The sequence below is a fragment of the Pithys albifrons genome, chromosome 3, assembly GCF_047495875.1.
Source record: "Pithys albifrons albifrons isolate INPA30051 chromosome 3, PitAlb_v1, whole genome shotgun sequence".
Lineage (NCBI taxonomy): Eukaryota > Metazoa > Chordata > Aves > Passeriformes > Thamnophilidae > Pithys > Pithys albifrons.
In genome coordinates this window covers 40812401-40884072 of record NC_092460.1, presented here as the reverse complement: position 1 = coordinate 40884072, position 71672 = coordinate 40812401, and the positions used below count along the sequence as shown (strand labels likewise).

General features: G+C 44.5%; 1 protein-coding gene across 2 annotated transcripts; it reads left to right on the top strand.

Moving 5' to 3' along the window:
• The first annotated feature begins 22134 nt into the window (after positions 1-22134).
• LOC139670157 (potassium voltage-gated channel subfamily A member 6-like) lies at positions 22135-47999 on the top strand. Of its 2 annotated transcripts, XM_071551471.1 has the most exons (4): positions 22135-29013; positions 29323-29409; positions 37183-37493; positions 45807-47999. In XM_071551471.1, the coding sequence occupies exon 1, from the start codon at positions 22903-22905 to the stop codon at positions 24460-24462; it is 1560 nt and encodes a 519-aa protein (XP_071407572.1). In that variant the 5' UTR covers positions 22135-22902; the 3' UTR covers positions 24463-29013; positions 29323-29409; positions 37183-37493; positions 45807-47999. The 2 variants fall into 2 exon arrangements, with proteins under 2 accessions (XP_071407572.1, XP_071407571.1); XM_071551470.1 differs by lacking the exon at positions 37183-37493.
• The last annotated feature ends 23673 nt before the right edge of the window (positions 48000-71672 follow it).

Genomic DNA, 71672 nt, shown 5'->3' with positions numbered 1-71672 from the left:
GTTTCTGAGGAACTGCCTGAAGTCATGGGAATAATGCCAGAGGCAGGGGCTGAGACCGACAGTGGCCAGCTCAATCCTGAGATCCAGCTACAAGGTTTTAACTGCAGCAACTTGAAGATATGCTGTTGGAGCTGGAATTACTGTGGCTGCTGGCAATCACCCAGCGCTGTCTGCAGTCTAAACACACCCTGGAGATACTGACAGAGTACATTTTAGACAACTTTGGGACCTGGCTTTGGGATAGAGAAGGCTGAACTTCACCTAGGATGTGGAATTCTTGTGCCTGCAGTATCACCTCAAAACCAGGACAACCACTGCACTCACCAGCACCCTCCCAGGTAAAACAGATCTGCTGCAGAAGAGTTGCTAACAAAGACACCCTTTTAATTTAAGAGATTTTTCCTGTGGTTGAATGTGTTCTTGTTTAATCAGTTTAAACTGTCCTGGGACTGCTCTGCCTCAGCTGCTGCTTGTCTTCAGATTTATGAGGGATCATCAGTGAATTTTAGAGTGCTTTTTTATCCATGAGGTTTAAGGTACCTGGCTGGACTTGCTGACGCATTTTCTTAGTTGCTGCACTATGGTGTACTGTAGATACTGAAGAGATATTCTTGGTCAAGAAATGGTGAACTTTCATTTTTGTTGATGATATAGTTGCTTTCTTGTTTTATTTGTCCATGCAGAAGTGTCATTGCCCCCCCAGTTTTCCATGAAGTTTTGTGGGTGTTCGGTTTTTATTTTTTCTTTGTTAAAATTTTCCAAATCTCATGTGGACAACTTTACAATAAAGTAGGGCTCCCTCTCTTTTCCCTCCTTAAACAACATTTTTGATGAGAAACCAAGCCTTACTACCACATTAAAATTAAATTATTCAAGTGATATCCCTGTGCTTCAGGAGACATTCCTACAGCTTTGAAATCAATGTCTTCCTGTCTGTGGGGATTTCACCTTGTCTTTCACCTGTGGGACAAAATCTTTCTGAAGGCTTAGCTCTTTTCAGGTTGAGAAATGCAACTTCCACTTGTTCCTTGGAAGTACTTTTTGAAAATTATAGAGGAAGGCTACATAATTCATCAGAAAAGAGTTCTGTTTTCTAAATAGTTGAGCTGAGTCTCCTCCCTCCTCCCACTTCTGTCTGTATTCACCCACTGACTAAAGCCAGGAAAACACAGTGAGATAGACAGGCAGGGATTTAGCCCCAAATGTGTCTCCTTAGCTTTCATAAATGTTAACAGAGCACTTACACAAGCTCACAGCAGGCTTAAAATATGGCCATCCAGGAGGAAAAACCCTTCACGTTCTTAAACACAGATCAAAATGCAGGCTCTGTGTGCTGCTTCTTGTGCTCAGCAGCCACTGGTGTAACCCCTGCAAACCTCATATTTCCCTGAGGAATATGTGTGCAAACACCCCAGGACACACAGCAGGAGCAACTTGAGAGTTGGAATCGTTCCCATCTTATTGCTGTATCAGAGATTTTCTGCAGATCACAGACTATTCTGAGTTGGAAGGGTCACACAAGGATTATAGAGTCCAACTCTTAAATCAATGGCCCACATAGAGGAATTGAACCCATGACCTTGGCATTATTACAACCACGTTTTAACCAACTGAGCTAATTTATGTATTTCTGTTGCATTTTGCTGAAATTTGGCAGTGATGGCACTGCTGGAAAGACAAGGGTAGCTGTTTGGGCAGAGAGAAATCAGGTGGCACTTGAGCAGATCACAGATCTTGGACATTTTTAGCACAGGTCCTGCTCTGAGGCCATGTATTATGACCTGTTTGGAGATGTGCTGACATGGGAGCTGCCAGAAAATGAGCTGATGAGGGTTTCTCAGTCTGACTTTGGTCAGATGCTGTTCAAAGTCTGACAGAAGCCTTTTGTATGCCACTTTGGGAGTATCAGTGCTCCTGGGGAGACATTTTCATCTTACAGGTATGAGAAGCTGTTGGAGCTCAGCTGTAAATGGTTGATCCCTTTAGATCCTCAGACAAATGGTAGTGAATTTTGGAGATTGGTCTACAAATGCCAACATAGGCTCAATTATTTTGATATACAATTTATACTAACATAAAGCATGCCAGTTTGAAGGTTGGATCTGCCTTTTCCCAAATTAATGCTATTTAGAGTGAGCTTGAGGAATCTGTTTCTTATTGGATCATCTTCACTTTCCTCTTGCTGTGTAACTTCCAGGATTTCCCTATTCCAGTTACCAAATCCCTTGGAGGGCCTCTCAGTAGGCTGGAGTATGTTACTGTGTGTACAGGGTCATGACCCTGTCTGTGCATTAAGAGGTAGTTTTTGAAAGTTTTGGAAGCCAACATATAAGCAAGGCTATAGGATCACAGAGTGATATGTGTTAGAAGGGATATTAAAGATCGTGTTCTAAGCTTCAGCCATGGGCAGGGACACCTTCCACCAGCCCAGGTTGCTCAGAGCCCCATCCAGCCTGACCTTGGACACTTCCAGGGATGGGACAGCCACAGCTTCTCTGGGCAACCTGTGCCAGGGCCTCCCCACCCTCACAGGGAAGAATTTCTTCCCAATATCCAATCTAAACCTGCTCTCTGTCAGTGTGAAGCCATTCCCCTTTGTCCTGTCACTCCAGGCTCTCATAAATAGTCTCTCTCCTTAGCAGATCGTTATCAAAATAGTAAAAAACTGAGGAATAGATATTTGGATAACAAAACACATGTCTGAAACGTATTTCTTCCCCACCCCTAGTAATAAATTCACCTCCAAATGATAATGCTCAGACAAGGGTATGAGACTGGAAACTTGTACAGTTACCCTCTTTAAGGTGGGAAAAGTGACTAGAAACTTGTACAGTTCCCTTTCTTTTAGGTGGGAAAAGCACCAGGCATTGGCGGAGTAAAATTTCATAATAGATTTCTTAGCATAAATCTTTGGTCTTAAGGTTTTCTGTCTTGATTAGGAAAGTTCATTTAAGGTTGGCAATTGGTACAAAAATGTTGGTCTAACCTTAAGATTGAACTTTTCTTTTTAATACAGCTGATGGGAGCAAAGTTGGTTGTGCACTTCTCAGCGGCAAGCAAGTTTCAAAACAAGTCTGACGAACTTCAGCTGCATGAGATTTCAATCTGAGTGACTAGGTTGGGCAGGAAAAATCTCTGGCAGTATTTCTGTAGTAGCGGAGCATAATATGGCTTGGAGGTTGCCTTTGGGCTATGTTTTAATACAGGTTTGAAGTACCCACTCACTTCATTTTTGCAGATGTCATAGAATAATACATCTAATCCAACATATTTAATGATGATGGCTAAGACACTTCAGCTGGTCCTGCCTTCAGGAACTTATATGACTGCATGAAGGGGGAGAAGGTGTGAGGATGAGACTTTATGCCCCCATTAGTGGTCTTCATGTGAGACCTTATCCAAGGGTGCAAGCTGATTGCCCTCTCTCCTCTTCAGCCTGTCCTTGGCAGTGTCAGCCAGGCCCTCTCTAGTTAGATATAATAATCACACTGAAACGAGGAGAGCACAGTCATCCAGGTGAAGATCAGGACATAAATGCACCTTTTTCTTTTGGAGTAAAACTACTAAATCATGTCTTCCCAGCCTTGAGAACTCAGTGTTTGCACATGAAATTTGAAGAGAAGATGATATTTGCTTTATCTGATCCCTTTGGTTCCATACTTAAAGAGTGAAGAGCTTTGATCTGAAGTTAATAAAAAAGACGCATGGTCTGTTTTATACAGATGAACCCCAGAGAATTTTCAAACAGTGCTTTTTTTCTTTTACTTGTATTTTTTTGATTGAGGGACAGGTAAAAAAAGGACCTTATTTATTTTTTTAAGCTGAAATGCACAGTATTTTTTGTATTTGGCTCTTTGACAGGAGGAGATGTCAGTTCTTTGATTCTCCAGTTTACTCTTGTCCACATAGCTTTGATTTCTTAAATTGCTTTTGGAAAACTCATGTGTTGGAGGAAAGGACTTTTAGCATTCGGATGCTGAGTGGAGCACTTGCAGAATTTGTAAAGGTCCATTCTGTGTGACCAGTGAGTTACCAGTGTTGTGTTGAGGGGCTTTTGAAACCTCACACAAGTATTCTCTGGAAAGAACCTCTGGAAATCCCAGCCTGTCCTGCAAGGGCAAACTGCCAGCCAATACCAGGTCACATCAGTCCTGGCTTTGCCTGTCTGAATCTTGAAGACTTCTATAGATGAAGTTTCTGTGACACAGGAGCCCTTGAAAATGATACTCTGTTGTTTGTGTTAACTCATCACCCCACAAAAGGTAGGGAGAAGGTGCTTTGCAGGAATCCACTGCTCAAGAAGATTGTGTCTACAACTGCAGAAATGAAGATTAATTGCTTTGTTGCTTTTAAAATGAACTGGAGTATTATGTATATGTATGGCCAAACTTCACGAACGAAGATTTGGGAAGGGCTCTCCCCAGGTGGGGGTGTGCCCTTCGAGCCTGCGCAGTGGATTTTCGGTAGGCTCAGCATGCGCAAAACTGGCCCCACCGTTTTAAGTCCCAAGGTCCATCTGCCACAGCCGAGCGAGCTCGGACAGTGACAGTGAAGTCCTCAGGACTGTCTACAGCACCCGGTACTAACCCTGCTGAGCATCCGAGATCTGATGGGATCGGATGGCAGGGAGGCATTTAACTGCCCGATACGGTCTCCACTGAGACTTGAACTCACGACCTTGTGATCAGAGTCCGGAGTGCTTACCATTACACCACAGGACTGCCCTGGAGTATTATACTTAAATAGTTTAAGTCAGATCAATATTTAGCACCTACACTTCTAGAAAAGATTAAAAGGCTTTTGTTCCAGTGATCCTTAGGGTTTCAGGCCACACACTGGAGATCATGACATGCAGTATGGGTTAGGGGAGTTAATTATTTAGAAACTGAGTAGCTCACATTTTCCTCCTGTCTTTTGAAAGCCTTGAACCCCAAATGTTTTTCCCCAAAATGTGGATTTTCATAGAGTGGCTTGGATTGGGAAGGGACCTTAAAGATCACTTCATTTCAACCCCCTGCCATGGGCAGGGACACCTTCCACTAGCCCAGGTTGCTCAGAGCCCCATCCAGCCTGGCCTTGGACACTTCCAGGGATGGGGTAGCCACAGCTTCTCTGGGAAACCAGTGCCAGGGCCTGCCCACCCTCACAGGGAAGAATTTCTCCCTAATATCCTATCTAAACTTACTCTGTCAGTTTGAAGCCATTCCCCCTTGTCCTGTCCCTCCAGGCCCTTGGAAATAGTCTCTCTTCCATTATGGACAAGTTTTCTAGACCCTGGATAGCTTTGGTGCCCCTCCACTGAACTCATTCTATTTTATCAGTATCTCTCTTGCACTGAAGGATCCAAACCTGGAAAAATATTGAAGTAAATAATGATTTTCATCTACCTACTCTATTCTCCTTTTAGTACAGCTGTTAGTCTTCACCATGGTCAAGGGGCACTGCTGATACCTGCTTAGTCTATTGGTCACTAGTTCCTCTGGCTAATTTTCAAAGCCAGGCAACTCTCACCAGGTAGTTAGCTCAGTTCAGGTGCAAAAATATTTTCAGGATGACATTAATTTACTTCTAAAAGATTCCCTCTTTATGTTTTGAGTGTTTTTTAATGCTTCATCTAAAATGATGAATAATCATGGCTAAAGCATTTTTTACTGGCTTTCCTATTAACCTGTGTTCAAATACATGAGCAGACCACCTGTTTCCCTGACATCCTATCTGGGTCATATCTTTGATTTTGTGTTTCCCCCATGACACTCAGGAATCCTATTCTGTTCCCATGGAGTTTTTGCCTTGGACATAAATGAAGCAAAAAAAAAAAAAGATTGGGTTCTTTCAGTTTTTGTCTTATTCTTACTGCTTGTGTCATTAATTAGGCAAACCAGCAAGGAAATGCTTCTTAGAAATGTATGTCTGGTTTTTCAGGTAGAAAACGCTGAATAATGCTTGTCTATGTCTTATCATTAAGTGTTAAAAAGGGCAAGTAATTTATGTTAATAATGAGTTTTCCTGTCAATGCAGCTGAGCACATTATGTGGAAAGCCCTGATTGCCGCCCTGATTGCCACCCTGCCACGCCACTACAAAAGAATGTTCCTTCCCTCTTCAGACTTGGTCAAGAAAATGACTTCAGGAATAGAAATGAATTATGTAAGGCTGTACCCTGGCCATCTGACAATCTTATATCTTCCCAGTAGGCACAGTACTAACTTTATCCCAGCATAGTGCTCAGGCTAATATGAGTCATCTGATAACCTCTTCATTGTGCATTGACCTCAACCTTGGACCAAAATAAACATAAATTAAATTACAAACCTATACTTGGTGCTCTCACACTCGCTTCAGTGTCTCTGAAGCTCTGGGAAGTGTGGCAGACTTGGAGGCTTTGCTTTCCTTCCATCCAGTCATTGTGAAACAAGAGCTGAGTCCCAGAATATACTGGGTTTGTCCTTTGAAGGTCCTGAGGGCCTGATCCTGTTTTCAGGGAGCTCAGCACTTCTGCTCAGCTCACTGCAGGTGAATTGCTCCTGACTGATGCTGAGCAGGTGTTCTCTGTGATATGAGAAAAACATTGCTTCTTTCTCTGAAGGCAAAACCTTGATTCTAATATCTAATTTCTTTCCCTGATTGTGCTAATGGATGGGAAAGAGTTCTGTAATTTTACAGTATTTTGTAACTCTCCCTTCCTGAAAGGAAGATGCAAGTTGGGGATCTTCAGGAGGAGAATGGGGCATCTTGGATGCCCAAATTGGAGGGTTAGTAGGGAGCTGGATTGAGGCAAAGAGAACCTCAGCTCTGCCACTGATGTGCTTTGTGTCCCTGGGCACTTCTCATGTGCCTTTGCCCCATCTACAAAATGGGGCCTGTCCGTCAGGTTGGCCTGTTCCAAGGCTGTGTGCTTTTCAGGGAACAGTCTAGGGTTTAGTAGTTTGTCTGGAGAAGATTCCAATGGGACTAAGTTACGGAGAGTGCCAAGCACCAAAACTAAGGCTGTTCATCTTCTAAAGCCTTGATTTAAAGCTTGCAGAGCTATTTTCTGCAAGTAAATTGCAGAACAAATTTACCGCAGTCTCTGAAGCCATCCAGTTCTGATTTCTCTCAAAATAAATATTTGAAACTTTGCAGTGAAGTGAGCACATGTTATTTAACAGTGTCTCTGAACTGTTTTCTCTGAGGTATTAAGTCCCCTTCCCTGCTCTTGCTGTGGAGTCATTTGTTCTCCACAGTCTGAAATCACTAAATCAAGAAAATAATCCATGAAAAGAAATAGTGATGGCAACACTTTTTAAGGTGCATTTTCAGATGCTTTGTGCAAAAACTCCCTAAATGATTCAAGAACATTTTCATGCACAAATTTGCAAGGACATGTATTTGTACAACCAGTGAATAAGCCCAGACTTGCAACCAAACCTGCCATGTAAATGTGCCCACGTGCACCTAAAGATTTGTACAAAGCCTGCATTTGTTTGGCTTTAATAACTACACACATACCTGGGCAGAGTAAAGATGACTCTGGCAGCAAATCTAAAGGTTAGTCAAAAAGTTTGGATGGAAGGAATTACAAAAACATGGAATTATTATGTCTACAATGACCCTTAAAAATAGGGACTTGCACACAGTTCCAGTAAACTTTAAGTATTGAATCTGATGTGATTGAATATAATGTAAAAAGATGGTTCTTAGAAAGAGCCTACTCACTTAATTTGTACCCAAACTACCCTCGAATGAAAGGATTTTTCATCTGAACCGTTCAGGCTCAATACACCTTTTGTTTTAAATGAAGCCTGAGGTATTCACCTCCTGTCAATTAACTGGTGAAGTGTTTTACCTCCTTTATAACTTGATCAGATTATCTTTGTGCTCAGCACGATGTTTCCTTTAAAGGCAGTTAGGTTGGAAAGATTTGTGCACCTTTTTTTTCCTTTAAAAAGGAATTAATTATTCAGAGGAGCATTTGCTTTGTCCAAAGTCAGGCACCTTGTAGGTTGTGGTCCTGACTGGTGGCAAGAACCTGTTTGGAAAACCAGGCTTCCTTTTTTCAACCCATACCAAAAATAAATACAGCAGTTCCTTGTGGAAATGGAATAATGAGCTCAAGGTCATTAATTCCAAGCTTCTCTGGAAGCACCATTCTTGGTGTCTGGGATAAGAATTTGGACTTGAGACCAAGTGCAGTGCCTCTGTAATATGCATAGAAGGAAAAGAAGTGTATCTCTTAGGGTTTTTTTGTTTGGTTTTTTTTTCACTTGGTTTGGTTTTCTGGGGGCTTGTTTTCTTCTGGGGTTTTTTGTCCTGTTTTTTCCCCTGTGGAAATACTGCGATGTTTCCTAAAGAAAACATAGAATGGTTTGGGCTGGGAGGGATCCTTTATCAGCTTGTTCCAACTCCCTGCCATGGGCAGGGACACCTTCCATCAGCCCAGGTTGCTCAGAGCCCCATCCAGCCTGGCCTTGGACACTTCAGGGATGGGGCAGCCACAGCTTCTCTGACCAACCTGTGCCAGGGCCGCCCCACCCTCACAGGGAAGAATTTCTCCCTAATATCCAATTTAACCCTGCTCACTGTCAGTGTGAAGCCATTCCCCTTGTCCTGTCACTCCAGACCCTTGGAATTAGTCTCTCTCCATCTTCCCTGTAGGTTCCCTTCAGGCACTGGAAGGCCACAATGAGGTCACCCCAAAGCCTTCTCTTCTCCAGGCTGAACAATCCCAGCTCTCCCAGCCCTTCCTCCTAGCAGAGCTGCTCCATCCCTCTGATTATCTTGGTGGCCCAGGTTCAAATCAATGAGATGTTTTGGCAATGTGTAGTGTTTGAAACTCATAATGGAATTCCCTAGTGTGGTTCTGCTTTTGCAGGTAATGGCAACCACTTGGAACAGCAGAAAAAAACGCATTTTATGATGATCCATAATTTTTTGTTCCTCACCTAATTATCTGAATTGCAATATTGGTCTGTGTCTCCAATTTTATGGGGAGTGCACTCACTGTGATGATTTTGGGGCAAACAAATGCTGATCTTCAGAAGCATTAAGGTTTTCGGCAGCCTTGCCATGAATTGTACCTGTTGTAATACCCTTCAAATGAGCAGCTGTTGTGGCTGGGCTCTGGGGAAAGCCCCTGCCAGGTTTGAAATAACGATTAAGTTTTTATTTTAAATCTGTGTTAGAAAGCGCTAGTCCAGTCATTTTCCTTTCTGATTTAGGATTAAATTCTGCATGGAGTTGCCATTTAAGGGCTGAAAAATCACACCCAGCGTCCTGTTGGTCTCTTGGACCTCAGTTATCCTGATGTAATCCTGATGACTGCCAGCAAATTTCTGCATGTATATCCAGGGATAATCAATGACATTTTGGGTTCAGAAATGAAATGATTCTTTACTGGAGTCTCCTTCACTTGTCTTCCTGTGAATTAAAAATTGAGGATCAGAAAAAACCTTTCAAACAATGAACACAGTAGTCTTTATTTGCAAGGATTTGGGAATTCCATTTTAACCATGGCTGACTGAAAATCTTTGAGGACAGTTTGCTGAGGGAAATGCATGTTATGAGACACCAAGATCTTATGGGAAGATAGCTTTTTATTTCTCTCTCTCTCCCCTTGGATGAGTAGAGGGAGGAATCCTTGGTTATCTGTTCACAAGGTTCCAGCTTCAGAGAAACAGTAAATCTCAGAAGCAAATCTCAAGTGGGGATGAACAGCAACCACCTTCCTGCCTTTCAGCAGGAAAGTCCCTTTCAACAGCATCCTTGGAAACCAGGCACAGGGAAAGGGGAGAAGCAGACACACGTCTGTTGCCCGGCCTTTTGGTTCCTATAAAGAACTACTGTTGAATTCTCTTTCTTCTTAGAAGCAGACAGGGAAAATGCAGAAATAAATGCATAGGTAGGACTCCAAACCCCTTAAATTACAAACATCTAGAGTTTCCACTAGAAGTATTTCTGGTGCAGAGAACTAATAAAAAGTGGGAACTGGCTCATGATGTTCCTTCAGGTTATCATTTGCTTGGGTGTCATAGGTCAAGTGAATTCATCTGGCATGAGGCAGGAGTAGGCACAGAGTTGCAGAATGGCTTGGGATAGAAGAGACCTTAAAGATCCCCTATTTATATGAGCCGAGACACCTTCCACTAGCCCAGGTTGCTCAGAGCCCCATCCAGCCTGGCCTTGGACACTTCCAGGGATGGGACAGCCACAGCTTCTCTGGGCAATCTGTGCCAGGGCCTCACCACTCTCACAGGGAAGAATTTCTTCCTAATATCCAATCTCAACCTCCTCTCTGTCAGTTTGAAGCTGTTCCCCCTTGTCCTGTCACTCCAGCCCTTGGAATTAGTTTTCTTCATCTTTTTTGTGGGTTCCCTTCAGGAACTGGCAGGCCATGCAGTCTGACAGTGCTTCACTGCCCCAGTGTTCTGCCTCAGCTCAATCCAGCTGCAATTTTCAATGTAACTCAGAGACAAACAGCAGGTAAGACATCTCCTCATAGCAGGATATAGCATGGCCAAAAATATCTCTGAATCTATCAGTACAGGCTGGATAGGCTTACATGTAACTGAAGGAATGCTGGAAGCAAATCCACCAAATGGGTTTTCAAGTAGCACTGATGTTCTCCTAATAATTCAGGAAGAGGAATGACCCTCAGCTCAGTGTCACCCATAGAAGATGCCAGGGAGCCTGGAGGAGCAGCAGGGCTTTTTCAGAGCATCACTTTGCAGAAACATCTGCCAAATGGGCCCTGTGGAGTGGAAAGCAGCCTGATTCTTACAGTGCTCCTGTGGGATCCGTGTACCCCTGTTTGGGAAACAGCACTGGTTGGCTGCAGAAAAACTCATCTCTGCTAGAGCCCTTCGCAGAAGGCTTGGGAAATATTTTTGTTTAGCCTTCCTTGGACACTGTTTGGGTAGCTTTGCTGGGCTACAGTGGGCTCTACAGGTGCTGCAAAGACCTCAGCATTTGCAGAAATATCTCAGCATTATTGGTTTCTTTGATCTCACAAAAATAGATGGGATCTTTAAGGCTCCACTCCAATAGCCGGCTCTGATGACAGCTCAAAACGCCTCCCAAAATGAAATACAGTTAGTGCTATTTCTGTCCTGAGCTGATCTATGGGCTTTTAAAATTATTATTCTTAAATATTAATCACAGTGTCTCCAAAAGAGATGAAGTTCAGAATCCACATTTCCCAGTCATTCCTCACATTAGGTGCTAATTGTGCTAAAATGGCTAAAGAGCACTTCTCACCAGGGTAAAAAACGGCAGGATTGGGAGCACTATCCTTAGGTGAAATGATTCTCTTGGGAAAAATCTTAGAGAAGCTGTTCCCGAGAACCAACTGGAAATGAGAGGTGGTTTGTTTGCTTTTCAAAGCCCGGAATACTTCATTTATTTTTAGATGTCTGGCAATGAATCTGACTGCTTTAGGGATTCTTAAGCTCTTCATATAATCAAGTGAAGTTCCTTATTTTTCCTCCAACGTCAAGATGCCAACAATAGTTTTGATTACACAGACCTGTCAGTTTGGTTACGTTTGCTTAATTGACAGTGTTAGTCTGAAAAAGGCTTGTTTGCAAATACTTATTTCTCAGTGTTTGACTTGCCTATTGCACAGACAGGATATAAGAGAAAAAAGTTGGGAGAGTATATTTTTTCCAAAAAAACCTCTTTCCTAAAATCACGGACTACTCAAACCAGAGTTATAGAAGAGGTTAATATGATGATACGTACAAGCAGAAACTGTAATTCCTGTTTTTTCAGGGCTGTAAAACTGAAATGTGACAGTAGCATAATGGTAAAAATTCAAAACCAGTTTTTATGGGAAATTGGAGGTTCCTATTAATCTTTTAACAAATAATTTAGGTATTTTCCCACAGAGGTTTGTTGACTCCAGTGAGAGAAAAATCAGAAAGAAATTCTGTTCTGAACTGCAACAACTAGAGTTTGAAACCTTGCTATGGGAAAGACATTATGCATTTTTCATAGACAGCAATAAAATATTAATTCCTTTTAGTGACTTAGATGAGTACTATTAAAAAAAAGTATTAGAACTGGGGCAAAAGAATTGCATTATTCAACCACATCCTCTTCATTACATGTTATTAAAAAGATGTTTGATACTTTGAGAGGAAAAGTCTTTTATAGTTCTGGTTATCAGAGTAAAACGTTAGAATTTCTTCAGTTTTAGGAGAGAGAACAGAGGCTGAAGTAGATGCTCCCACTCCTGTCTTTGTAAAAAAGTAAGCATCAACATCATAATTAAGGAATTTTGTCTGACACCTTTATGGGCACATCCCCTGTGCTGGAACAGCATTTTACAAGGCTGTTCTTCAGAAAAGCCCTCAGCTGAGTTAGAGCCTGGCATGCCAGGCTGTCTCTAAGTGATCCCAAAAGAGGTTAGAGGGATTCCACTAGCCAAGCAAAGTTGTTCCCATGCTTGTGTCTCCAACAGTACCTAAGTTACTATATAAGGCTTCTCCTGAGTTCAAGATTGTGTGACATTTGTTCCTTACAATCATAATCCAGTGAGTGTTGACATCTTCACAGCAAGCTTTGACCTGGCAAGGCTACACAAGGTTAATTTTATGTATATCTCATTAAATTTTGAAGGCTCGTTAAGGAGGGTCCCTGGTTGATTTTACAGGCAGCTTGTGCATGTTCAGGGTTTGGCTTGATTTTTTTTTTCTTAACAAAAGAGTGCTGCTGTTGTTGTTCCTCCTCACAAAAGCTGGGGCCTGGTTTGGCAGCCATTAGGAAACTGTTGGATATAAGTGGATGGGACAGCTCTAATAGGAGAGATGTCATGGAAAGAGAATGATTCATTGCTTTGAACTGTGCACAGAGCTCCAATACTTGGTTTAATTTGGTGTTAGGTGCCAAACTACATATCTATAGCTTGATGCTATGAGAGAGTGCTTTTTTCCTTTGCTCTTGCTGATGCTGAAACTCTTCCTCCCCTTTTGAGGAGCCTTTCCTGCATGTCTCAGGTTGATCATATTCCAGTGAGGTAATTGCACAGCAGTGCTGTAGCTTGGAGAAAATACCCTTTCCTTGGAGCTCTTTACTGTCACAGTTGTTTCATAGCAGTTTTCTCAGAAGGCTTTAAGCTGTATCTAACACTTAAAGTTGTGACTGTGCCAAGCTCCAAATCTTGAAAAAGCCTAAAATTGGAGGATTTGTATCAAACAGATCTGCATTATAACTATTTCATTGCTGTTTAACATGTTTTTCAGAATTCATTAAGTTGTAGCACAGTGGTGGTGTGTACATAGGAAGGGAAGTGTAATGGCTTTTGTTTCCTATACAATGTACATTTAAGCACTAGGGGACACTGTATTGATGATAAAACAAAGCAGACAACACACACCCCTCCCGGCCCTTCCAGTGAACCAGTCTTTTCATCATAAAGAAGAATCAATCTGGTCAGACATGATTTATCTTTGATAAATTCATGCTAGCTTTTCCCAGTTACCTTCTTACCCTTCATGTGGCTGGAAACAGCTTTGAGCAGGATTAGATCTGTAGCCTCTTCAGTGGGACTGACTGGCCTGCAGCTGCTGAAATCTTTATTCTTGAAAATGGGGTTTAGATTGCCTCTCAGACAACAGGAACCTCTCCCTGCTCACCATGACCTGTGGAGATGATGGAAACTGGCCTTTGAATGGCATTTGTGGCTCCATCAGCACCATAAAAAGCATCTTGGCTGATCTCATAGCCGTGTGCATGTCCAGTTGACTTCCATGCTCCCTAACTCGATCCTCCTCTGTTGTGGATACTGCTTTGCTTCCACAGACTCTGCTATTTGGTTGTGTCCTGACATCCAGTTTTGCTGGGAACAACTAATAAAATCAAACCCCAAAAAACCCAGTGAACACTTCAGGCTTTTTCTTGTCCTTTGTCCCTACCTCCCCTGTCTCATTGAGCAATGGGCTCATTTATGTATTAGCTTTCTGTTTTCTGCCTGTTTATTTATGGAGCCTATTCTCAATGCCCTGAAATCTGACTCTGACTGAAAGAATCAGAACCTGTGCATCTCCATTGGTCTCCAGAAAGTACAGGAGAGAACACAGATGATTTTTGAACAGGTAATTCCTGCCAGACATTTTTCATCTTCACCTTATCAGTGATCCTCATGCTTTTTATTCACTTTCTCTGCAATGCCCCACTGATTTTCAGGAATTTTCATGCAGGGGAAGGGGCAGCTTGATTTATATCTGTTCCTTAGTGCTTCCTATTTGAAGATTGACTTATTGTTCCAGTGGTTAAGAAGAGAAGTTATTTCTGTCCTTTATAGCAATTAAGATGTGAGGACTGTGTGAATAGAATTAATCTGTGTACTGGTGTTTGTATGTCAGGTTCCTCTGTTGAGTATTGAGTTTAGTGTCTATTTGGTTTATGTTCAGTCCCAAAATACTGTCACTAAGCTCAGTGATCATTCTACTGTTATCCTCAAGGAGTCTGGTAAAGCCTTCTCTGCCTTATCTGGAAGGTTTCTTGTTGATCTTAAGACTGTTCAAAGAAGATTTTTTTCATGTTGCTTGTCTACCTCAGGGGTAATTTGTTTGTTTGTTTTTATTTGGAAAGCTTCTGCTAAAACAAACAAAGGGGAAAAATTATTTGTCTGTCTCTGAAACAAAGTTGGTGGAAAATGTTTTGCTTTGCCTGTCAGAAATTGTTACACTCATTTTGCTACAAAGCTTTACTACTTCTTGAGCAGACAGAAAATTTGGCAGAGAGGCTGCTCTGACGTCATGGTGTGCTTTTTGCCATCCTTGAAGAAATTTGCTCAATGCCTTCCTCCAAGATTTATTTCTTTAGAGACTTGTCAGAGATTTACTACCAAAATCCCTGAGGATTTCCAAGACCAGATGTTTCCACATCAGTGGGAGGGATCTTGGCTGGCCAAGACCTTGCTGCTTCTGTCTGTGCAGGATGGATGGAATAACAGAGCTCCCTTCACATCAAAGCACCACAAATCTCATTAGTGTCTTTTTTTATTGTTCTCTCTCAATCCTGATATGGCATAAAATAAAGGAGTTTTGTTACAATGTAGCCAACATCTCACCAGCTATAACTTGGAATAAGTAGCAAATTTCAACACAGCAAAGTTCCTCATATAGGGGGGTTTTTTTGTTTGTTTTGGTGCTGTTGGTTGGTTGTTTTTCTCCTGGGTTTTTGTTTGTTTTGGCTTTTTTGTTTGGTTGGTTTTAATAACCTTTAAACAGGCTTCCAAGTGCATGTGACTGCAGAGACGTCCACTTCCAGGGTGTCCCCAGCTGCTGGCACCTTGTCCCTACAGTTCTGACACACACAGGGCAGGGGGACTGAAGAAAGGTTTTAGTGAGAAGTCAGGAGAGACTGTGGTGATCAGGGGCAGGGCTGGGTCAAGCCACTGCTTACATACCATGAGCATCTGCTCTCATGACCTTGTTATACCTCTCCTTGCTGTTTATTCTCCTTCCCCTAAACTTTCCCCAACAAGCTTTGCATAGTTCCACAGGCCCCCCTCAAATGTTGCACCTCCTGTTCCTCTTGTTGACCCCTTCTTATCTGTTGCAATTAGTGACTGAAGACTTTTGGTGTTTGTCATTCCTTTATTATCCTCATCTATCAGATTTGTCTCTGTGTGGGTTTTTTTCCCATATTTCCCTTTATTGTCAACTTTAGTACAATCACAGAATTGTTTGGGTTGGAAAGGGCCTAAAAGATCATCTGGTTGCAACTCCCTGCCATGGGCAGGGACACCTTCCACTAGCCCAGGTTGCTCAGAGACCCATCCAGCCTGGCCTTGGACACTTCCAGGGATGGGGCAGCCACAGCCTCTCTGGGCAACCCGTGTCAGTGCCTCCACTTAAGAATTTCTTCCTACAATCCAATCTAAACCTCTATTTCAGCTTGAAGACATTCCCTCTTACCCTATCACTGCATGTTCTTTTAAATAGGCTCTCTTTGCATTGAAAGGGTCCTTGACTGGGTTACCTTAATTAAACAGATGCTTTCTCCTTCCACATACCCTTACACAGGATACAAGACACTGAGGTGGATCATTAAATGGACCACAAGTGAAATGTTATAGGATCTCTTCCAAGATAATGCCACTTCTCTTTCCCAACATATCTTCACTTTATTAATATTAGTTTGATACTGTCTGACTGATAGTGATGATTTTGTTATGACACTGCTCTCAAACCTCCATTGCATCAGATACCTGCAAACACAAGTCTACTATAAAATTTTCTGTTGGCAGCACCACCAGGTAAAATATTAGAGGTGCCACCAGGAGCATGTGCAGCCTGATCTTAGTCCAGGACTCCTGGCAAGGGCTTTCTGAACTTGGGCTAAAATGATTTTCCTCACTGTGCATTTGGAAGTACTAGGAGGCCTGTAATATCACTTGGGCACAAATGAAGATGGACCAAAAGCCACAGCAGAGTTTTCAATAGTTACTTGTCATTTTGGAAATAGAGCTCTTCTCTTGTATGGAAGTTGGGCTCTGTAGAAATATTTAGGGTGACCCAAAGTTAATTAAAAGGATTAGGAGCAGAAGGGAATGGAAAATGAGGAAGGACAGAACAATGAACTGAAAGGGCTGGGAGAAGATAGGAAATGGGAACAGTAGGATGGGACATGGGCAGAAGCCAAAGCACAGGATGGCGGGATAAACACTTGGGGCCAGCTCAAGGACTCTAGGATTGAAATAAATTAAAAGATGGGCATTGAATGACAGAGTGAAGGAGCAAAAGGGGTTGAATGGACCCAAAGGAGGACAAAGTCCAGCTGAAGGGTGAACAGGAATCTCAAAGAAGCTGCATCCGATACTGCAGGATCTGACACAGTGTTTGTACACCTCAGGAACTTTAAGCTGCTTAACAAGTAGTTGTCAAACTCTCCTTTTTCTCCTGGTCATAGGTCTGCATACTGTTGTTATTTTCTATCAGTCATTCCTTTGCTCACACAGCACACGGTTGTGCTGTGAACCTAAAAACTGTGGCTGTCTGGCAGGCCAGCAAGTTTCTCATATTGTAATAAATGAAATCTTGAAGTCCCTGACATATGTCTCTGGGGTCTCTCTATGAAAGACATCTGAAAATCCACCAGCATGTTTATATGGAAAATACTTAAGGGATTTAGAAACAGCAGTTAAAAAAGGGTTTAAATCTATAGATATAAGTTTGGGGAATTTATTTTAAATTTTATTTTTTTTGAAAACCCAAGACAGTGTTAAAGGCACTTTACAGAGGTAAAAAGCTAGGAAATGCTTGCATGAAAGTTTTCTAGTAAAACCTGCTTTCCCTTTCCCTTCTCCCTTTATTTCCAGTATTGTGACAAAATCTTTAGTTACACTGTGGTATGTTTTTGCCAGTACAAGAACCTGCACGGAAAAGACAGTGTTCCAGGAATAGTCTGGGGTGATACAATGAATGAGGCTGTCATCTCCAACTCATCATGGAAGAGCAGTCTTCTTCTATCAGTCAACAGTGGCACAAGCACCCTATTCGAAGTGTAGTAGAGGGACAGTGTTCCAGGCCAGGTTGGATAGGGCTCTGAGCAACCTGGGCTAGTGGAAGGTGTCCGTGCCCATGGCAGGGGGTTGGAATGAGATGATCTTCCCTTCCAATCCAGGCCATTCTATGATTTTATGACTGAGATGGATGGTTTCCTATCAAAGAATAATGAGGGGTGCTTCTATTTTCGGAAAACTGGGAATTTTTATCCCTGCCCATTGTGGCAGTGGTGGAAACTGCAGTGTGGTGGATACAAGAGTATTGTTAGATGCCCAAGCCCTACTCATCTGGTTGCCATCTGATGCTCTGAGCTCTGCAGTTCCACAAATGGTGTCATTTCTTCCCTCTTACAGTGTGATGGGAATGTGAAAGGCAATGTTTCATTTCCCACACTCAGTGAAATCTCTCCCCTTTCCTACCATTAAATGTGTCTGGCATTCTGAGAGATGAAGAGAAATATTTCAGACCTACGCCTTTGCTCACAGTAGAATAAAGAGGCTGAAGGCATGAAAGAATCTGGCCATTAACATCTGATGCCATAGCAGTTGACTGCTCTAATGCACGGAAGGATGTTAATAACCATCCCTCAGGTTTGCTCCTGTTTTCTGGTGAGCAGAGCAGGAGAGCTCCTGTTTCCAAGCGGTATTCCTAGCAGCTTCAGGACTTCAGCTAATTCTGCTTCCCTCCCTTGCTCAGCGCTCTCATTTATAGATTTATGACTGAGTAAGTGGGGAAGTATGAAGTTGGCTGTAATTGGTACTGTGCATAAGTGTAAATTACCATTTCAAATGGGGATGCTCTGCTAGCTATTACATTTTTTTTTTTTAATTTCCCCATCTATTGCTCTTTTTAGACCACGGGGATTTATTTTGTGTGTGGAATATTTTGGCTACTGGGAGATGAATTGTGCTTCAGGGGCCTCAGGGCTGTGGGAGGTTACCTTGTGCCTCTTAGGCTGCATGTTAAAGTGTTGATGGATGATTTCAGAGGTGCATTGATCACCCAAATATACACTGCAGGTGTGGAGAGCTGTTTGGTTTTCTTCTTGTTTCTTCATGTGATGTGGGTGAGTATTACAAGATGTCGCATGAGAAAAGCATCTCTAACTGTTTTCCTGGTTGCCCAGTGCCACCTTCTCTTGAGCCAGGTATCAGTCCACATCTTCAGTGCTTACTGGACAGGCTTCAGTCTCAACAGGATTTTTGGAAAAGGAATATGAACAGTATTTTGGTACTGGGAGCCACTGGCCTTCAAGGAAGTAAAGAGGCTAATAGGGTCCAAGGGAGGAGAAGCTCCATAACTGGGTGTGGGGTGATGAGCTGATAAGGCCTGATGGGTTGAGGGAGATGCCTCAGGCCCCTCTTGGGGGGGGTGCTCCCCGCAGAAGCAAACTGATAAGGTTAACAAAGGATGGAGTGTTAAGACATAGCACGGCCTTCTGGCCTTCTTTTTCGATATCTTCAAGGGCCCACCTCACCTCAGGGCATCTGCATCACCCCCCCCCCCCCAGACTGACTATTAGTCACACAAACACCTGGAGAAGAAAAAAAGTTATCAAAGAAGTGCAGTTAAACTGCAACTTGGGGAGAAAAACTTTCCACCTCTGGGAGGGCAACCTGAGAGCTACCCTGCCTCCCCTATTCCATCAATATTGCAGGGGTAAGCAACAGAATTCTTATTTTATTTTTCTTATACCTTATTAGTTGCAATTTGCTATAGCTCACTGGGTGTATGCGTGTTAATGGGAAGTGGCTATATTTTTCCTGTTGCTTTTCTTTTGGGTTATTGAGTGTGTTTACTGGTGGTGTTGAACTGTTGTGTTTCTGTTTAGTAATCTTCTGTTAGTTAAGTTTGCTATGGGAGTGATATACTGCTGGGGTGGCCCTTGAGATGTGTGTTGTGCCGATGTCTTTGGGGGGGTATTTTGTACAATCCTGCAGCTAAATGTTATCACCGACTAAGTAACCCTATATAGTTATTGTCACATATTTGTATTAATAAATGTTATTTCAGGAGCTATCGTGAGAAGGGTTCTTTTCTCTTGTTGCTATTAAGTGTGGTCCTCATAGGGGAGTCAATTACTCCAAGGACACTTATTGCTAATAATTTTCTCCCTGGCTGAAGTGTGGCTTCATATCAGAGGTCAGAAACCCTTCTAACCTGTGTGCTGTCAGTTAAAGGACAGGCAGTGTTGGGGTACATAAGGATTTGATTGTCTGGAAGTGCTTACAGCTAATAACTTTTAATTAATATAGGTAAGACTAGAAATCTTTGTATTTCTGTCTCCCTCCTCCCTTTCACGTGACACTGGGAAAAGTATCTGCAGGTGGGAATCAAGATAAAGGTAACACAGAAGCTATGGAGGAGAGAAATGGAAAGTTCAGGAGAAGACAGGGTGACTGGAAAACCCAGAAATGCAGGAGGTGGGTAAGAAGTTCTGCATGTGCACGACTCAAATCTGGATTCTCACTTGGGGTATCTTGGTTTTGAAGTGCTTACCCTGAGGGTGTCTGAATTTGGCTTTCCTGAGAAAATCCTACACAGACATAATTTTGTGGCAGCTGCAGCACTGAGCACATCAAATCCTGCAAAAGGAACTAAAAAGAATCCAAAGGGGGTGGCAGTGTTACCCAAAATGCTGAGCCATATTCAGGGGTGTGTAAGGAATGGTTTGGCTTGTTGTGTTGCAGATTGTAAGGAGCAGGCTTGGAAGGATGATGTCCTTCCAGCTTCTGGAGTAGGATGACAATCCAGAATTGGGTTGTCCTTCTGTGCCAGTCAGCAACAGTTTTTTCTCATATATCTATGAAGGGATTTTTGTGCACCTTGGCATTAGTGACGTAGCCTGGGGCAGGATGTGGTCATCATGAACTCTTGAACCACAGTGACATGCCATACCTGAGCTTGGAGATGTGAACACAGCCACTACCTCAAAGGGAAGGTTGGTGGCACTTTTTCAGGTGGCACTGGCCTTGTGGTGTTGGCTTCAGATGAGGCAGCCAAATCACTCTGTTATGGTAGGTCAGTGTGGCATTGGGCACGCTGCTCTGGGGTTCATCTCTTGCCCCTCTCTCACATCTCCCATTGCTGTTCCTCTCCAGCTTTGCAAATTGTGTGCCATTGGGAGCTGCTGGCCCAGCAGGATCCGCTTGGAGGCTGAATGGTGGCAGCTGGCATTGCCTCTTTATATAGAAGTGAGGGGTGTGGCTGCACAGGCACTGTGGTGCAGAGCACTTTGGGAACAGCCTGCATGCTAAAAAGAGTGGAATTGCACGTTGCAAAGGCTTCTGGATTTAATACTGAGCCTGAGGTGCAGTGTAAGTACACAGAGGGAAAGAGGGCTCCTTCTGAAGGGGTTTCAGGAGCAAGCACAGGCAGTGTAGAGCAGCCCGAGTGCCTGCTCAGGGCTGGACTGTGGTAGGAGGTGAGCAGGAAGGGATGGCTGCATGGGACTGCAGCTCAGCTCTGTCACGCTGCTCACACATGTAACGTGCAGACCAGAACTGTGGCAGCACAAAATGTCTGTGTGGGCTGGAAAATCATCCTGCAAACTGTGGTGGAGCTTCACGTTGTCCCTGTTATGCTGCTTGGAGCGTGCTTGTTTAAACCCAGCACAGGGTGAGCTCAATCACAGCAATGTAGACATGTCCTGTGTCCTCTTATAAACCCTGGGAGCTTTTCCATCCATCCCTCCCAAAAGCTGTTTTTAAAGGATTTCTCAATAGTTAACCATTCCAATGAATAAATCATAATTATGATTCAAATAATCCCAGGAATGAATAATTCATTGTAATAATTGAAAAAGAAATTTCAGCAAGAAGCATTTTACTACCACAAAGCTAAACATCGATTCATTTTTTTAAAGAAAAGGTATCTTCTCCAGGCAAGTGTTTTTCCTTACCCCAATTATGTATAGTATGAAACAAAAATGTGCTTCCTTGTGCAACAGCCATCTTCAATGCTAATGAGTGAGAAAGGAAAAAAGATTAAGTGACATTTAAGTCATATTCATCTGCAAAATAGGCAGCTACAGTCAGCTGGTCAAAATGTCCAGAGCCTGAACTGAATAGTGCCAGCTAGTTAGAAGGAACGAGGAGGAGGGGTAAAGAGGGGAATGTTTTTCTCTAGATCTCTGCTGCTAAGAGATAGTGTAGGCTAAGCACATGGCTTGCAGCCAGAAAAGGCATCAGATACTATGATGATAAAAGCCTGGTTAATAATATTTAGCACTGACAAAGGGCTTTCAAGGGAAAGACAGACTTTTGTCCTGGGAAGGATGGAAGCCGACTCACCTGTTAGCCCCATTTTTGTGTGATTTTGGGTTGTGAGTTTCCCTATGCTTTTAGAAGCTAAGTGTGACATGGATGGAGCAAGCCACAGGTTCCTAAAGCCAAAAGAGCTGGTAGTCTGATTGCCTGTGAAATGCATATTTGGCTCCCGGGGAGACTTAGTGCAGACTGTGTGACAGTGGGGAAAAAAAATAAGAGCAAGCTCACCTGTTTGGTATCTGGGAGAAGGGGCAAACTCTATCCCCCCAAAATGAGAGGAGAGAAATTGCATTTACCTGTGTCGTTCCCCAGTTGCACTGTTTACTGTGACAGGTTGTCTCCATCTGTGGATGGTAAGATGCCACGGTGGTGCTTGCATCATGGCAATGACATTTATAAATGGAGGTCCGCGAGCCACAGGCATGGAGCGACTGGCTCAAGGTCAATTCCAGCCTGCGGCAGGGACGAGAACGACACCGAGGTCCGCCGGGTCCCACGGGTGAGCTCTGAGCGCTATTGGACAGTCCCCATCGGGGGTTTGGCTGAAGGGACCGGGGCAGGTTTCCATGCTGGAGAGGTGGGGGAAAGAAGGGTGGGGGCGGTGCCGCCCCTTGGACAAGCTGTTGCGAGGCGCCCGGCCGGAGAGCTGCAGCCATCAACGCGGTCCCAGCGGGGGTCTCCCCCCAAAATCCGGCGCCCGTGGGCTGGGGCTGCAGCTGGGAGAAGTGGGGCGAGCATCCCCCGCCCGCGGGTGCGCGCGTGTGTTGTGAGTGCGCGCATCGCTCCGTCTCTGAGCGCGTCCGCGCTGGCGCTGTCTGTGTGTGTCTGTGTCCGTGTGCCCGCCTGTGTGTGCGTGTGTCCCTCCGTGTAAGACCGTGCCTGTGTGTCCGCACCGCTCCCTCTCTCCCTCGCCTGTCTCCCCGGTGCCTGTGTGTCTGTCTGTGTGCATGCAGGGCGGGGGGCGCAGCGCAGAGCCAGCCGAGCCGCTGGTCCCCCTGGGCAGCGGAGCAGCCGCGCCGGGAGCCCCGCGGAGCCGCCGGGCGAGCGCGGCCGCAGCGAAGCGCAACAGGCGGATGGCGGCGGGCGGCGGGCGCTGAAGGCGAGCGGGGCGAGGCGGAGGGATCGGACTGGGTCGGGCCGGGCGGGATGCGGGCGGAGGAGCCGCTGGCGCTGGCGGCCCCGCGGGCGGGCGGTGGCGAGACGGAGGCGGAGGCGCCGGGCGAGGAGCGGAGCGGCGGCAGCTGCTGCAGCAGCGAGCGGCTGGTGATCAACATCTCCGGGTTGCGGTTCGAGACGCAGCTGCGGACCCTCTCCATTTTCCCCGACACGCTGCTGGGCGACCCCAGCCGCCGGGTGCGCTACTTCGACCCGCTCCGCAACGAGTACTTCTTCGACCGCAACCGGCCCAGCTTCGACGCCATCCTTTACTACTACCAGTCCGGGGGGCGCCTCCGCCGGCCGGTCCATGTGCCCCTCGACATCTTCCTGGAGGAGATCCGCTTCTACCAGCTGGGTCAGGAGGCCATCGAGACGTTCCGGGAGGACGAGGGCTTCATCCAGGAGGAGGAGAAGCCCTTGCCCCAGCATCACTTCCAGCGCCAGGTCTGGCTGCTCTTTGAGTACCCCGAGAGCTCCGGGCCGGCCAGGGCCATCGCCATCGTCTCCGTGCTGGTCATCCTCATCTCCATCGTCATCTTCTGCCTAGAGACCCTGCCCGAGTTCCGCCAGGAGCCCAAGGGCGCCCAGCCTGGCTTCGGGGAGGCAGTTCCGCTCGGCGACGAGGGGCTGCTGCTGCCGCCGCCCCCGCCCCCGAGCGGGACCCCGGCGCCCCTGCGCCCCGCCGCCGGCGCCGGCCCCTTCTTCACAGACCCCTTCTTCCTCATCGAGACCCTGTGCATCATCTGGTTTTCCTTTGAGCTCCTCGTCCGCTTCTTCGCCTGCCCCAGCAAGCCAGAGTTCTCCCGCAACATCATGAACATCATCGACATCGTGGCCATCATCCCCTATTTCATCACCCTGGGCACCGAGCTGGCCCAGCAGCAGCAGCAGAAGCAGCAGCCTGGGGGCAGCAGCAACAACGGGGGCCAGCAGCAAGCCATGTCCCTGGCCATCCTCAGAGTTATTCGTCTGGTCAGAGTCTTCAGGATCTTCAAGCTCTCCAGGCATTCCAAGGGGCTTCAGATCTTAGGGAAGACTCTCCAGGCCAGCATGAGGGAGCTGGGCCTCCTCATTTTCTTCCTCTTCATCGGGGTGATCCTCTTCTCCAGCGCTGTCTACTTTGCAGAAACTGATGACCCTGACTCCCTGTTCACAAGCATCCCTGATGCTTTTTGGTGGGCAGTGGTGTCCATGACCACCGTGGGCTATGGGGACATGTATCCCATGACCATTGGTGGCAAGATTGTGGGTTCCTTGTGTGCCATCGCAGGTGTGCTCACCATCGCCCTCCCTGTCCCTGTCATCGTGTCCAACTTCAACTACTTCTACCACCGAGAGACTGATCATGAAGAGCAGTGCCAGTACACTCATGTCACCTGTGGCCAGCAACAGTCACCCTTCTTTGAGCCCAGGAAGGGGGACAGTAATCAGTCTCTCAGCAAATCTGAATTCCTGGAAGCAGAAGACCTGGAGTCCATGAAATACTCCAACTTCATTCCTCCCAATAACCAGGGTTATAAAGAGAAGAAAATGCTGACAGAGGTGTGATCAGTTTTGTTCTCCTGGGTCCAGACATGGAGCTGTGAGCTGCTGTACAGCAGTCTTCCTACAAGCAGCTGGATCTATTCGGCATTTACATGCCAGACTGTGAATTGTGATACCGTAAACAGAATGATTGTGATAATGGGCTCTTCTGTCCTGATTTGCTGTTTCTCATTACTGTGTGCAGCCAGAACTGTTCTTGCTTTATTCTGTGGAGTGCTAGCTGTCATCCCTGCTTCCCTGTGAATTTCTTTCTCTGCTTTTGAAGACTGCTATAACCCAGCATTTGCTCTGAAACCAAGCCTGGTTACTCCACTAGCAGAGAAGCCCTTTCGACCACTTCAGCTGAAGGATTCAGCAGCGTGAACAGTTAAAGGGGGCGCAAACATCTGACTCAAGCTGTGCCCTTGGTTCCTGTGCCGGCGCGGTGCCCTTGGCTGTGGGATCAGTCACGCCTGCCATGCCATTGCCTTTGAATAATGGATATGCTGCAGCCAGGATCACATCGAGCTCTGCAGCTGTAGGGGAGTCAGCAAGCAGATGTCTGCCTTCTTTGCAACCCTTGGCATGCTAAAGATCCTCTTGGCTTGTGTTTCAAAAAAAAAAAAAGAAAAGGTGCATAGATCTGAAAGCTCATTGCTGCTTGAGACCACATACCATGTATCAAAACCAGGGTTATAGCAATCAACAGGCTTGGTGAAGATTCTCTGTGTATTTTGAGCTTATTTCAGCCTTATTCATGCCAGTGCCCTGATGTTAATTGGCTTTTATAGTACCAGCTTAATCTTCATAGTGGTGAGTGCCTTCTGATGCAAGGCGCATTTGAGTAAATTCATTTGTTATCTCCACAGTTCATCTCCACACAATAGCGTTTAATGAGATGTACTTTATGCTTCAGATACCCAGCTCTGTATTTGGGCATGTGAGAGCAATTGACTCCACTGTTCTTTTTTTATTTGGCATTTGTATAGCTGAGGGAAGTTTGCACGGTAGTATTTTGTTGACAAGGCTGAAAAATTCGGACCACAGAAGCTACACCTGTGCTGTGGGAAGATCTCACTGGTTCAGCAACTCACAGGCATAAATTGCCCCAGGGTAAGCGTGTTATCATTTGAGACTGAGACTGGCACAGATACAAACTTTCCAAAGCTATCTGCACAAACCGAACAATTTCCAATGAGGGGACAAACAGTGAGCCTTAAAGAGCTGCTTTTGCTGTGTTGCTGATCTGTCCAGTGCTTGGTGTTTCATGGACAGAAGGGACAGCAATGTTTTTGCACTAGGTTTTATGAGGGCAGTGTATGGTAGCAATGCATACCTTGGCCTGCAGTGCTGAGTTTGTCAAGGGACCAGAGATTTGTATGTTAAGATGCACATTTTACTTCCCAGATCATGTAATTAGTTTCAATCAGCTCTGCCTTACACCTAACTTTAAAATGTTTCCAATGCTGCCAGCAGGTGAAAAGAGGAAATGGATGCTTGCAGATTCTACTGCCAATTTTCCTGCAAGGAAAAGCCTTTCTAGTTTTAAATCTACGTGTATATTCTGCATTCACATGTCTGCATGTGTATGAAAGCTAAGGCAGCCATTAATGCCTTGCATCATCCTGTATGATATGCATATTAAAATGTACTACATATTGCATGTGACACATGGAATACATGAACCAGACCTAATATCAAGGTGCAAAATATATAGAGTGCATTTTATGTCCATATAATGCTTTTCAGCCATAAGGCTAAGAATGCTGTCATAGACTTGTAGAATGGCCTGAGTTGGAAATGACCTAGAAGATCATCTGGTTCCAACTCCTCTGCAGTGGGCAGGGACACCTTCCACTAGATAAGAACTTCATCCATATACTGGCTATAGAACTGGTTGTGAAACAGGATCTGTTTGCATTTTCATTACCCTGCCTGTTTTCAGTCATCTTGAGATGTGCCTCTGTGCCTAGAGTGCTTTTATTGTGGCCTCTCCTCATCTGGGCCCTGGTGGTATGGTAAAAGTTGTTTGTGCAAATCCTAACTCTGCTCCATTTCTCCAGAGCCCTATTGTCTTCTCAAAGGTTTTTAGTGCATGGGGATTTCCCGTGGGGTCAGCACAGAACCCTTATATTAAAATCTCTGTTCTCTCTCTTGCTGAAATCAGTAGGAAAATGCCACTTGTCGCAGTTTGGGAGATACAGGCATGGTGTGATGAGGACTCATAGCTCAGAGGAGTGTGGCTGAATAATGCCTAATTTCTCTTTGCTTCCTCGGGACTGAGGCAAAGGTTTATGGAGGTCTGGGCCTTGGAAGCCATTTTGCATCCATTGATGTGTATAACCAGCTGGTGTGTAAGTTGTCCTGATGAATAAGAGGGACTGAGGAAGGATCAGAGTGGTGATTTTATCTAAAAGGTTGTCCAGGTCATTGAGTTTATTCATTAAAAAGCTGGTGTCAGTTGTGTCTCAGACTCACTATAAGGAAATCTTTGTTGTGAGAGCAAGGGAGGGACTCCTTCAAATTTTATGTTGCTGGAAATCAGCAAAAGAACGTGCTATTTAAGGGAGTTGTTTCAAAGCTGCTGCCCTCTCTGAGCAGAATACCCATGTTTGGGGATACTTTATGCCTGGGTCTATCAGCTGATAGATGTTTCCCCAAAGTAAGATATAAAAAACTCAGGTTAAAACACAAGTTCAGGGGGAGTCATGAGACACATGCCGAGCCTATGTCAGAAAATTCCTGTGCTTGTTTCTTCCCTGGGGCCTGGCCCTGTTGCCCCTGCCAGGCAGGAGCCCTCCTGGCTCAGAACAGGTTGTTCTCCTGACCAGCACAACAGACAGCTGGGCATGGAGACTCTAGCAAAGAAAAAAGATGTGAGGCAAATTACTGGTACTATAATCCCAGTGTGTCTAACAAAGATGCTCTTGGAAAGAGATTTCCTGCTTTTGAGTGAAATTCAGTGAGTTTCTAGTGGTTTTTAAATGTCTCTGTATAGACATGGGGAGTGCATACCTAAGGTGCAAAGGAATTCTGTTGTAAACAGGCAGCTTTGTGTAGTTTTTGTGGTCCAAATGTTTAATTTCTGAAAAGTGCATGTAAAAATGTGTAAAGCAGGAGTGGTGCTTGTGTTTTCTGTGTTAGAACTAGGAGAAAGGGAAAAAAGGCAACACAAGCGTGGAAATTGTAACCTTGGGACTCATTTGGGCATGTAAATCCTTCTCTAAGCACCTTCTGAAAAGCAGTGAAGTCCCAGAGTCATCAATAATACCATATATTACAGAACTTGTGGAATTTGACATGTTTATTAAGGTTGTGGTTTCTTTTTTAATGTGACTGAAGCGACATAGTGGCACCTGTGCCATTGACTTTATATAGGTCTCATTGTCACCAAATCACAGAGATGCTTTCAGGAATAGTATGTCAAGTTCTCAGCCTGTGACACTCACCTCTGAATGTTTAAAATGCAAATCTGTCTGGTTCCTTCTGAAGCTGTTTCCTTCTGAAGGTAGAGCACATCCTTGTGAAGCCAAGTAGGCACCTCCAGGGAATTGTTTCCATAACAACCTCCCGGACTGTTTCTTTCTCTACACTGTGACCGTGGCTTCAAGCAAAAGCACTCGTTGGATATTTTGTTTTCAGATTTTGGCACTCCATCTCCACAGACATTTTCCTTGCTTCCTGAAGGTGATCCCATCACCTTCTATCATGTACAACTCTCCTGTCCAACTTCAAGTGGACTGTTACAGCCTTTGAAGGGAGGGAGTGCAAACCTGGAGATGGGAAGAGATTTAATTTGTACACTGAGGGTTGGAGAGTGCGTGAAGGACAGTCTGAGCACTCAGTCAAGTTGATGAGGGACAACTGACCTGTGGATGTAGAGTCACCTGGGTGCCTGGTGGCAGAGGATACAAGCTAAATCATCACATGAAAAATACAGAAATTCTTCTTTGATCAATCTCACTAGGAAATAGTTCTACAGTGGAGGAGACTGTTGTTCCTTCCTCATCCCTTGGCTGGTTTGTGACAATGAGTTCCCCTGAGAATTTTCCCACAGGGTGCATTGCACCACAGCAGCACATGGCAGAAATCATTTCTTTGGAGGTGGGGAAGGAAAGGAATTCTAAGGACACCACTTTTTTTCAATCCACATAAAGGACTGTAAGTGGGAAAGGCATGGAGACCTATTTTGTGATATTTCAAAGTCTGCATTACTGGTGGATTCCTGCACTTCCCTCCAAGAAGAAATTAATATTCTGCTCCTGTTTGGAAAATGTTGGAATTTGGAATTTCTGAGCAATTTTCTGTTTGTCCTTTTGTCTGATGGGTAAAAGTTCACTGCTACAGCAGCCATATGGGTGAAGGTGACTGGACTTGGTGTTCTCTCCTCGGCCCTCTCATTCAGTGCACAGAGATCCCTACGGAGATAAAGAAGAGTGAATGTGAAGAGAATTCAGGGCAGTAAGAGGCAGGGTAAGGACTGAAGTGTCTTCCATACAGTGATGGAAAGAACAGCATCAACCCTGAAAGCAAAGGAATAAACAGCTCCAGTATCTGCTGCTGTAGCTAAAATAGGTATGGTTTCTTTGTGTTCTAAGATGTTAATGACTAAATATTTCTTTAAACTAATGGGGAAGTATTTCATAATTAAGATTTGCAGCTTAGAGGGAGACTCTGGTTCTAGGTGAAGAAAGAAAGATAATTATAAACTACAAAAATGTAGTATGAGCCAGATCCTCACCATCTGCTGATTCAAGCTGGCAAAACTCCTTTTAGTACAACTACCTTGGATCTTATGGGGCTCCAACTTCAATCTGCTGCATCAAGTCAAAGCTTATGTACTGGTTGTTAAACTGCTTATTTTTTGTTTGTTCTTTTCTTGAGGTCCTGTTTACATCAGGGAAAGATCTGCAGATTACAACAGGAGTTAACCACAGCTTTCCCAAAAGTGCTCATCTGACTTCAGTCCAAGTAAGTCTACCAAGCTCAGCAGAGTTAAGCTTATCTTTAAGTTTATATTGACAGGAATAAGAGCAGCAGCATCATTTTGTCTGTTTATTTTTCAGCAGTGGAAGTATGTGGACAAATTCATAGGGAAGTTTAAGACTAAAGATCCTGCCCTTAGTGGCAGCCTTGTAAGCACGAGATAGCTCTGTTTACATTGCTGTAAATAAAAGCACAGCCTTGGGCACTTCATCGTTTCTCTTTGAAGTTGCGCTAGAGACAAATCCCATTCTGAAGACATTTGTAGCCATGTTACCAGCAGGTTCACGGTCTAATGCCTGAATTGCAGTCACCTGCTTTACACAGAAGGAGGGGAGCAGGTGTTTGCAGGATGGAAAGACTTAATCCCCTGATGAAAGGCACTAGTGAATGCTGAGTGTCCTTAGCTGCCACCAAAGACAGTTGGTGAGGAAACTGCCTGCCGGTTTCAAGGAGCTCTTCTTGTGCAGAGTCAGGTCCCAAGTAGCACACGACCTTTGCCAGGGAGATAAAACCAGGAAAATTTCCTTTGGGAAAGCAGACAGGGACTGCACTAATTGTTTGTAGCTTATGCTGTTAATTCCACATGCTTTCCCTATGTTTTCCCTTGCTCCAAGAAAGTCTGTCTGGGGCTTGTTGGCTGGCACAAGAGCTTGAATATCATAGCATGGCTTTGCACTGTGGGAAACATGCAGCTGTGATCAGTGTGGGTTTTACATTCCTAAAGCATAAATATTCACTGATAAACCCTCACTGTTGGGAATATCCATGTTTTTTGTAGAGCAATTTAATAAGTGAAGCAATGTACAGCTTGGTCTTAGTGGAAGGAAAGACAGGATTTACAGGAGGGAAAGTGCTCATCAGCTTCCATGGTCATCCTGAATACTGAAGCTGTGTTGACTATTCATTAGAGACAAGGCTTATGGGAAGCTTCTGTCTTCACACAAAATATCCTTGAAGATTCAGTAAGTCCTTCTGTGGCTTCATTTTCACTAAGTTATTTATTCAGCAGTATAAAGTTTTAGAAGACCCTTAGTCAAAAGATTCTGTAAATTACAAATTTATCTACTTAATTACCAAATTTTGCTGTTGTTTGTTTATCTACCCAAGGTTAGATAAATCCTTCTTTATGAATATGAGTGGTATGACTCCTAACTTAAGTGGGAGAGAAGAATCAGGCCCAAGAAGAGGACTGTAAGTGCAGATGGTGTTGTAGCTACACATTCCATTCATCTAAAAGGCTGTATAGAATGTTACACCAACAAAAGGTTTCGCTTTTAGAATACATACTGGTGTATACTCTTCCATTCTCTGGAGGGAAATTAAATGGCATTTTACAAGAAAACTGTAGCATTACTCTCTCTTCTTGCTCCTCCTTGATGCATCTGTTGTTTTCAATTAGCTTGATGGCATCCATTTTCAGAAAGCAGATGCTGCCCTCTTTTACACTGTTGCAATTCTGGAATAACTCCACTGACGTCAGTGAAGTGACTCCAAATTTATCCCTGTTGAAAGCAGAATTGGACCACAGTCCTTTTGTCTATGTGTCTGCTGTGGAGCTCTCAGGAAGGTGTGCCATTGTCACACTATAAGGTGAAGGCAAGTGCCTGTCTGCTGTGCCATGCTCAGCTCTTTTGTGTCCCTGACATCACACTCACATACCAGGCTGGAGCAGAATCCAGGCTGGTGTGGGGCTTGTGGGATCACTAGGGCGGAGCTGTTGCTGGTCCTTAATTCTTGACCGCTCTCCCATTCCAATTGCCATTGGCTTCCTCTTGCTTGGATATGTTCTGCATGGAGACAGTGTTTTAAGTTGAAGCAGTGTGATTGCAAGTCTTAACTAATGTAACAACAGAACGGTGGCAGAGGTAGACAAACTCTACCCCTCCTAGGAGTATTTTGCTCTTAGTGCTATGTGAAAATTGCTGCAGTCCTGGTAGGTTGGCTGTACATCTGCTGGTTTCAGGGTCTTTCTTTTGAGGGAATGCTAAGTTTAAATAAATTGGGCTGCATCTTTCCTCGTCTAACTCTTCTAATATCAATCATGCCTTCCCTGAAACTGGACAGAAAGCTTCATATAAAAGCCATTAGCGTGTTGTATGGGAAAATACCTTGTGAGATGGGACAGACAGGGTAAACAGAAGAAATAGAGGCATAGAATCATAGAATGCTTAGGGATGGAAGGACCTTAAAGATGATTTAGTTCTCTGGGCGGGGACACTTTCCACTAGCCCAAGTTGCTCAGAGCCTGGCCCTGGACACTTCCAGGGATGGGGCAGCCACAGCTTCTCTGGGCAATCTGTGCCAGGGCTTGCCCACCCTCACAGGGAAGAATTTCTTCCTAATACCTAATCTAACCCTGTTCTCTGTCAACTTGAAGCTGTCCCCCCTTGTTGTGTCACTCCAGGTCCTTGGAAATAGTCTCTCTATCTTCCTTGTGGGCTCCCTTCAGGCACTGCAAGGCCACAGTTAGGTCACCCCAAAGCCTTCTCTTCTGCAGGCTGAACAATCCCACCTTTCTCAGCCTTTCCTCCCAGCAGAGCTGCTCCATTCCTCTGATCATCTTGGTGTCCCTTCTCTGGCCTCGCTCGAACAGCTCCATGTCCTTGGTGTGCTGGGTCCCCAGGGTTGGAGGCAGCAGAGTGGGACAGAGGGGCAGAATCACCTCCCTTGATCCATTCTCTGAGTCATACAAAACAGAGTAAAGATGTTCCTCAAGGATTAGTCGTGGGATTGTTAAAAATATTAGCAATAGAGCTGAGACTATGAAATTTAGCAGTGAAGCAACCTAAGTGTCATCCTCAAGACTGTGGGTTAGATGACTGAATTGACCTAAAGAAATGAAAATATATTAAAGAGCACAGAAATTAATGTTGTGAGAGGGATTTTGGTGACAAGATTACCACTTGGGGAAGACAGACAAAAAGAGAGACTGGGGATGCTTAGATCAGCCAGAGTTCCAGTGTTGTTTACTGAGCCACCACAGTAATGCAGCCATAAAAATTGCAGGTGCAAGTCTTTGAAAGTATCAGAACAAAGACATGCAGTGCCACCTGGGAAATAATAATTCTGCAAGGCCTCACCTGGGATGCTGTGTGAATGGTTGGTTTCCTAAATGTGGTCAGGAAGGATGCATAGAAGAGGAGCAAGAATGTTCAGGAGAAGGGAAACTGCTTTGCAAATAGAATCTGAAGGGGCTGACTTTTCTAGGGTAGCAAAAGACTGACAAGACCTGTAGTCAGGAGAATACTGGGGGCAAAGTAACCAAAAGAGATGAGAAATTTTATGGCTTGTTTGCCATACTGCATCCATTTACCTACATAACACCAAGGCCTGGTGATTTTATTATGTAATAGTTGGGGTTTGTGGGTAGGAGAGGAGAACTAGGGGAGCAGCTGTAAGTCTTGGAAGGTGTTTTTTCTTGATGTAACTGGCAGAAGAGAAAGAAGTCCTAGGAGTGGAGTAGAATGGGGCAACGAATAACAGCTCACTCCAGGAGCTAGTCTGGAGACCCAGAGGAAGTTCATACCCCTTAATAAAACCCACCAAACTCAGTTCACTGCACTTCCCTCAACCTGGAACTGCTGCTGACCTTGTCTAGTCTTTTCTCCCTATCCAGAGCTCTCCAGCCCTATGCTGACCTTCCTCCTTCTTGGAGTCTCTGATGATTCCTCAACTACTATGAGCTCCTTGGAATCATGGGAACAATTCATTGCATCTAATGTTGAGAAAAGCCATGAGCCAGCTCTGCTGTAGCTCGGTCAGGTTATCTGCTTTGAGCAACCTGGTCTGGTGGGAGGTGTCCCTGCCTGTGGCAGGAGGGTTGCAAGGAGATGATCTTTAAGATCTCTTCCAATGCAGACCACTCTGTGATTCTATGATTTGCATGCAGAAATAAACAGTGATACATGGTTTTCAATAACTGTTGTTCATAGAATTATTAAGGTTGAAAAAGACCTCCAAGATCATGAAGTCCAGCCTTCAGTTGAATGTCACAATGCCCAGTAAGCCATATCATGAAGTGCCCCATCCACTTGTTCTTTGAACAGTTTCAGGGTGGTGACTTCACCACTTCCCTGGGCAGTGTGTTTTAATGCTTAACCACTCTTGCAGTGAAGAAATTTTTCCAAATATCCAACCTGAACCTTCCATGATGCATCTTGGGGCAATTTCCCCTTGTCCTGTTGCTAGTTGCCTGGGAGAAGAGGCTGATCCCCACCTTGCCACATCCTCCTTTCAGCAGTTGTGGAGGGCAGCTTTTGTGGAACGGAAGGTCAGAGATGTTGATCACGATGGCCACTGTGGCCTGAAGAGGTTAGCAGAACAATTTCCTATTCTAACACAGGCAGAATAAAGCTTCACATTTCCTCTCTTACCTCTTTCAGTTCATTTCATCTCGTAGATGGTATCTCCTTAAGCTCAGGAGGCAGAGTAGGCATTGACCAAGGTGGGAGTTTCACCCAGCCATCCAGCTCCATGTCACCGAAGAGCCAAGAAGGGTCTGTCCTTTTACTTTGTGCTTGAACCTTCTAGCTTGTTGCTGCTCTTAGTTCACTTCTGTGAAGAAACCATCATCTTGTGATTTCTGTCTGTATTTTGGCTACCTAGTTCTGCTCTTTAACTTTGAAAGAGCTCTGCTTTTTCTCCTTGGAGTAGAAAGATGGTGAATGGCCTAGAGGGGAGCAGTTCACATCCCTTGGTCTGTTCAGCCTGAAGAAGAAGAGACTGAAGAGAAACCTCATTGCAGTTACAACTTCTCATGAGGGGCAAAGGTGGGACAGGCACTGATCTCTGTGCGAACCAGTGACAGGACTCGAGGGAGTGGCCTGAAGCTGTGTCAGAGGAGGCTTAGGTTGGATATTAGGAAAAGATTCTTCACCCAAAGGGTGGTCAGGCATTGGAAGGGAACTGGTCCCAGCCCAAAACCTGACAGAGCTCAAGAAATAATTGAACAACCCTCTCAAGTACATCGTGGGATTCTTGGGGCTGTCCAGTGTAGAGCCAGGAGCTTCTCTTTGATGATCCCTGTAGATCCTTTCCAACTCAGGAGATTTCTATGATTCTGTGATTGTATGACAGTCAAAAAAAACCAAGGCAAAGGAAATTTTAGGAATAACCATGCACATTTTGAAACCATTTGAATATAGACACCACTTGAGCATTATCAATGCCATTAAAAGGATGCTGCACACAAATCCAGTGCTCCATGAGTTGTCTTGAGGTCTTGTCCCGAGAACTTGGTGTCATTTCTTGAGTTATAGCAATAAGCCCAATTAGAAAGGAGTTACAATAAATACAGAGTGAGCCAATGAGTTTCATTTGAACCAAGAACACCGCGTTGCGTCTGTTTCTGAGGTCAGTTCACTTACAGAATCATAGAATGTTCTGAGTTGGAAAGGACCCATAAGGAGTCCAACTCCTGGCCCTGCACAGGACGCTCCAGCAATCCCACCATGTGCCTGACAGCATTGTCCAAACAATTCTTGGACTGTCAGGCTTGGGGTTTAGACCACTGCCTGAGAAACCTGTTCCAGTGCCCAGCCACCTTCCGGGTGAAGAAACTTCTCCTGATATCCAGCCTAAACCTCCCGTGGCACAGCTCCAGCCATTCCCTTGTGTCCTGTCACCACAGAGCAGAGATTGGTGCCTGCCCCTCCTCTGCCCCTTGTGTAGAGGCTGCACAGCTGTGAGATATCCCCTCATCCAGTAGATGATGTTGACTGATGGGGATCTGTAACATGCATGGAAGACTCATTTATTGTGAATCTTCAAGACTTATTTATGCATAAATAGCATTTACACATCTTCTTTGGCTTTGCATTGCAAGTAAACAGCTTTGGAACACTCTACCCAGTGTGTGAAACAGTAATGTGCTCTTAACTTTTGAACAAGTTCTGACCCTGTTTGACCTTTTCATGCTTCAGTTTTAAATCCTCCTCAGTCAAGACCTGCATTATAGGTTTATATTTTTAAAGGTAGCACTTCTGAGCAATAAGGAGCTCTGTGCTCTGTGTCAGTGATGGAGGAACAAACCTGCTTTGTGTTTGAATCCCCTTTCCTCCTCAGTACATAAAATAGAGGGTTACATAGTAGATACTTACCTGTTACCTGGTGTCAGGTGCCAAAATTAGGACATTACTTTAGCATTGTAGTTTTTTGTTAGATAATTACCACAAATGTATTGTGTAGTTCTCAGGGTCTGGATTATTCTCATGTTTAGTACTGTAGGCTATGAACTTTCATGCTTACAAAATAATGCCCACAAAGTTATTGATCTTTGTAGTCAGTCCTTACAAATGGCAGTGTGACTTTCACAAACATTTGGGAGGGCATTCACTGTTTCTTGTACAGTAGTCTTTTAATTGATAATCTACTACGATTTTCAGCTGTGGGATGCAATCATTTCTCTAGGACACATTTCCATCAAAAGGTGCCCCTTCCTCAAAATCAGCAATATTTGTGAGAGAAGTTTGATTTCATTTGGTGTTCTTTACAAAAGGCATATTTGGAAAAAATGTAATGGGCATAATCATTTTCTTAATGTTCTGAATATCTTTTCTTTCTAAATTTTCTTTTAAGAAGATGTATGTAAAGAAGTAAAAATACAAAATTTTACATTTATGTCTTTTGTACTTGGATCTGTAATGAAAGAAATGTCGTGGATACTACAGCACTAGTGGCAGAAGGGATGTTGCAGTGTTTTGGCTATGGCTGAGCCAGGCCAGTTGTTTTTTTTCTGCAGCTGGAAAACCTGCTCAGGTCAAAAAAGTTGCTTGATGAGACCACACTGCTTTTACAGCACAGTCTGACTTTATTAGGACATGTTATTTTGAATTCCAAGGTCCTCCTGTTGTTTCCACTCAGCTGATCATCTTTTAGGATGCTTTTGCTCTGAGATTAAGTAATAAGGGGGAACAAAAAAAGGCAGGGGAGAAAATCCCCAAAAATTATAACTGGAAATTTTCTGGATGAATTGGGAACAGAAGAAGAAGGTGCTATCTGCAGTGTGTTGTAACTCCCCTCTTTATTTACCTTTTTCTTGGCTCTTTAAAAAGCCCCCAACTTTGCAGATTTGTGAAGTGCCATTAGCACTTAACTAGGGGGTTTTCAGAGATGAGTTGGGAGTTCTTTGCATGGTAACTACTAATCAACACTTCCATAGAAGATGTCTGAATACATGTTGATCAAGCCAGCTGCAGCTGTGATAAAGCTGTGCTGGGTTTTGGAGACTGATAAATCTTTCCATCCTCCATCCCCAGTCACAGAACCTACACAGCAGAAAAAAACACCCCCTGGTACTTCTGGCCCTGGCATTTCTGCTTATTAGTAATTGCAGCAAAATTACAAAAAGTGTGTGAGGTTTTCTGTTAGTTAAGAGACAACCTAGTAAGAAAGGTCTTGGTAATTAAATTCTGGACTTGGAGTTAAGGGGACTTGACACATGACCTCTGGATGTGCCACATACAATAAAATGGGACAGTATTAGGCCATTTACTAGTTCCTTTTTCCTAAACCATTTAAACATGGAGATCTCTTTGAGTATGCCCCGTCTCCTGCCCAACACCTGGATAATGTCAGGCACAGTCAGGGACCCTTCCTCCCTCAAGACATGGTGTTATGTTACTGCCATAACAGGAGAGATGAAAAGATGGACAGTGAGGCTCAAAGAAACACAGGAAGACTCATGGAATACCCAAAAGCTGACAAGTCCTGCTGTTACCCAGGTCTGTGTTGGCTTTGGCTCTGATCTCTGTTTTTCAGGCTCTCACCGAGAGAATCCTTGGTGCAACTCCCTTGTTTGTGACTCTCCTTGTAATTAAAAGTGTGCAAAATATTTCTATCTGACAAAGCGCAAAGCTGAGTTCCTGCAAAGTAAATTGGAAGCTTGTTGAATGCTCCATGGAGATAAGAGGCTGACATCAACTTCTCACAGCTAGTGCAAAAGAAGGAAAATTCAAGCAAGTTTTTCCTTATCTACCCTATGAGTTGCTATTGGGGACCAAGATGGTAAAGAATCAGAAAGGCAATCCCTTTTAGAGTATCTGAGCAATCAGATCTGCACTTTGAATCTGGTAAGATCATTTTTTTTCACAAATTTTCACTAGCATTGCTAGGAACTAATCCTCCTAAATACTTTGCTGGTTTTTCTTCCTTTATGGTCTTTCAGAAGAATGTGAGGATCCAGAGAAGCAATGATGGCTCTTCATGATTTATTTAGTTATATATTTGTGATTCAGAAGCAAGCATATGTAAAAAAGCCCAGATGAATCCTCTTGCAAATTCCTTTCTCTTCTGTAGCACATTCAGGTGCCTTCATGCAAGGCGTGAGTCTTACAAAAGCCTTAAGATTTTGGAGAGAGACTATGGCCATGTCTTTGTGTCCACCATGATGCATGAAGAATTTTTTTTGATGGATGAAGTATTTTAACAGCCCTCCTTATGCAGAGACTTGATTTCAAGCAAGTGGAGCCAAATGCCCACATTTTTCTCCTGATGCCAACTAAGCAGTGTGGTACAGGGTGCTTCAGAAGCCTTTAGTTTTTCAGCTGGTCAATTTTCCATATGGTTAGGAAACAACACCTGTTTGTCTTGAAAATTCACTGTTTTAAAGCATAACTAAAGTTCCCATTTGAATGTTTTTGAGTTTTGACTGTCAGGTCTGCCACAGAACCATACCAATTTGTGGACAGGCTCACTGGCACGTTATGGGTCTGGATCTGGTATGGATCTGACATTTCATTTTTTCTATGTCTCAATTTCCTCACCTGCTGAAGGGAAATAAAATCTTTCTCTCCTCAGCCTGTGGTTGGGTGTTCTTCAGTGAGAAGGGTCTATGGGAACAATCCCTGTATCCATTGATAAACTCATTTGTCTTCAGGTAATGCAAAGGACCATTTTTTTCCTGTAGGGAATCACAAATGGAAGGTGTGAGGCTGGCCTGGGAAATTAGAATCACAGAATGGTTTGGGTTGGGAGGGACCTTAAAGATCTTCTCATTCCAACCCCCTGCCATGGGCAGGGACACCTTCCACTAGATCAGGTTGCTCAGAGCCCCATCCACCCTGGCCTTGGACACTTGCAGGGATGGAACATCCACATTCTCTGGACAGGCTGTGCCCTAGATGTGCAGCTGGGACAGCTGTTTACTGTTGGAACTTCAGGGAACTTCTCTGTAAACCTGTTTCTGATATCACATAGTTGTAAATTCCATAAAGGGCATCATTATTTTCACAGCTGGAAACAGGATAAATGGGACGCTGACCCTCTTTAATTGCTTCAGTAACATTGCCCCCATTAATATTTTTTTTTTAGGAAGAAATTCTTCACTGTGACTGTTGTGAGGTACTGGAACAGCTTGCCCTGGGAGGTGGTGGCTGCCCCATCCCTGGAAGTGTTGAAGGCCAGGCTGGATTGAGCTCTGAGCAACCTGGGCTAGTGGAAGGTGTCCTTGCCCATGGCAGGGGGTTGGAAGGAGACAATTTTGAAAGTCCCTCCCAACCCAAACAACTCTGTGAATATTTCCCTGTGCCCCTTTCTTTCTTTCTTTCTGTCAGTAATCAGAAGCCTCACTACTGGGTATTCAGTGGGAGTATAAATAGGTAGCTAAGCAGCCAGGCAGTTAGAAGATACCATAAATTCACACTCCCAGAAGTTTGGTAGAAGAAAGCATTTAAAAGAATGTTTGTTAAAGCCTAAACACACCATGGCCATTTAGAATGATATTAGTGAAGCAGTTGGTCTAGTAGTGGACATACAAACTTGCTTCTGGTATTTGCATTGCTGGTTTTGGTCACAGTCCTCGTGCCCAGGTGATTGTTGCTCTGCTGATGCTTCAGTGTATAATCTGCACCACGCCACCTCCATCCACAACTCCAGGTGTGGAGTCCACCAAACCAATGCCTAACTCCATCAAAGTGTGGCTGCTTTCCTATAAAATAATGCAGTCCCTTTCAGTTCATTAATGTTTTACTGTGCCAGCCTGATGTGTCTCAGCTGCAAGGGTCCAAAGTTAAATATTGCTGCATATGTGGGGCCAGAGTTAAGCCTTGGGGAGTAACTGAGAGTGAGAAAGGCAAGCTGAGCCAGAGAAAACTTAGAGACCCTTGGGAGGAGGGGAGAGAGAGGCAAGGAGTGGAGATGACTATTAGCACTGCCACAATCATGGAAAAAGTTTCCTCATCCCCAAGCCCCTTTTCCACATTTCTCACCATCAGCTGCAATCCTGGCTTCCCCAGTCTTGGATATAAGCAGTGCAGAAGGCAGGACCATGGCTGGTTTGCTGTCCCCAGCAGGCTGTTGTCCTTAGCAACTGTTGTCTTTCCCTCTGCTGCAGACCCAGCTCTAATGTTTTGGTGGGTTTTTTGTGTGCTACTTCCCTGGGTACACTGCAGAAAAGCATTTAAAACAGCAGAGAAGATAAAACAGAGGAGGATTTAATGAGGGCTAGCAACTGAAGTTAAAGCTGATAAGGAAGGTTGGATTCAAGTTGAGTAAAACTCAGATTGCTTCATCTTCTCAGCTACTTTAAGCTGAAATAATTGACCTTCATAATCTTTTTCAAAAATTTTAATAAGGAAAAGTGTATCTTGTTGAGTTTTAATTTAAAGTCATTGACTCTGCAGTTCTCCCAGAATATTTCTTTTGAAGAGATGCTTTGTGAGTCAAGGGAAAAATCTAAGCCCTGTGTCGTAGGCTCCTGAAATGCTGATGAGAAGGCTTGAAAAACTGATGCACAGTCCAAATTTTAGTATCTGTGGTTTGGCTGCATAAAGGGGTTAGGATTGGGAAACTGAGTGGATGCTGCATGAGTGGAACAAGAGCATATGTGTGCCAAGTGTGTCCCTGAATGTGCATATAAAGGCTTGGTGGACAGTCAGTGCTGGAAAGCTGTAGGATACTCAAACTGCAAGTTTTTGCAGTGATCTGAAGTAAAATGCAAATGATACTTTAAACAGCAAGATCGGGAACTGAACTTGGTTTTCTGCAGGACTTTGAATGTATCAAGGATGTTGAAAGCAATAGTTGTTCACAGAATCATAGAATAATTAAGGTTGGAAAAAGCTCCAAGATTGAGTCCAACCTGTGATCAATGCCCACCTTGTCACCCAGCCCAGAGCACTGAGTGCCACGTCCAGTCATACTTTGGACACTTCCAGGGATGGAGACTCCACCACCTCCCTGGGCAGCACCTTCCAGTGCCTGACCTCCCTTTCAGTGCAGAAATTCCTGCTGATGTCCAACCTGAATCTCCGCTGGTGCAGCTTGAGGCCAGTTCCTCTTGTCCTGTCACTTGTTCCCTTGGAAAAGAGACCTACCTCCCTGGCTACAAGCTCCTGTCAGGAGTTGTAGAGAGCAAGAAGGTCCCCTCTGAGCCTCCTTTTCTCCAGGCTGAGCCCCCCCAGCTCCCTCAGCTGTTCCTTGTGAGACTTGTGCTCCAGACCCTTCCCCAGCTCCGTTGCCTTTCCCTGTTATTAACTAGTCTTGGGTTTTACCAAATACAGTTTCTCAGCAGCAAACAGCAGCAGTTGCTCTGGAGGTTGGTGTGTAGCTACCAAGCTAACACCTTTCCTGGGGGTCAGATTACTGTTGTTTATTCAAGCAAAAGGCCCACAGAAAGGGAGGTGATATTTCTGTGTAAAGACTGAATTCTGGAAAGCCTGAAAATTCAAAGGAAAAATGTGTGAAAAAGTCTGCCTTATACTGACTGTTGCTGTCAGGAAATGCCACTGAGAGCCCGTGAGCAGTTTGTGGGGTGTCACAGTGCCATCCTGTGGGCCATGGAGGTATGAGACAAGGCAACACCTGCGTGTGTGACCTGCACTGGGATGGGGTGGTGGCACTGGTGAGTTTGGCCATTGTCCTGGTGTTACGCCAGCCAGCAGCCAAGCCCCTCACAGCTGCTCCCTCACCCCCACACCAATGGGACCAGGGAGAGAATTGGAAGGGCAAAAGCCAGAAAACTCCTGGATTGAAATAAAGACAGTTTAATAGGGAAAGCAGTTGGTCTCTTCTCCCAGGCACTCAGCAGGACAAGGGGGCACAGGCTCAAGCTCTGCCAGGGGAAATTTAAGTTGGATATCAGAAAAAAATTCTTTCCAGAGAGACTAATCAGGCATTGGAATGGCCTGCCCAGAGAGGGGGTGGATTCCCCATCCCTGGAGGTTTTTAAACTGAGATTGGACTGAGTGCCATGATCTGGTAAAGGGATTGGAGTTGGACCAAGGGTTGGACTTGATGATCTTGGAGGAATTTTCCAACTCAATCAATTCTATGATTCTATGAAAATAAAACAAGGAATTAACTCACTGCTTCCCATGGCAGGCACGTGTTCAACTATGTCCAGGAGAGCAGAGCTCCATCGTAGTGGTTACTTGGGAAGAAAAACTTCATCACTCCAAAAATCCACACTTTCCTCCCACTTAATATATTGATCATGATGCCATGTAGTCTGAAATATCCCTTGGGTCAGCTGGAGTCACCTGTTTCGGCTGTGTCTCCTCCCAACCTTCCATGCACGCCCAGCTTCCTTGCCACTGTGGCAGTAGGAAAAACAGGAAAGATTCTTTTGTGCGGTAAGCAGGACCCACACTGCTGGGAGAGTCCCCTGGCCACCAGGCATCAGTTGAGGCTGCTGTAGGGACACAGCAGGATGCTCGCCTTGTTGCTGAAGCTCTGGGGGACATAGGATTTGTGATGCAGAGGTGAAAGTATGGCTTCTGAGTACTCCTTGGAGATTGGAATGAGACCTCTTGCTCTTCACTTCTTCCTTGTTTCCTGAGTGAGCATTTTCCCACCAGCAGCCTGTCGATCTGCCTTGTTTTGTCATTCTGCCAGTGGATCTTGAAATCATCACATTTTGCGAAGTCCATGTGAACAGGCAGCCCTGGGGGCACCTTCTGGCCAAATTGCTGATGCCTGGAGCTTTGGGACTCTTTTGGAGGTGGCTGCAACAGAGGAGGGCACAGAAACAACATGTGTGTTGACTGCTCTCACCTCTGAGCTGTTTTATAAGAGGAAGCAACTACCCTCTGTGCTCTTCCCCATCTGGTGTGATGGGAGGGAAGGCAGTGGTGGTGTGGAGCATGGCCTGTAGGCATCAGTGGAGCTGGGCCTCCTTCCTTAGGCTTTAAGCAATATATGTAGTGAGGTACAGTCTGGTGGCATGTGCTGAGGAGGCCTGAAGCCTGAGTGGCACTCTTGTTTGCCATAGACATGTGGAGGAAGTCAATGTTTTCTGTGTTCTTTTGTCTCCAGAAGTTTGGAGATGGCAGCTGCCTTGGTGACAACTGAGGGCAAGCATTTAGCCTTGGATTGGATTTAGACACATAAAAGGGAAGGGAGGTGGGACTTGACCACAACACCCATTTTCTGGAGCAAGTCAGTATTGTCTTTGCACAATATTATTAAATCCAACAATGTCCTTTTGGGTGTCAGTGTCAGAATTAATCACAGCATGTGCTTGAAAGTTGAGATTCCTCAAGGGAGTTCAGATGACTCCCAGGGAGAGAAGTGTGAGCTGCATATGGCCAGCTGTGTGGGGTTAAACCGGGGATTTAAATTCAGGAGGGATGATGGAGTATTGGGAATTTCCCTGAATATTTTGATTCACTCAATCAAGCTAAAACTACCAATCTCACATGAGGCAGTTCTGCATCTTTCCACTTAGTAATATCAGCTGATTTTATATGTCCACTGCCTCAGTGTCCTTTACTGTAGCAGAACACTGGAAGGAGTTCATGCTCTCATTAGAAACAGAGCTGCTCACGTTACAACTCCGTTGGCCTTTTCTGCTTTTCTGATTTAAGAAAAGCACTATAAATACATTGGCTCTGTTCTGTTTAATCACCTCTCCCTTATCTTTGCAGAGTATAATAGCCTGACTGCCACATGGGTCTGTCAAAATGAAAGCGAGTAAAATTTCCTTCACTGGAGTTACATCCCCTTAAAGTAACTTTCCCTACATCTTTGCTGTCCCCAGAGACACTCAAAGCCTGAAATTATTCTCAATTAACTTGCTAGTTGTTCCTATGTGTAGATTTCCCTCCTTCACTGCTGTGGTGTGCAAGCTAAACCCTTTTTTATTTGACAGATTTAAAATGTGAGTTTTGTTATCCTGTGGCCACTCTGTTTTTTTCCCAATATTTGCAATGTCAAATGATTATGTGTTATACTATAATTGAGTATAACAGCTCTTTGATACTTTCTAAGCCTTTTGCAGGCATCTGCTTAGTGCTGCAGTGTTTGATCTCTGCAGTTGCTTTGTTTATAGAGTAGATGATGAAAGGTGATCCAGAAAAAATTAGATTTGGGCTTTTTGATTTCCATGTGCTTCAAGAAATCTTTACATGCTAAATCCAACCCCCTTTTTTATGTCATTCATACTTTTATCTACTGGAAGAATTTCTTTTGTTACTGATTTTAAGTTTTGCATACCCCTCACTTTGGATAGACAGGTAACATTACATGCAATACTTGCAGTGCAAGAGGAGTCTTGTTTGCTGCCAAGGAGCTTTACTAAATGAATTTACAAACCATAAAGGAGCAGGAATCTTCTCCCTGTAGATCAGGATTTTACAATTTCTAAGCATTTGTTGGATTCTTAATATATATGATGGATAAAAGGAGATCTAGATATCAAACATTGAATATTTACTCTTGTCCTCTCCCTTTACCAGTGGAACATCTGTGGTGACTTTGGAGAAGATCCACATCAGATACATCAGTATAAAACTAAAAGTAGAAGCAGACCAAACACCCCTGTGATTGTTCACGCTGCAGAAAAATCCAGGGATTTGCCATAGATTCAATTAATGCAACTGTTGCAGGCATCTCTCTCTTCCTCTGAGTTATCTGATGGGGTCTCTGACTTGCCAAACTCCAAGCAATCCTTAGGATCCAGAGTTACTGCTGCTCTGAATCTTTTGAAAACCATGAACTAGTCTTAGTATTTCAATTTGTTCGCTCTCTGTAATTCCTGGATTGAAAACCTTCCAACATATAAATTCACAGGTGAAGGCAAACTCACTAAGGAAATTTTGCTTTGAAGATCAGCAATTTATTTAGCTTGTAAAGCAGAGATTTCTCCCAACTTTGATGAACTCAAAGCAAGTAGGCCATACATTTTGTTGATAGACCTGGCTTTTTTTTCCTTTAGAAAACTTTTTGAAAAGTAAATGCATTTTATAAGTTCTTACTTGTAATACCTTGCACATCTCTATGTATCCATAATCACTGCTTAAATATGTACCTTCTGTCTGAGTGTGAATATGTTAATATAAATTTATATAAGCATGCATATTTATATATTTTGTGTTGCTGTCATTTTTTCCTTCTGAATCTAGACAGAGCTCTTGACAAATCTCATTCACTTAGAAAGCTTCTCCAGCCTCTGATGTTTCTCACACTTCCTTCTCCTCCTTGGGCTTTGGCAATGTTACAACCAACCTTTTGGCCCAGGGTTTTCTCACTGGTACATTTTTTATAGCCTGTTCTAGTTCTTTTTCTGGCTACTTGAGTCCTTGTCAAGCAGTAGCAGGAGCTGCAGGAGCACAGGGATTAGAAAGTGTATGATTTTCATAGTGGAAGAAGTTTCCTTCAGGAACAGCCTGCTCTAGCATGGGTCCATTACTCCAGTAATTTTTTATCTTTCTGTCTTTTGTTGTGGAGGACTGCTGGTATTTTTAATAACTTACTAATAGCTCTTTAGGTTCTGTGTGTCACCAACACAAATGGACCCAGATGCAGCTAAACTGGATTGCATCAAACTGTCATAATGGGGAAGTCTCTAAAGGAAGAAAAGTTCTTACAGATCAAACATGTTTTCCTTCTATTGCCTAATAAATTGTTTCGGATCTGATTTAAAATAATAAAATAAAAAATTTTAAATTCCCTCTCATGCTCTGATAGACGTTCCTGGCCCTGACATGGAGGGATGGGCCTATAAGCCAAATTGTTAATATAGATATGTCTTAAAAGGACTTAAAATTAGACACCAGGAAAATGGTTGTGGGAATTCACAAAGTCCCAGTTACAGTGAGAGGCAGACCTTATGTCTTGATCCTTGGAGAGCACAGCACTGCAATGCATCCTAACAAACTTTGTAACCTTCTAATGTGTGCATTTCATCTCCTGCAAGAGAAGATGTGTATAATTCCCAGCAGCTGTAGGGAAAAATCACCCCCAAAATGCAGTCCCACTTGGCATGAAGGGAAGCAAAGAATTGTAGCACTTTCTGTTTTAGTCAGCTGCAGTAATCTTGACAAGATACCTCAGATCCAATCCCTTCAAACGTTATACTTAAGTCTTGACTATAATCCATGTGAAATAACACCTTTGTCTTGGGCATTTTTTTTAACACAGTGTTGTTTTTTTTTTTTCATTGCTAGGTGGATTCTGGATGCTGCAAAGCTGTCATGTCAGGATGCTGCAAAAGAAATGGTTGCATCTTCTTATAATAGAATTGGTGATATTTCCCTGTGTGCAGGGAATCCAACCTTTATGGACAGGAAACTGTTTTCCTTGCTTTGCAGCTTTCTTGGTGCTGTTGTTTTTAAAGCGGTGAACACTCTCAGTTCCAGGAAACTGAAACTAGATATGGACAGGGATTGGAGGAAGGAGGCAAGGAGAATCCCCCACAAGACTCAAATGTGTCTCATTTCTGGGAAAATTGAGCAAAACAGGATTCAACTACAGGAATTTATAAGCCCCAGACAAGCACCGAGTCCTGTGGGAAGCTGGAAATGGATACAGGACACCTTCAAAAGACTGTTACTGAAACTTTTAAACTTTTTTTTCAAGTGGAGGATCCAGACCTGGAGAATGTGTAAGGTCATCCCCTGAAAGTGCAAATAGCTCGCTCTAGAGAATTGAATGAGTTGCCAAAGTCTGTCCATTTGTCTGCCTGTCTTTTGGCCTTGGATTACTGTGCTTTTTAAAACTGTGATTTCGTATCTCAGATAAAAGGTAGGTGTTTCACAGAGCTCTACAAGTAGCAATCATCCTGTTCATGCAAAATACCTACTGTCTAAGGGATGGGCCCAAACTAGAGGTATTTCTCATGTACCTATAGAGTGTCTTGCTTTAGCGTGTGTACAGTCAGTTTGTGTGACCATGTGAGTCCCTTGCCTGCTCTAAAGAAGTTAGTGACTTAGTTTCAGTGGTCGTAGAGATTTTCACTGAAATACCACTGCTTGTAGTAGTCTTTTGTGTGATTTAGAAGACACAATAGCCAGACAGTTCTGAAATTATGATATAATTGTACGCAGTGTTCCCAGGAAATTCTCTGAAGTCTTCTCCTGTTGCACCATTGTGATAGAAACCTCTGTTGCTTTTCAAAGCTCCACAAGTCCATGCTGTGCCATGCTGAAACCCATAGAAAACCTAATTAGCACTGAAAAGTGAAGAGCAAAGAGAGATGTTCTGGCCTGGAATTCCCTCCCTTTGGCAGGAGCAAAGGTCAGTCATGCAGCCAAATTTCCATAGCCACATGTGGATCCACCCTGTGTGTGTTCCCAGTTCTCTGCACAGTAGGGTGGGTAGAAGGAATTGGTTCTGTAAGGGGAGAGACTGAGAACAAGAGTGGAGTCAGCATGGTGAGTGGGATTTTCAGAAGGCAGTGTGGTGGATGCTGGCTTATTTATCAATAACATCCTCTCTGTTTTCCTGAGTGATTTTTAGCCTGTCTGGTGGTTTTCACAGTCAGTGTGTGAGGGAAAACAGGTAGAAGGCTGTAATACCTGAGGGTCTGGATCTCTGGTAAGCTCTGGCTTCCTGACTACCTGTGGCTCACAGAGGCTTTTAGGACTGGCCTAAAGAAACCCTGAGCTACCAGACTGAAAGCTGCTTCTGAAGCAGGTCTTCTGAGTAGTCCTGAGCATGGATGTGAGCCTGCAGTCCTTAGGAGGCAACATGCACTCCACATTCCCAGGAGACCTACTCTGTCTCAGTGCAAGTCAGCTTATACTGGGGGAATTCTCAGAGTCCCTGTGTATCCTGGTCTTTTTGGCAAGGCCATGTGGCTGACCATGAGTGACTAGAGCTGCCATGGACAGCAAGGGCTGTGAAACCTTGTTCTGATGTGTTATCAGAAGGAAGACACTTGGAATTTGCAGGCCAGACCATTTGATGAGATAATGAATTCCAGCTCCCTTCTTGGTGCTGATTTATACAAATCTGGTTCAATATTTCTGGGAAATTGTTGATGGTGGGTTTTGTTTGGCTTGTTACAGTGAAAACCTGAAGCCTTTCCAATAAAGCATGTGAGGTACAGAGAATTTTGAGATGGAGCCTGTGGTTTAGGCTCTTTGCTGGGTTCAGGCTTTGAGAGAATACAAGTTCTTTGTAGACAGTCCCACAGACAATGGGAGAAAAGGTTATTTGGCTTGAAAATTGACCAGTAACATGAGACTCAACTGAGCTTTGAACAGCAATCATTGTCCTTATTGATGGTGCCCTAACATGTACTTGACTCAAATCCAACGCTGCGCAGGCACGAACCTGTTGAAGTCATGTGATTAGATATTTGTGTTGTTCCTACCAGTGTGATCCACTCTTGAATAGGCTAGACATATGAATAAAATCAGTATTTTTTAAAGTGTGGTGTGGTTTTATGTCAAAAAGACTGGCTGCCCTCTTGGAACATTTTTATGTTCGTATGAAATATTTGATGTGGAATTAATATAGCTTTCTTAGGAAACTTTCTTTCAGAAGTGCACCTTTTCCTTGGAGGTGATTGCTGCTGTCCTGCACTGAACTCCTGTCATAGGGAAGGATGTGAAGGTAACTTGGCATGTCCTCTTCCTAATCCTGAAGGGCTAATCCCTCTGTTCTGTGACAGCAACCAAGGCTGCTCTGGCTTGTATCAAAATGAAGTGATCTCAAGGCTAAAGATGAGTGCTGGTGAGGGTTGTGTGTGTCTAGTCAAACCTGCTGTTGCCTGTCCTTGCCTTTCTCACCTTATGGCTCTACAGATACCAAAGGATGGATGTGTTTTAAAAGACATTCTCCTTTCTGTACACTGTCTGGCTCCATTCCAGCCCTTGCTGAAGGAAAGGTGGTTTTGAGGGTGCCTCTGAGGTGGTTATCCATCTCCCAGATTCTGGGTCTTGTTGGATACTGAGGCAAAACTGCGATGACCTTCCAAGACAGCTATCTTTTTCCAACAAGTTCACCTCCTCTGGGCATGCTCAATGGCAATCTCCAAATTACTCCTCACATCTTTTGCTTGCCTCTTGACTTGGAAGCCACAAAGGTAAGTCCATGTATATTTATCCACTGGGGAGACATTCTGTCTGCCACACAGTCACACCGGAAGAGGCCAATGAGACAAGAGTCAAGGAGAAAGCCAGGCCTTGTTTTCCTCACTAGATGTAGGAATCATTACCTTGCTGGAGGAATCAAGGACAATGGTTCATGCACAGAATTTGTTTTCTTCTACCTTGATACTGTGACAGCACTGTTAAGCAGTGAATACTGGTGGTACTTGTCTGCGCCCTGTCACTCAGCCATAGCCATGATTCTCTCTAATCTTTTCATATTTGAGTTCACACCCATTCTTTGTCTTAAAAAGCCTCAGTTGTCTCAGCTGCTGTATTTGACCACAGAGTCAGCCTGACTTCACTTGCTTACTTCCTTCATCTCTCTCCTTGCTTCCTTCAGCCCTGATGATCCTTGTCTCCTCTTTTGAGGAAAAGTTGCTGTCCCCAAACACTCTTCATTAAAATGACTGACACAAATGTCATTGAGGAATCATATCTAGGTTTCCATCAGTGCAGACACCACCACTACAAGCCCTGCATCAGCAGTGCTCAAACCCTGCAGCAGCATATAGGAATGAGAGTATTCACAACTGCCCAAACATTCTACAGGTGGATGCATTATGTCAAAGTATGTTATAGGAAATAGTGTCTGTTCAGGAAAAAAAAAAGATTTTTTTATCTAGTCAGATTTAGGGTAAGTTTAGGAGTCTGTTTTTTGGAGGATGGATTGATGGAAGCATAAGCTATGCAAGGATAGCTGGCCAGTTAAGCCATGTCTACCATAGAAGCCCATAGAGTCTTCATGCATTAAAGTGTATTCATAGACAATATGGGTTTAAAAGAAATGACAGGAACATGGAGAAACAGGAATATAAATGTATTAATTTTGAGTGCAGCATTTGTATTTGCTATTGTAATTGGTCTATTACAGTGATTTTCCTAGAAGTGAATTAGCAATCCCAGCAGAGAATACAATTTGGAGAGTCATTGAATTAGAAGAAATTAAATCAAAGACAGACTAGCCTCTCTTCTGTTAAGTAACTGTGGCAGAAATTGGGTTGCAGACATACGGAATGAATTCTGACAAATCACCAGAACTAAATGGTATTCACTCATGGCTTTCAAGGGAAATAAGGGAATTTCTTATGGCACTTAATCCTCCACTGGTGCCTGAAGTCTAGGGAGTAGTGAGCATGGTGCCTTTCTTTAAAACAGTTTCCACAAGTGTGTCTATGGTACTGCAGCCTGGTACATTTGATATTTGTATTGGGCCAATTAATCATATAACAAAGAATTGAATCAATGAATGCCTGATAAATATGAAAAGTTTCACAGAATAACACAGAATATGCTGAGTTGAGAGGGACCCACAAGGATCATCGGGTCCAACTCTTGGCCCTGCACAGGACCATCCCCAAGAGTCCCACGATGTCCCCAAGAGTATCATCCAAATACTTTGTGAGCTCTGTGAGCCTTAATGCTGTGCCCACTGCCCTGGGGAGCCTGTTCAGTGCCCGACCACCCTCTGGGGTACAAATCTTTTTCTAACATCTAAGTCAACACTCTTTCTGTTAAGATTAAGAAAGTTTTTGCTTTAGGAAACTGATTTCTTTGAAGGTCTAAACAAGCATGATGACAATGGTGAGTCTCTCTGATTAGGTCAGAAGGCTTTAGAGGGTACTGCACAGTCATGGGATAAAAGACAAGGTTCTGGCATGGTTTAAAATGGGAGACAGTGCCAGAGTCTCTGTCCAGCTGATAGAATGGAGAGAAGTCAGTTGAAAAATCATCTCAGTGCTCAGCAGCAGTTCAAATAGCAAATAAATGTTACTCTGCTTGGAGCTCAAGTACCACCACAGTCCTAGTCCTGGTACTTCAGACTAAAGCTGGAATATGTTTGGAGGATCATCAATGACATCAAAGAAAGTATGACAGAGGTCTAATTATAAAATGCATGGAGAGCTTGAGTAGGGATTAAGCATTACCTACTTCTTGAATCCAATGAGACCATTGTGATACAGGCTCAAAACACAAAGAAGCTGGCACTTCATGCAAAGAGAAACAGAACTGGGGAGGCCATTGACAAAGGATGGTGGAAATGCAAGAAATTTCCATGGAAAGAAGGGGAGACCTTGTAAGTTGAAAAAGAGATTGATCACAGATTACTAAATAAGCAAAACACATCAGATTCAGTAGATCACAAGAGCTAGAAATTGTTCAAAGATGGGAAATGATCATGTTTGTTTTGTTCTTATTATCCTTTAGGTAACTGCTTCTGATATTCTTAAGACTTCTTAGTATTCATGCAGAGGTTTGGCAGAAAGAGGAAACCTTTATCTAGACAAATCAGTTCAACTTTAACAGTAAATGATATGAAATTGTTCATTTGAAGATACCTAGATCTGAACCTTTCCCAAGTTTTGATGGAGTTAGATAGCTGTTTTTCAGTCTTTTTTGATTTGCAGATCTAAATACTGTTGGTGGAGATGAGAATAACAGTACATTAAATACTAGCTTACTGATGATCAGGTGTTTTTTCTTAGGGACCTTTATGGACTCCTTAAAACTTGTCCACAGACCCTTAAAGAGTCTTGAACAATAGCTTGATCAACACCAGCTGAAGCATGTAGCATTCATCCCTAATTTTCAAATTTATTGTAGGCAGCAGACATCCACTCCTGGAAGAGCAGCAAGTCAAGAGACATAGAGTGGGTAGCTCATGAAGAAGAGAGAAAAGTGCTCACCGGAGAAAGATGAGAGCTCTGCATCTAATTCTCTTTGTGAACTGGCCTTTTGGTCCTCATCAATTACCATGTCCAAAGAATTGAACTGAAGGGATGATCTTGGTGACACCATCAGGTAACACAAGGTCTGGATACCACACTGTTTGTCTTTTAAAAGGGTGAAATCATGCTCCATCCCCCAGTCCAACCCAAGCGAGTGTGCACAGTGTGTTTGTCTCTGAATGGAGCAAATAAACTGCCTGTGTATTGATTTTGTGCACACTAACAGCTCCTGACAGCCCAGACTGTTTCCTGAGCAGCAATCTGCATACTCACAGGGGAATAATTTCCTTCTTTATTATTAGCAGAATTCACCCTTTACAGGATGTTTTGATGAGAAGGCTTTTTCAAGCCACTTTATAGTTGTCAAAGATACATCATGTAACTCACAGTCAACAAGCAGTGGAGTGACTGTGAGGCCAGCCTGGTGTCCTTAGGGTCAGCAAGTCCAGCCAGTCCTGTGGGACAAGCAAATGCTCATATAAGAATTCTTTTGCTATGAACACTTGATTTTTCTCTCTCAGCGTGAAATCGTGAGGGTGGAGAACAGCAGGACCCCTTCTCCAGTGGTTTGTTTCCCAGCAGCTTGGGGACAATGACAATCCAAGCCTGGAGTGCTAAGCAGAGCCAAATAATGCTTTTACATTTGCTCCTGGAGGTGTCTGTGAAAGCTCTCGTGTTTACACATCCTTGTCAAACAGGGGCATCTGCTATCTAGCTAATCTGCTATTCCTCTGACTCTCCCTGAAGTCAGAGACCTCATGCAGTTTGCAGGGAAGTGGATAGCTTGCCTTAATCTGCTGTATTGTGGTGTTGTTGGACATCAGAGGAGTCCGTGAAACTTCTTGGCAAAAGTGGCTGCAGTGAAGTGACCAGCACAGGTGGAACCCTCCCAGAGGCTGTGCAGGTTGTGCCCTTCATTGGTACCACTGGTTTCACTTGTGTTTGGTGAATAGATCAGCTCAATTCTGATGGATGCCAGAGACTTCTGATGGAGGTTTTAATAAATCTGAAATTCTGAATCCCCCTCTACTGTAGTATCCAAATTTTGGAGCCTACTTTCTGCTGTGAAGTGAGCCAAGACAGCCCCAAATCCCTTTGCCCATCCCTCCCCCTTCGAGCACCTTGTTAGGGAGCAAAATCACCCTCATCGTCTATTGTGTACTGCTTCATTTTTTCTCTTATGTATGATCCTTATATTACATTATCTCCCTTGAACTTTCTCCTTCCCCAACTGTCCCTGCCCTCTCCCAGCTCAGATCCTTCCCACCGCACACTTGTCTTCCCTTCTCGCTTGCCTGGGATGAGCACAGCGTTCCAGCAGAGGGCGCAGGATCCATTCAGGAATGAGCTGGAAAAAGTTCCAATGACTGATTTTTGATTTTCTTTTTTTTTCCCCTCTCTTTTTTTCTTTCACCTTTTCTTCTGCAGTGCTGTTTCAGAGTGTAAATACTTGCCCCTGCAGCCTCTGCTTCTACGACAGTCTCTAGGTTTTTCTCTCGCCCTTTTCTAGTGCAGTCTAAGTAGCTGTTTCCTTTCTTTTTTCCTTTTTTTCCACTACTCACGAATTAGGCAGTGTCTACAGAGCTGCCTGTGCATCTGTCTTTATGGGGCAAAGCTGGTTTAGAACCCCCTGAGTGGAACAAGTTGGATGACATGACCATGTTGGTGACTTCAGGCTTTGACTGCGTTCACTTCTCCTTTACTAAATCCATTTCAGTGGTGCCACACTAGTGTGAGGTCTCAAGCCATTGCTTATTGAAGTGTGGGATGTTTGCCTGCTGATGTTACTCCTTTATGATAGCTTAGAATCGTTGAATCATTGAATTACAGAATCATTTATGTTGGAAAAGGCCTCCAAGATCATCAAGTACAACTTTTGACTGATTACCCAGACTGGAGCACTGAGTGACATGTCTAGTCATTCCTTGAACACCTCTGGGAATGGTGATTCCACCGTTCTAGGGCAGCCCCTTCCAATGTCTGACAGCCCTTTCAGTGAAGGAATTCTTCCTGATGTCCAATCTAAATCTTCCCTGGTGCAGCTTGAGGCCAGTTCCTCTTGTTCTGTTAGTTGTTACCCAGGAGCAGAGCCTGACCTCCAGCTGTCTACAGCCTCCTGTCAAGCAGTTGTAGAGAGTGAGAAGGTCCACCCTGAGCCTCCTTTTCTCCAGGCTAAACACCTCCAGCTCCCTCAGCTACTTCTCACACGGATTATTCTCCAGACCTTTCCCCAACTCTAGTCTCTTCCCTGGACACACTCCAGCCGCTCAATGTCCTTCTTGCAGGGAGGGGCCCAGAGCTGCACACAGGGTTTGAGGTGTGGCCTCCTCAGTGCCCAGCACAGGGGACAGTCCCTGCTGTGGTCCTGCTGCCACACTATTGCTGATCCAGGCCAGGTGCCATTGGCCTCTTGCCCACCTGGGCCCCCCTGGGCTCATGTCCAGCCATTGTCACATCACCCCCAGGGCCTTTCCCACCGGGCACTTTCCTGTTTCTGTGCCCCATCCTGGAGCTGCAGGGGGTGTTGTGACCCAAAGGCAGGATCTCGCACTTGGCCTTGTTGAACCTCAAAGCCATTAAACAGGATCAGCCCCAATACTGAGTTCTGGGGACACTGCTGTAACTGGCCACCAGCTGGATGTAACCACATCCACCACCACTCCCTGGATCCAGCCATCCTGACAGTTTTTAACTCAGTGAAGAGTGGACTTTAACTTGTGGATTTAGAGGACAGGAAAGGAGCAAGGATGACATGGGAGAAGAGCTAGTTGCACCACAGGGCTGTTCTGCCAGTGGGTTGATATTCCACTGTTCCCTTTTCTCATTACATTACATGCTCATAGCAATCCTTTCTGACTTTAAAATTGATGACAGATGTACTGCCCAGATAATGAGATTCATAAAACACTGTATGAAATGTCCCATTGAATTTGAAGGCAGGGCTGCTGTTCCAATTTAAAGGATACAGGCTGATGCAAAAAAAAAAAAAAGTCAGCCTTTTCCGCTCAGCCTCTGGAACTCAGGTTATTATAGAGCTGCTTTTGCTAACAACAGAATATATGATTTTGGATGACTGAAAGGACATGTCTATGGACAAGGAAATGCAGGAGTCCTCCCCATGTGTTAAGTGGACAGAGCTGCAAAGGGCTGAGAACTGTCACTGATTTGTCATGAAGCTCCTTCTCATGGCAGAGCAGTGACACTTAAAATTTCTCTGAAAGAAAATGAAAAAATCCTCTTTTCAAACTGGAAATAATCTATCATCACTGTAAAAGTTTTAAATTATTATTACTGTTAATCTTGGTGTAATGCACTGAAATGAAATAACTACAGTCCTGTAATACTGTCAAGTCTTTTTCAGTACTAAATACAATGCCATCCTATAGACAGACCCTATAGCCTTGAGATTTTGCAGCAGGTGCTCTTTTGCTTCTTTTCCATGACATCTTTACTCTTCTTAGCTGTGGAGAATGACTCCATGGACATTATGCTCCATACTATATGGTGGACCTGCCTCTTTTCCTTGGTGCAGTGGCAGCAGACACCTTTGTTGTGGTATTTGACAAGTCCCACAGTCACCCAGCTGTTTGAAAACAAATGTTCCTGTTAAAAGCCACAAACACAAGTGTGGCCCAGGCTCATATTTAGCAAGAGAGCACAGAATAACCAGAGCCTTTGTGTCTTAACATATGTGGCGTCAAAAGAGATCCTGTTACTTGTCTTGTGGTTACCACAGCTGAAGTTATCCCGAATTTGGCACTGTGGCCCATGGCTCGGGATGCTGAGGACCACAGCAAAGCACAGTGCTAACACAGGAAGGCAGTGAGCTATTACAAAGATCCAGGTTTTAGTGACTGAAATTCTCTTTAGTGCCACTAGAGGATACCCAAACTGTTGCCAGCTTGTAAGAAATGTTAAGAAATGCTACTTAATCTCAGCTTCCTTGGAAATCAATAGCTAGGAGAAAATGTATTTGGGAGGAATAGAGGGAATAGATATTTAGACACATCTGAAATATTCTTTCAGGATACAGTGGGAGTTAAGGGAATAGAATCACAGGCACACAAATTGAAGCAGTGAGCTCCCTGTATCTGAAAGCTGAACCTTTCTCTGTGTCAGAAAGTGGCTAGTTCCTGTGAGATGGAACCTGATGGAGCAGCCACATCCTATTGTGAGAGGCTGGAAAAGGTAAGGTGGTATGGGAGAGAGAAGGATGTATATAGAGGCTTAGAGAAGGACTTGTAGGACATCTCTAGATTTTGTTCTGGCTGGATAGATGGAATCTGGTGCAAGCCACATAAGTGGTCTTGATTCCAGTTTAACATTGTTGGAGAGTCAGAGGGAGCAGAACAAGCCCAGAAAATTCACTGAAGAACTCACTTCTGAGATGTGCTGGGGATGTTTGATAGCAGTGATGGCCTCATGTTGTCATCCATGTACAGTTTAACTCCTCTAGAAACAGCAAACCATTTCAGACAGGGAAGAGTCCAATGAAGTGATAAACATCTCATGAACTAGCAAGAAATCACTGCTGTTTTACTACAAAAGTCAGGCCAAGCAAGGCTCAAAGCATTTTCTTACCTTGGCCAAACTAGGCTACACCAAATGCACCAGCAGTGTTGCTGCTGGATCTGACAATTGCACCACAAATCCTCATATTGGGGTGAATGCAGGAAACAAATTCTTGTCTGACCTCTGGTAACATTCTCTGCTGGGCAGTGTCTCAGTTCTTCCTGGACGACTGTGATGAGGATGGTTATCCTGTTACTTCTGATCTGCATCTTTTGGAGATGGTTAGGCTGACAAAGGTGCTTAATCTGACAATTAGAGCAACACGAAGTTCTTTACTACTAATAAAAGAATTCTTTTAAGGGCACATTAAACTACTCCTCTTAGACCTATGGCAGAGCTCTGTCTTGGTAAAATCAGTCTCCAGAATTCTCATCCAACACTTACAGGACTTATGTCCTGGAGTTATTCTGGGGCTGTCTTTTCAGTCTGTGCCTTCCCTTCAAAGACTACAGTAGTGTGGATGGGATATGTGACAGAAAAATGTCTCCTAACAATTTCCTCTAGAGACTGGAGGTAACTTCTTTCTCAGGGGCTGGTCAGGAACAGAGCAAGAGGATTATATACCAAAATTAGGGAGAAATTCCTCCCTGTGAGGGTGGGGAGGCCCTGGCACAGGTTGTCCAGAGAAGCTGAGGCTGCCCCATCCCTGGAAGTGTCCAAGGCCAGGTTGGATGGGGCTCTGAGCAACCTGGGCTAGTGGAAGGTGTCCCTGCCCATGGCAGGGAGTTGGAACTGGATCATCTTTAAGGTTCCTTCCAACCCAGGCCATTCTGTGATTCTGTGATTATAAATTAACGTGACCTTCATTCCTAACAAAGATCAGGCAGACATTCTTTTTTTCTTCAGCCCTGCCTACACAGATTTCCTGACTATCTGTTTCTCACTGTTGTTGTACCTGCCCACATGAATATCATCTGTATGCTGCTGGAATGAGGACTCTTCCTGCTCTTCCAAGGGCTGTTTCTCAATGTTGAATAATGCAGCTAGAAGTCTCTAGAGCTCGTGTACTGCAAGTCATTAAGCTGGATTGACTGGCTCCATGAATGGTGAACTAACTCTTCTTTTTAAAACAGTGATTTATTGTTTTAGATGTATAAAACCAGAGTAACTCCAATTTGCAGTGAGACAGTTTGTTTTAAGGTATTTGAAGACACTTTAATTGCTCTGTTCATTAAATTATGTTCATTTCTCCTCACTGCCATCTTGATCTCAAAGCAAGATATATCTGAACATTATTTTTTGTAGCCAATTGGGGTGCTTTTTCACCCACAGGAAGTTGCTCCAGCTTTGCCTTTGTAATCTTCAAAATTTCTTCCATATTTTCCTCTTCTTTCCCACCTGTTTGATCTTCCTCTTTTGTCTTATAAACCATGTCAAACGCTTCCTTGAGTTCTTCCAAGTGCAGACACCCATTTCATCCTGCTGATAGCCTGTGGCAGAGTGAAAGTTAATTTTTATCCTTTTGTGGTAAGTTAGCTCTCCCAGAATAGAAGTGATGACTGTAATGCCATTTGTGGATATGGCTGTTGAGGGGGAAAAAAAACCTTACTTTTGCTCACTGTTATCTGAGGACTGAGGTATCTCTGGTGGAGGAGAAGCAAAGAATGAACTAGTGGCTCTTCTTATTCACCTTGTTAGGGCTTGGGATTTCATCTGCATAAAGCCATACCAGGCTTCATAACTCAGCAAAATTGACTCTCTGTATATTTTTCCATTATTTTCCATTGTTTCCCTTTGGTTACATGCTGGAAGTGTAGCAAGGTTTCTGGGAAATACTTCAGATCACATGCTTGGGTTTTTTCCCCTTTTGCATCTATGCATTCAGCTTGATTTTGAAGATCCAGGAGAGAAAGTCCAACATGGGCTGAAAGGTTAATCCTCTCCCTGATGTGAAGAAGTGCCAGCCCACTGTGCTTGCTGGGAATATCATCCTCATGTCTGCAGAATGGAGTGCTCCTTCACTGTCAGCACCTATTAGAGGGCAGGGAAACAGGGCAGTGGATCTCTGGGGGGAAGTACAGGTGCCTGTGGGGAAGGATCTCTCTGCTGCAAGGCGACACAAGTGACTGGGGAAATGGTTTGCAATTGAAGAGTTTGGGCTATTTTTGTTGAAGTGAAGTTATGTTGGAGGCTGTAAGTGTGAAGGCAGAGGCAGATAAATGGCACTCAATATACGCAGGAGGTGAAGTCACCCTGTCCTTGCCCTCAGTCTCCAGGGTTAGGTAGGATAGATGAAGGAAAGAACTGGTGTTTTCCCTGGGAGCACTTGCTCCATGCTTGGTGAAGTTCCCTCTTCCTCTGTGGTGTTTCTCCCAGGAGCAATGAAAGCTGCGGCAGGGCTGAGGTTTGTGGAGCACTGCAGAGGAGCAGCCTGTGAGGGAGAACTCTGCCATGACATTCTTCAGCTGGAGAAACCCAGAGCAGCTGCTTTCTTTTGCAACAGGCAGAATTTGGCAAGGAGGGTCACAGAAATAGGATAAACCCTTAAAGAAAGTGCTGTTGCACCTTCAGGTGCCACCAGTGGGGAACCCTGAGACCTGGAGTGACACACACAGAGCAGAAACTGAGCCCATGTCTTGGTAAATATCAGAGAAAGGACAAATACATTCAGGTAAATGCTCAAGTAAACAAAACATCCACAGTGAGCAGTTGTTTGTAAGGCAGCTGCCAAAAGCACAGGCACAGCTCCATGTGGTTGATTTTTGTGGCTACCTTAAAGGAAAATAATTCCCTGGATGTTCATAGCTATTCTCTGGGTTGACAGAGTGGCATCTCTGGGGGTATCTGACCAGTGGCTGTACCAGTGACACACCTTTCTTCGGCACTCCTGCCAAAACCTGAAGGTAGTTCTTTCCTTTCCTGCACCTCTCCAAGTGAGAACTGGGTCAGGTTGTTTCCAACATGTGACCAAGGCCATTTTAAATGGCTCCCCCTTTCCACTGGTGTCCTTTCAACTAGGGATGAGGATGAAATGTGGGACAATTTGGGGGCCAATTACAGATCTGACAGACATGCCAAGGTTTTAACCCATGGTACCCCACAGTCTGCATGTCTGTCTGTGCTGGATGCCCCCTGTCCCAGAATATCCCAATAACTTCAGCTGTTCGGCCCTTTCCATACTGTTGGTTGGCCAGTGCCAAGGTAAAGTAGGTCAGGTAGCTTGGAGACCATCTCTGGTTAGCCTCCAGCAAGGTTACTGATTTTGGCCACTGGAGGGCTCTGGTTTTATTTCATAACTATGACAGAATGATGCTAAAAATTATCAATGTATTGGGCCAAGTGGAGGGTCAAAGATCCTGCAGAAGCCTTGTGCCTTATCCTAATACTTGGCCATGAAAATTGAAAATGGGATGTCCAGCTTCCTGCATCATGAATAATCAAGAATCTGGGACGCTTGCTTGAAATTGTTTGGGTTATTACAATGATTTTTCTCAGCCTCCTGAGGTCTGTCTCTGTGCCAGTGCAGCAAGGATATGCTCATAAAATCCATTTTTGTGCACAGGAGCTTTAGTGCTGGAGAACACAGGCAGGGGTGTGTGTGGAGGGAGAGGACCACGGGAGAAGCAAAGATAGATCCACACCACTTCTGTGAGATGTTTTTATTGAGGGCTAATCAGAGTTAGGAAATTTCACCTATTTGAATTGGTTAAAATTCTGCCTCTTTCCCTCTTCTCCCTCATTGAGAGATTGGTGCAGCACAGGAGGGAAACAGAGAGGGAGCTTTTATTCATCACAGAGCACTGCAATGCATTCATTGTGTGTCCTTGAAGGAACCCCTCATTTTGCAGCTGACCCTGAGCTTTAGCATCAGGAAAGCTTCCCCCTCCCCTCCCTCCCTCAGCTCTAGTCCTATTTTTAGGGCCTGCCGTTTTCTCAGGGGCTTCACAGTCTATTTTAAAAGAGACTTTGCAGGCTGCCAAACCATTGTTATTTTCTCTAGGGTGATGTCAACATGGTCCCTATAGTAAACATGGCCAGCATTTACCATAGGTGATGCTTTAAAACAGAAAAACATTAATGTTGAAGGTGAAAAATGCTTTAGCAAGCATGGCCCCACTGTGAAGTGTTTTATTTCCACAAAGTATCCCTTTGCTTGCCTCATGACTTTCCCCTTTTCTGAAACACTGTTGGTCTGACCGTCAAATTGCTCACTGCTGCATGAACCTGATCTGAACATTATTAGGTCATCCAGAGCGGCTGTAAATCAGGTTTGGCCCAAGTCTTGCAGCATGTTTAATGTTTTCATAAAGCTCTTTTTCTTGGTTTTAATGCTGGGAGTGAGTTAAACAGCCCAGCTCTAAAAGCAACATAGGGAAGAATTTGAGGGGCTTAAAATATGAACAGTAGGAACTATTGCTAATAATCATCATGGAATCATCAATTTCATTGGCATTTCTCAAATGAATCTGGGATAATCACAGCTTCTTTTTACCTGTGTTGAGGGAAAAAGACAAAAAAAAGAAGGCAAAAAGGCAGGAACAGTTATGTAAAGATGTGGGAGCAGATGTACTGCTGGTGAAAGTTGGCACAGCTCACTGATGTCACTCAAACTAGTTGATGTGGGAGAACATTTGTCTGCAAGGGAAGCAAGTCTCAGATTTACCACTGAGCTGTGGTGGCTTCACAGAATCATAGAATCACAGAGTGGCCTGAGTTGGAAGGGACCTTAAAGATCATCCAGCCCCGCCCCCTGCCATTGTCAGGGACACCTCTCACTAGCCCAGGTTGGTCAGAGCCCCATCCAACCTGGCCTGGAACACTCCCAGGGATGGCGCAGCCACAACTTCTCTGGGTAACCTGTGCCAGGGCCTCACCACCCTCAGAGGATGACAAGCTATCACACAGCAGTTTAACATATTTGTCTGTGTCATGCTCTGATCCCCTCACAACTGTGAGTGATGATGTCTGTATAAAATCTTTCCATGGATGCTTAAGCCAATGTCTTTTCTATACTTCCTACTGCAGGCAACATTGCCTAATAGGACAATTCCATCCCTCAAACCATGTGCAGTTGTTCCTTGAGCTGCAATAGCTCAGCTGTGCCTATGAGCACTGACTTTACAGGCCACAGACACATGTAGAGCACCTCTTCCATCAGCTGCTTGTGTGAATGCCATGGGAAGACTGTGGGAAAGTCTCCCTGGGAAGTGGTGAGCAACCATTCTCTGGAATCACAAGGACATCTAGAAACGTAAACAGCCTTGTTTCAGTAAAATTTGAGATCACAAATAGTTTTGCACCTTTGTACTCTTGAGTGCTGTGCAAGGAAATAATGCATGGTACACAGGAATGGCTCTGTTATTTGTGCCATTCTTGCTCTGAGTCCTTTCCCTGAACCACGAAACCTCTGAAAGCTTCACAAGTTGGTGGCATTCATTTCATATGTAAACCTTCAAGGAATTTCTCTTCTATGAGTTTGACAAGCTTCCTGCTGAACCCTTGTAAACAATTACAATCCATAATGTCCTGCAGCAAGAAGTCCCACAACTTAGATCAACCCGGTGCAGTCACCTGCTCTTGCATGACCTTGTCCCTTAGTTGCCTCCTCGCTTATAACTTCATTTTAACTGGATTGCTTGAGGCTCTAAATTTCCTAGCCTTTAGTTTCAGGTCATGAAAGACCCATCTCAATTTTACCAGGAGACCTTTGAACTTTTTTGAACCTAACCCGAGCCTTGCATTGGTAACCAAACCAGAGGAGTTTTGCCTAGGTTTGCATTTCATTCCACATACATTACACTCTTCTTACATATAATCCCACTGGACAAGAACAACCATTTGGAAGCCCCTGAGAAAACTGCCTGATTTCAAGTTATTTTGGCACCAACCTGCAAACTCTGAGAAACCACCAGTTCTGGTTCATGCTTTTTGCAGCTGAGCAGGTTGGCTGCTTTTGAAGGTACAACTGCCACAGCAGATGGCTGTAAGGTTAGCAGGGAATTTATTCAGAGCTATGCATAAATGAGGCTGTCTTTCCTCAGAGGGAACGGCAATGAGGAGCACGCTAACATACCCACCCACAGCTGCACACGCACATCCCAGCGCTCCGTGGTGACTTAGGAGCGGAGGAGACAGCCTGTCTGTCACACACCAACTCCCCTGTGCTGCTTTACCCCACAGTCTGTGCCAGGTTTACAGTGCTCTGGGCTCTGTTAGCATCACTGAAAAGCAGAGGTGTTCCACGAGTAGGTGAACCTGCCCTGTTCATAGGGAAATAGGGCTGGAGTGATGCAGAGCCTCCATCCTGGGCATATCCTTTTAGATGCCCATGACCTGTGCCCAGTCAGCAGTGCTTTTCCGAAGGAGTGGTTTGTAGGAGTCTGAAAGCCTGATGGGTTGGGACAGGAGGGATAGGAATCATAGAATCATAGAAAGGCCTGAGTTGGAAGATCTTTTTTCAAATCCCTTGCCATGGGCAGGGACACCTTCCACTAGCCCAGGTTGCTCAGAGCCCCATCCAGCCTGGCCTTGGACACTTCCAGGGATGGGGCAGCCACAGCTCCTCTGGGCAACCTGTGCCAGGGCCTCCCCACCCTCACAGGGAAGAATTTTTTCCCAATATCCAATCTAAACCTACTCTCTGTCAGTGTGAAGCCATTCCCCCTTGTCCTGTCACTCCAGGCCCTTGGAAATAATCTTTCCATCTTCCTTGTGGGCTCCCTTCAGGCACTGCAAGGCCACAATGAGGTCACCCCAAAGCCTTCTCTTCTCCAGACTGAACAATCCCAACTCTCCCAGCCTTTCCTTCCAGCAGAGCTGGTCCATCCCTCTTATCATCTTGGTGTCCCTCCTCTTGCCTTGTTGCCACAGCTCCATGTCCTTGCTGTGCTGGGCCCCCAGGGCTGCAGGCAGCTCTGCAGGGGGGTCTCCCCAGAGTGGGACAGAGGGGCAGAATCCCCCCCTCCCCTGCTGCCCACGCTGCTCTGGATGCAGCCAAGCGCATGGGTGTTTCAGTGATGGGTCGTGTCCAGTCTCTCACCCAGCAGCAAAAAGACCTTCTCAGCAATAATTTATATGTTTCCCTGAGAAATAGCACTGTGTTAAATGCTGGTGTTGCAGTGAAGATGGCTGAACAATAAGCAAGCTGTAAACTCTCAAGAAGTTTCCTCTGCAGTGTCTGTAAGAATTCAGCATCTCCACTGTGTGCTGACAGAGATGTGAACAACCCTTGGTCAGAATCTGTGACCACTGAGCAAAGATATCTGCAGGTAATGGGCTTTGAGCTGCCAGTTCCTTGTCTTCTCTCTCTGCCCCTGGAGTAACTGCATTAATTTTTATCTTCAAACATTCCTGCTGTACAAAAAAGCCTCCCCAGTGGTGCCTCCTCTGACTCATGCCAGCATATTTGTGTGCAGGTATCTTTAGGAGCAAAGCTGTTGGAGTTCAATAAGTATAGACCAGCACTTGATAAGTGAGGTAGTGGTAGTAACAGGCTCTTTAGATAAGGCAAGGGCAGGTATGTTTTGCTATCAGTAAGTACTTGGCACCTTGCAGTGTTGGTCCCAAATGAGGTTGGCACAGGCTGTTTCTGTCCCTGTGTTTTCTGTAAGTTAAATTCCTTGCTGCAGATTTGGAGGGCGTATCAGTGTTATCTGCCTGATGGAAGGCAGAGTTAGATCAGAGAATTATAGAATCTCCTGAGTTGAAAGGGACCAATCAGGATCATTGAGTCCAACTCCTGGCCCTGCACAGGACACCCCAGTGAACCCACCATGTGCCTGAGAGGGTTGTCCAAACTCGTCTTGAACTCTGGCAGGTTTGGGGCTGTGACCACTGCCCCGGGGAGCCTTTTCAGTGCCCAGCTACCCTCTGGGGGCAGAACCCTTTCCTAACAGACATCCTAAAACTCTCCCTGACTGAGCTTCATGCCATTCCTGAAGCACAGGAGAGAAGCCTTCCATTCAGTCTCTAATCAAGCTCCCTGTTCAGATCTGTGTGCAAACAACCTGTGCTTGTCAGTTGTGGTTTCTGGGTTCCGCTCTGCAGAGCCCTTGCTGGGGTTTCAGGGGAATTGGTTACCTTCGAGGTAATGGGTTACCTCTTTGCTTCCAGCTGCTGGAGAGCACAGAAAGAAGCTAAAAATACCTTTCAACCAGCACCTGATGTTGCTTCTCCACGTGAGGGGCTTGTGCAGCTGCCACGGGGATCTTGAGCAATTGCAAAGGGGAGGGAATAAAAACCTTTTTTTTTGTGAATAGAGGGGGAGGTGCCCATGCGAAAAATCCCTCTATGAAAAGTCTGTGTAGCTTGGTGCTTTGAAGTCTGGGTTGAAAAAGCTAAATATTCACAGATTTAGACCAACCAATCATGTGTGAATGCTATTTTTGGAAAGCACAGTGCAGAATTATGGCACATGCATCACATGTGAATTGGGAAAGTGCAGGCTATTTTTGGAGCCTGTTTGCATATGTGCTGAGTCAAGGTTTGCACACAGAGCTAGCCTGTACCTAGCATCTCTTAAATCTGCTTTGGCAAGGTTATTAGCTTTCAAGTCATCTCTGGGTCCCACAAAATCCTCCTCCCTCTGATTTTACTATCACCTCAGCATTGCAGGGAAATTAATTAGAAAAGCCAAAAAATTAATTGTGAAAGGGAGCCATAAGAAAAAGGGAAGCAATTTAGAGTGGAAGGGGGATGGGTTCTAAAACAGTAATGGCTAGGTAAGCGCAGAAACTCCAGAGAAGCATAAAAATTATGGAAAGGCTTCTAAAGAAGGTGGAAAATTTACACCTTATTCTATCTTTGCTAAAGTAAGCCTATATACTGGGAGCAACCCCAAGAGAAATCAGCAAATAGAGAAAGAAACTGGAGCAGTGCTGCATGAATTACAGCCAAGCCTGGATTTGGGAGAATGGAAGAAAAGCCCCTGGGTTGCATGGCAAAGGGGTGCCAGCTGAGGATAAAACCAGACTGATTGACTGGCTGGTGATGGTCTCAGTGGATGGACGCTGTTCCCAGAGGACACAACATTTTGCAGGCTGCCTTCCGGAGCAGTTCTTCCTGTCCTGACAAATGATGGAAACTAAACCAGAGTTCCCTATATGGCCAGAGGTGTTTCTTAGCAAAGGATTCTTCTTTATCAACTATTTCCAGGAGGAAGGGCCTCAAATATAGGAGATAATTCAACTACTGCAGACTGCTCTGGCTGTTAGGGGCAACTTGAGATTCAATAAGACCAAGTGCCGACCCTTGGGTCACAACACCCCCTGCAGCTCCAGGATGGGGCACAGAAACAGGAAAGTGCCCGGTGGGAAAAGCCCTGGGGGTGATGTGACAGTGGCTGGACATGAGCCCAGGGGGGCCCAGGTGGGCAAGAGGCCAATGGCACCTGGCCTGGATCAGCAATAGTGTGGCAGCAGGACCACAGCAGGGACTGTCCCCTGTGCTGGGCACTGGGGAGGCCACACCTCAAACCCTGTGTCCAGTTCTGGGCCCCTCCCTGCAAGAAGGACATTGAGCGGCTGGAGTGTGTCCAGGGAAGGGAATGGAGCTGGGGAAGGGTCTGGAGCACAAGTCCATTTTATGCTGGTAATACCAATGTCATACAGCAGGATACAGTGAAGAGGTGGGATTCATGCTGATCTCTGTAGGAGGGCACTGTTGACTCAATTTATTATTTCAGTTGCTAGAAATATAGATGTCAACATAAGAACATATCTATAAACACGATAAGACACAACATGAGCATGCCTAGAACACTACATCCTATGTTTTCCCTCCTGGTGTCTTTAATCCTGTGTGGTCCTATCTGGGCCTTTACCTGACTAGATGAGGAAGAATTTGTTAAAATGACAGCTATTCTGGTTTTTCTCTTGTAATCAGAGAAAATAGTGAGTGTAATCCACTCCATCAAAGAAAAAAAAGTGTTTTAAATACACATGGGATCTCAAGCCCTTGTCTTGAACCTGAGGTGGAGTTTAAAAGCAGAATAGCCTAAAACAAGAATCAAAAATGCACATGTTGTTGTTTCCTAATTTAGGAAGTGGATACTACAGGAACAAATGCCAACATAATGATGCCCACAAAACAAAACAAATCAGAATTGCCCTTCAGTTTTCAGTGTATGCTAAAAATGGCTTGAACACAGACCCAAAACCTGTGGAAAGGCTGAGGAAAATCGTGCAGGTCTTCATTTCAAGCAGTTCTACTAGAAAACCTTTATTTTTTTTCATTTTGACACCATTTTATTCTTCACGTAACCAGACAGAGAATAGAAAGCAGCATTTTTCTAGATCTTAGTTTGAAGAGATTTCCAATTAAAACCACTCTAGGTTCATAAACTTCCTTTCTGCAAGCACAGATCCTCAGGCTGAGAGCTGATGTTGAGTCCAAACATGACCTGGATCTGCTGGAAATCTGAGTGGTCATTTCATTTAATACTTGGCTCCTGTCCAGGAACTTTGATGAACCCAACCTGAGATTCGTGCTTGTAATCAAGCCTAAGCACAGATCAGTTTTGCCTGGGTTTTAGTTTCACATAAGGAGGTGCCCACCTTTCCTACCTGTCTTCACCTTGACAGGGCAGTGGGATGTCTGGATATCTCCTTGCATATCATCATTAGCTTTTCATGTTATATAACCACTCTCCTTGTCCTGAAACTGGTAACCCACCCATTTGTGCTTCATCCTCATAAAATCACCTTATTCTGGTTTGTGTTCCCTGCAGCTGACATGGCCAGAGAACCATGGAATATCCTCAGTTGGAAGGGACCCACAAGGGTCATTAAAGTCCAACCCCTGGTCTGGCAAAGGATACCTCACAAACCCACCATGTGCCTGAGAGTGTTGTCCAAACACTCCTTGAGCTCTGTCAGCCTTGGTGCTGTGACAACTGCCCTGAGTAGCCTGTTCAGTGCCCAACCACCCTCTGGGGGAAGAACCTTTTCCCAATATCCAACCTAACCCTGCTCTGGCACAGCTCAAGGTGTTCTTTTGAGTCCTGTCACTGGTGACCAGAGAGCAGAAATCAGTGCCTGCCCCTCTGCTTCCCGTCCTGAGGAAGCCATAGACTTCAACCAGGTCTTTCCAACCTCTCATTCTTCAGTCTATCTGTACCTCCAGGCTGGCTCTGTTCAGGGAATGACTCTCCACTCAGATGGTAGCAAGCGTGACAAAGACTCTTTTCAGAGCTGTGTGCAAATGGTACCATCTTCCCTTGGAGGGATTCAAGTCAACAGCACCATAACTGCAACCCACACACCCACCTCGGCAAAGCAGCATTCCAGCACCCTGCGGAAAACAGAATGCCTGCCTGACCCACACACTGCTGCCGTGCCATCAAACTGTACCAGCTGTAAACAGAATCAGAGATAACACGGTATCAACTTAATTCACACAGCATTTCTCATTTGTAGCATCAGAGTGGCTATTTTCCCCCAGAGAAACTACACTATAGGAAATCAAAATGCTTTTTAGAGGTCAGTCATACATCCAGGAACAGTGGCTTCACTGTGTACAGAAGTGATGATCTTGTTAACTCAGTGTTAATTCTATATTGCTGTGCAAGAATCGTGGAAAAAATGGTTGTGTATGCATCCTCTCTACTCTCAGAAAGTCTGAACTTTTTGACTGCTCGTGTCTGAAGAAATGTGCCACAATCTCGGGATTATATGGTGCTCACAATTAGGTGGCTATCAACAAAGTGCAGCTTAAAACCCTAATTATGTTAGTTTGCACAGATCAGATAAATAAATTGCACAGTCTGTTATTGTTTTGAGTATCTGAATGTCTCAGACTCTTGCTGGTCTGGAAGAAATTGTCTCATCCATACCTTTAAAATGGATTTCCTTTGGATATTTTGAATAACTGACTTGCACTATACTGCTCCTTTGAACTGCCTGACCATGAGACTTCTTTTTATTATTATTATAATTTTTAATGATAGATTAGTTAATTCACAAGGTTTAAAACCAGAGCTTGACTAATAGCTTCCAAAAGCAGTGGTGCTTTTTTGTATAGGATTTTTGGTTTTAAAGCAAACACCACTCATGTCAATGTCACTGGCAAATGTGTCCCACTGGGCCCCTCTCTCTTGAGAAGACAGAGTAAAACCCCCTGGTCCTTGACTCCTCTGGAGCAATAAGGTCTGAAATAAATAAGCAATGAGCCTCTTAGGGTATTGCAGACATGCCTGGGGACATGAGACGTGGCACGTGGCACACTCCAGCAGCAGTAGCTGAAAGCCAGAGCAGGGGCATCCTCATCAGCCTCAGATACCATCAGATGTCCATGATTAAGCAACTGAACTGAGCCATGGAGATTCCATTGGTATCCAAGGGAGTCAAGATGAGCTTCTGCTTGTGTGAAGCAGGCATTGACTGGTTGTGACACAGCTCAGCTCTGTCACTGGACTCCAGGAGCCTGCATTGTCTGGATTTCCTCTGACTGCAGCCCCAACTTAAACAACCAGCCTGCAATACAGACTCTGTCACAGACATCATTGTCATCTTGGGCTCAACCTCTCCCCAGCTGAGATGGTAACTAAAGTTAGGTAAATATAACCATGCCCATGTTTTCACTGGTAAGAAAGAGATGGAAGAATGAAAAGAAGGAAGAATGAGGTGCATAGACAGTCTGAGGAAGATGTTTTAGAACATCACTGCTGGGCATCCCAAGCACAGTGAAGATACTAGTTGGTACTTTGGTAAGATGTGCACCTGGAATTTCATGTGTATAATAAAGCCAGCTATAGCAAACCTCTTTTGAGCTAAAAGGTACTGTTCATTCTGAATGGCTGTTGGCTGAATATGTGAACAATCAACAACACATCAACAACAACTGAGCTTGTTTAACTTTTGAGAAGAGGCACAACTCTGTGATGCTGGCCTTCATATTTGGAGTGGTGCTCCACTGAAGCTGATTGTCTTGGTTTGAGGAGAAAACCCAAAATGTTTACCCACAAGTGGGGGAGGGGGCCTTCTCCACAATAATCATGCCACTCTATCAAATTTAAGAAAAAAAGGAATTTAATACAAGAAGGATAACTGTTCTTAACTGATATATATATATATATATATATATATATATATATATATATATATGTGTGTGTGTGTGTAAACAGACTAGTGCAAACCGCTTCCCCAACACCACAAGAGAAAGAAAAAAAAAAACCAACAACAAAACCCAGCAGGTTTTTTCCTCCGAGAGGAGTGTTATACTTAGTCAGTGCCAAATGTCACAGTCCAGCTGGCTGCGGAGTTTCCAATCCCTCTCCGCGCGAGACAGACGAGTGGTGGCTCTCAGATGAACACTGTGTCTCTTGCCCCAAATGAAGAAAAGGAAAGCTGAAAATGGGGGGAACCGCCTCATGTCCTACAAAAGCAGCTGCACACCTCTCTCTCTCAGGTCACTGCCCCAGCCGGGGCAGGCAGGCCGTGACCATGCAGGTGGTGGTGAGGCTGGAACAGAGGGCAGAATCCCAGACACAGGAACCAGGAGAAACATCCGCGTCGAGGAGAAAAACAGCATCTCAGCCAGAAGCCCTAGCAGTAGCCAGCAGAGCCGCTTCCCTCCTCGGCAGCCACTGCTCCCGCGTTCCACCGAGCTAAGAATGAAAAAATGAGACAAACCTGCCCCCATCCAAGTGATCAGCAGTTAACTACTTCTTTTTGTTAACTGCTGGCATGGGCAGTTAGTGGCAGGGGAGAGAATTTACGTAATAATCCCAAACTACAACACTGATGAAAATCCAGTACTGTTTGAACCTGGTCTATAGCATGCCCTCATCTCCCTTTGGGTGACAGGAATGGTGACCAGTTCCCTTGTGTGCCACCTGTGTTTGTAGGTGGGCCACTAAATACCTCTGTGGTTATGGGCAACAGAGTTGTTGTATGGGCATGGATCCAGCACAGAGGGCTTGGAGCACACCAGGAGCATTGTTGACTTAAGTAGGACTACGTGCATGTTTAAACAACTGCTTAAGAGCCCCGTTGGATGAAGCTTTACATATCTAACACAGCGCCCTGAAGGTCGAGGCTGGTCTCTGAACATAACTTTATTTGGTTTGAGCCATCCATCACATTGAAATGCTGTTGTTGGGCAGAAGACACGTCTATTTTTATGGCTATGTGTAATATTTTCCACTGTCACCAAAGAGCCTTTCTGAGTGATAAATGTGCAGATTTCCTGCTTCCCTGGGTCTGAAGGAGCAGAGGAGCCTGGGGGGGTGCAGTGCCTTTTCCCTGTTTATACAACCAGCGCTGATGGAATGGTGAAGGTGGCTGGGCTGTAAATTGGCAGTGATCAGCCTGCAGATGCCCTTTGGCAAGTGGCTCACCAGCAGGCTGATGCAGAAGAGGAACTTCTTGCTTGCATGGAGTTGGCACCATCTTCCCATCTGTGCCTACAAATGGGAATGCTGCCCCCATGAGCAGTGCACCCGCTTAACTCGTTGTGGCTTTCTGAGAACGCAAGGTCTTCTCACTGTTCTGATGTCTTCTTTCTCTTCCCTGGAAGAGCTGCTCCACACTGGACCTGCATGGCACAGTAGTAACCATGTAGCGCTAGAAAAAGCAAGGAGATGAAGCAATAAATGGAGCTGGAGGATTCATTCTCTGTGGTAACCTGCTGAAGATTCACTGTGAAAAGTTTCATAGAATTACAGACTATCCTGAATTGGAAGGGACCCACAAGGATCATCGAAGTTCAATTCCTGGCTCTGCACAGGACAGCTCCAAGAATCCCACCATGTGCCTGAGAGCATTGTCCAAACACTCTGAGCTCTGGTAGACTTGGTGCTGTGCCCACTGCCCTGGGGAACCTGTTCCAGTGCCCAACCACCCCCTGGTGGAGGGACCATTTCCAAATATCCAACCTAAAGCTCTCCTGACACAACTTCAGACCATTACCTGGTTGGCCCTCCTGGCTGCCAGGACACTGCTGACTCATATTCAACTTCACATTAACCACGTCCCCCCAGGTCCCTTTCCCAGCACTGCTTTCCAGCCTCTCATTCCCCAGTCTGTTTGTACATTCAGGGTTGCCCCATCCCAGATGAAGAATCCAGCACTTGCCTTTGTTAAACTTCATAAGGCTGGTGATCACCCAGCCCTCTAATTTATCCATGTCTCTCTGCAGGACCTTCCTGCCTTCAAGGGATTTTATGTGTTTTATTGGTCTCTGCTAGACTGTCTCTAAGGAAGAGCTATTACTTAAAACATAAATGAGATTTTTGTTTTGGTTTTTTTTTCCTTAGGGACTGAAGGCAGGAATCAGTTGTGGTCAGTTGTAGTCAGGCATGGAATCACCACAGGATTAAACCACGCTACAGGCGATGACAAGGTCATCAGTTACTGCAGTTAAACACTGCAACCTACTTGGACTTAAGCACAGGCTTATTAAACATGCCTTGTCCTTCTTTGTAGTTACAAAAGTGATCATTAGAATTGTTTCAGTGATATCCTCATCAAGTCTTATGCTAATGCTGCAGTTTTCCTAGCAAAGTCCCATGCAATCCTCTAATAGTTTCACAATGCAATTTAAGGCACAGGATGGAAAGGACCATAAAGCAGGATCTCCAGGTGAAGCTGCACTTTGTCCAGCTGCTGTTTTTTTCCAAGTCAGCAGTGATAGAGGGGAGTCTAAAGAAGTTCATGCATGATGCTTCCTGTGTTAGTTGTACAGGAACTTCTTCGGTTTG

Coding starts and splice junctions, on each gene's coding strand:
- LOC139670157 (XM_071551470.1), top strand. CDS start 22,903: ATGCGGGCGGAGGAGCCGCTGGCGCTGGCGGCCCCGCGGGCGGGCGGT.